This window comes from Chenopodium album, chromosome 5 (assembly GCF_948465745.1).
Source record: "Chenopodium album chromosome 5, dcCheAlbu1.1, whole genome shotgun sequence".
Lineage (NCBI taxonomy): Eukaryota > Viridiplantae > Streptophyta > Magnoliopsida > Caryophyllales > Amaranthaceae > Chenopodium > Chenopodium album.
The window spans coordinates 40648385-40720473 of NC_137838.1; the positions used below are offsets into that span (position 1 = coordinate 40648385).

A 72089-nucleotide genomic window follows, 5' to 3' on the forward strand; every position below is an offset into this window, starting at 1 on the left:
TTGCTCTCCGTAGTGAATAGGATTCCCTTGGTTGGTATTTGCTTATTTTTATCCCGTGTGAGCGTCATTTGTTCTAGCCTTCATCACTCTTGTGAGCGGCGTTTTGGATCCTTAACTATGCATGTCTTAATCTTTGTGTTGGTAGTTAGCTCCCGAGATCGTGACCAAACAACTTTAAAGGAGGAAGAGGGCATTTCTTCTCATTTTTCTTTGTTTTCTTTGTGTTTTGTTACAAATTTGGTTTTCATTTTTACATCCACCCACTTGCTAACCAACTTGGGCCTCATTCCCCTTTCTTGATCTAGCCATATTACAAACCTATCGGCCTATGTTCTACCAACCCTTGTAGTTAGTGAAGCATTGGTTTTTGAGGTACGAATTCGAGAGTGTTGGTTTTAGGGCAAGAAAGTTGTGAATATTGGTTCAAGTGAGATTTTGAAAGTTATTCATGAAAGGAAATATTTGCAAAAAGTTTGTGAGGAAGGATGCAACGTATGAAGTTCAAAAAAAAAAAAAAAAAAAAAAAAAGGGGAAGGAAGAGGAAGAGGAAATGATGAGAGAAATGAAGTAATGTTATGAAATTTTGTATTGAAGGTTGTAATTTGAATTTAGGTTCAATTCTTAGGTGGTTCTTGAGAGATGGCCACTCTTTTGCTTTACTTAGGATTTGCCACCAAAAATTTTCAAATTAATTCCCAACCTTAACCCTTAGCCATGACATTACAACCCAAGTTAAGACCCTTGGACTTGGAGAAGTGCGGTCAAAGAACGGTGGAGGGAGATAAATTTCAACCCTATGGAAAGAGTGTGCATAGTTGAGATGTCGGGATAACCTCATGACTCCACAATAATTTCTTTTTCCGGTTCCCTCGAGGAACCATGAGGAGCTAACTTGGGGATGATTTGAAGCTAGTGGAGAGAACGCGGACCGTCTTAGTTGGAGCTAGGGCAAAGGATGAAATCATTAGTTCTCTACTCTTAGCTTAGGTTTGTCTCCCTCAACCATGAGCATCTTAGAACGTGTTCCCCCTCTTTGAGTTGAGAAAAGTAAGCATTATTTGATTCATGTCCCTATGTTAGAGTCCATTTGGAGCATTTCCCATCGTGAAACTTGATTGATTTTCTTAACCCTTGTCATACTATGCTTGTTGTGTGTGTTGTCTTTTTGTTTTAGTATTCCTTGCTTGAGGACAAGCAAAAGGCAAGTGTGGGGGATTTTGATGAGTGGCATTTATGCCACTCTTTTATCCTTTTTCTCTAAGGATTCTCCCCTCGTTTGCACTTGTTTGGCCCTCTTTCTAAGCATTTTTACTTAGTTTTGCTTTCTCTTTTCTTTCTCCTTTATCCTCCCTTTTCTTAGTCTTCCCGCTTTGTTCTTACTGTGCTTTTCATGCTTATGCTTTGTAGAAACCATCGAGATTTTCAAGAGGAGGAAGCTAAGCTCAAAGGAAGCTAGAGGAAGCATGATTCAGAAGAGGTTCGGCCGAACCTCCTGATGGTGTGGCCGAACCAAGGTGTGGCCGAACCTGCTCAGTGGTTCGGCCGAACTTCGAGGCAGGGGCAAGATGAAAATCGACAGTTTTGCAGGAGTGGCCGAACCGCAGGAGTTCGACCAGACCAGGATCAGGGAGGTTCGACCGAACCTACCCATGGTTCGGCCGAACCTACCCTGTAGTCCGGCCGAACCTTCCTATTTGTTCGGTCGGACCTCTCCTTTTGTCAGCTGACTCTGTACGGACTATATAAGTCCCTTTTTTAGAACGTTTTGGGGGGATTAACTTAGTTTTAATTTTCTACATTTTTAGCTTAATCTAGAGAGAGAAACTTCATTAGTAGAGAGAGAAAGTGTGGATTTCTATTGATGAACTTGGATATTGAAGAAGGAGCTTGATTGAATCTTTGTAAATCTTCATCTTCAATTAATGAGCAATCTCTTACTCTCTTTCTTTACTTTTGTATCTAGTTTTGTTTGCTTATTTTGATTTTCCTTCTTTGCTTATTGATCATGTTGATGCTTATTGATTTGATGATTGATATTGTCTTCAATATGATTTGTGAGTAGTCACCTAGCCAAGGATGTGGGGATGGTGTAGTTGTTAATTGATTCATGCTTATGATGTTGGGGTTATGTTAATGGTGATTAAAGTCTTTGTATGCTTGATATTCTTTGGTCTTTCTTGCAAGTGCACATTGTTAGTTGATCAAAGATGAGTCTTTACTAACAAGTAACCGAAGTTGACTTAGTTGAGATTCATTACTATCGATAATTCTTTGTTTGCACCTTCTAATATATGGTTCTAATGTGGAAGCATAGAGGCTATGTTAGGAGAAATCGATTAACCCCGGAAGGCGGTTAGATCGAGCTTTATTTCGATATTCTTGCATGCTTAGTTTACCATTGCTTTGCTTCTGTGTTATTGCATGATCAAGTGACATCTACATCTACCCACTTCCCTTGGTGTTTAGTTATATTGATCTTTAATCATTCTTAATCCTTAGTTTAATCTCTTAGTTATTCATACTTCTTGTCCCGAGATAGCTTAAAGTCTTAAGTAGTGAATGCGGTGTTTATGCATGTCTCCCTGTGGTTCGACCCCTCTTTTTACCCTATACACGTATTAGGTTGGTAGAGCGTTATAAATTAATTTGACTTAGGTGTAGTCGCTCAACGACACGATTATTTCCTTGTCAGTCGGCAACAGATAGGTGCTGCCTTAGTTTCGCACTCATCACGTATTGATTGTGGTGCAGATCAATCTCCCCGCTGGCCAGACGTCCAGAAGCACGCCAAGGCCATGCTGGATGCCGTCCGGAAGAGGGATAAGGACAATATCCCTGGGATAGAGACGTTCAATCTTGAACGCATTCTATCCCTTCTGGCTGAGGTAAGAAACTTGTCAATTCAATGTTATTTTTTCCAAGTAATTATCCCGCCTATAATTCTTATACCGCCTGCTTTTTGCAGGCCATGTTGCGGGTGGACGGGCTCAAACGTCCTTATTCCCGCAAACAGGAAGAGGTAAAAAGGGCCAAGAAGTCCGCCATAGACGCTGATAATATTGCTTTCCACTCAACTATCGTAAATGAACTTGAAACTAAAGCAATAATTATGACACAGGCGTCTAAAATCCAGCAGCTGGAGCTAGATCTGAAGGCGGCCGACCAGCGGGTAACGGATGCTGAGACGGCCAAGAAGGGGGCGGAGGAGGCCCAGAAGAAAGCAGACGAGAGCGCCAAACAGGCTGAAGAGGCGCTCAAGAAGACCCAGGCGGACCTTGGCAAACTGAAATCCAAGGTTGAGAGGCTGGAGAAGGATGCTGCTCAAGCTCAGAAAAACTTTGCAGCAACCCTGGAGGCGGAGCAAAACCGCCTTGTTGATGAGAGTGATGCTGACAACGACGCCCGTATGAAGATTGCTTAGGCTGCCTTGTATCCAGACGCTGATTATAGCATCTGGACAATGGCACACAGCTATGCCGAGTACGTGGTGTATTTGAGAGAGGAAGGCGAGCGAGAGCCTGCCTCCTTTGAAGCCTGGCTCAACAACAATGAGCCGACCGCGCCTGAGCTTCCTGGTCCCGGCGAAGCGCACCAAATTCTCTCAGATGATGAGGAGAAGGGGGAGAACCAGGAGGCTCCGTCTGCAGGCCAAAAGTGACCCCTCAGCGGCAGTATGCCAGTCTTTGCTTTTTTAATTCTTTTTATTCAGCGGTTGTATGCCAAAACTTGCTTTTTCCGGCTTGCGTGTCGAGTATTCTTGTATTTACCGGTTGTGGAGCCGTGTTAATTAACAATTTCTTTCTCTCCTGGACGGGGTTCGGTTAACATTTTAATCCACTACAACCGTTTGGTTGGGTGGACTTTTATGAATTGCACCGACTAAGTCAGTTTTGATCATTTTGCATTTGAATTTTTAATTTTTGCCTATCTTATGAAAAGCATGCGGCGATTTCTTGCCTAACTAATCAATAGTCTGGCTGTCCTTGCCCCTGGACGGCTGTGTGCTTGGTTTCAATTGGAGCTGGTTGATTGACTTGAAAACGTCTAATGCTGCAAAGAGCATGATATGTTTGTAAGTCAATCAATCACAGTAGTGATTGCCCCAAACCAAGTGCACAGCCGTACACCAACAGGCGTTTCGGTCACTACCCAGACGGCTTATGCCCGTCTTGGTAGAGATTTCATAGCCATTGAACTCTTGCCCCAATTGGGGTGAGGTGCAATTTTTGGAATAAATAACCTAAGTGAGAACTTTAGCCGGTGACCAACTGATGCCTATGGGCATCCGATATTTTAGAACTTATTCGTTCTTCGTAGGTTATTTTGGTCAGACGGCTTTGAGTTGACCAATTTGGTCGTTCAATTTTTGTCGTCTGCATGGATACGTAGAACCGACAGATAATCTGTTCTCTGCGACGATTGCACCCGGAGGGGTGTCGTCGGACGCATTTGTCCATGTTGGGACAGGCGATTTTATAAAAGGAGCAACCGTCCGGCCATTTTAGCCTCTGGTCTTGTTTGAGACCGGTTATGTAGCCACTAAAAGTTTTTGTGCTTAGTTTCTTAATCAGTGTTGAATTTACACTAAGTATCGAACTTAGTTTTTTAAGCAAATGTTTGATCATGCTAATTATCAAACTTAGTTAGATAAATGGAGAATCCGTCTGAGTAGTACCCAGGCGGATAGTCAAGCAGTTGAATAAACAAAGTATCCAACTTAAATAAACAAGGGATCCGAGCATTACCCAGGCGGATAAATAAATGTAACCTTCACTAAGTATCGAACTTAGTTAGGTAGATGGGGAATCCGCCTGGATATTACCCGGATGGATAATCAAACGATAACTCAATTTTGCAAACAAAGACTGAATCTTCAATAATTGACTCATTGTTTACAAAAAGTTACATTCTCAGAAGTAGTACTTTTTTAGATTGTCTACATTCCAAGTTCTAGGCAGGCGCCTGCCGTCTGGGGTTTCCAGGTGGTAGGTGCCATCCCTTACTTCTTCATAGATCCGGTAGGGACCTTCCCAATTTGGTGTTAGCTTTCCCAACTCATTGGCCCTACCGGTTGCCTCCATTTTTCGTAACATTAAGTCGTCAACTTTCAAAGGACGCTTGTGTACTTTTTTGTTGTAGGCTCTAGTCATTCTACGACGGTAAATCTCATGACGCAAGGCGGCGTTGCCCCGGCGTTCTGGGAGTGAATCCAGTGCCAGGCGCATTGCTTCCCAATTTGCCTCTTCATCGTACAACATGACTCTGAGAGTCGGCTCGTAGTGTTCGATGGGCAAGACGGCTTCAGCACCGTAAACCATGAAAAATGGGGTTTCACCGGTTGCCCCTTTCGCTGTTGTCCGGATGGCCCATAGGACATGGATTAATTCTTCTGCCCATAAGCCACCGGCTCTTTCTATTTTCTTTTTAATGCTGTCTGAGATGACTTTGTTTAAAGCTTCAACTTGGCCGTTTGCTTTGGGCCGGCCAACAGATGCAAAATAACTTGAGATCCCCTGATCTCCCAACCAAGTTTTTAGCTGAGGCGTCTCAAACTGAGGACCATTATCAAACACCATAGACATGGGTACCCCGTACCGGGTGATAACATTCTTCCAGATGAAGAAAATGACGTCTGAGGTCTTGATGTTTTTAACCGCTTCAGCCTCAACCCACTTGGTGAAATAATCCATAGCCACTAAGATATAGCGCTTTCCGCCTGGAGCAGTCGTGTAAGGACCTAAAATGTCCATCCCCCACTTTGCAAACGGGATTGGGCTGTGGATGGCCGTCATATCAGTAGCCGGACGATGAATAAGTTTTCCAAACTTTTGGCACTTGTTACATTTTTTCACCAATTCCTTGGCATCTGCCTCAAGAGTGGGCCAAAAGTAATGTCGTCTGGCTTTGACGGCTAGGGACCTGACGCCTATGTAAGAGGCGCAGAATCCCGAGTGCAAGTCTCCGAGAACTTCTTTCCCCTTTTCTGGGGTGATACACTTCAACAAAGGCTTCAGAAACCCCGCCTTGAAGAGTTCTCCATTTTTCATCTTGAATCTTGCAGCTTGCTTTTTCAGGACGGCTGCTTCCTGTGGCGTATCAGAAAGTGTGCCGTCTGAGAGATAGGCCCGGATGCCATCCATTCAAGTAGAGCTTCGGTCCAGAATTCCAACGGGATCCTCATAGATGCTTCTCTTTTCAAGAACTTCCCAGAAGACTGACCGAGGCGTATCATGGCAGGCAGAAGATGCCAGTTTTGACAATGCATCCGCCTTGTTGTTTTCCGACCTAGGCACTTGATTCAGCCGGAAAACCTCAAGTGCCTTGGTCTCTTCTTTGACTGCCTGATGATATTTAATCATAGCCGGATGGGTAGCCTCATAACTTCCCTCGTACTGGCTAACAACCAATTGAGAATCAGAGTAGGCGTCAATTTTCATGGCCCCTGCCGCCTTACACATGCGTATGCCGGCTAGCAGGGCTTCATAATCAGAGTAAGCGTAGTGTATATTCAAATCTGTCTCCTTCAGGAGACTCATAAATTACGCCTGCACCACAGCCGGACTTTGTAGATCTCCCATCTACATACACTTTCCAAACCTGATCAAGGTTATCTGGAGCCACCGAACGAGTCATTTCTACAATGAAGTCGGCAAACGCCTGACCTTTCACTGCCTTTCTTGGTTCGTAAGTGATTTCAAGACTTTGCATTTCAATAGCCCATTTCAACATTCTCCCAGATGAGTCCAAGGTAGACATTGGCCGCTTGAGTGGCTGGTCCGTGTAGATCACCACCGGATGTGCCAAAAAGTAATGCTTCAATTTTTTGAATGCCATATACAAAGCAAGGCCAAATTTTTCAACCATGGGGTACCGGAGTTCAGCATTTTGAAGAACATAGCTAATGAAGTAAACCGGGAGCAGCACGCCGTCTCGCTCAGTAAGGAGAACGGCACTGAGGGCATGGCCTGAGACGGCTAAGTACATGTACAACGTCTCCCTAGGCAAAGGACTGACCAACCTAGGCAGAGAGTGAAAATGCTCTTTCAACCTCTAGAACGCCGCCTCAGCATCATCCCCCCATTCAAATCTGGTCTTCTTCCTGATTGCTTGGAAGAAGTAAAGGCATTTGTCGCCTGACCGGCTGAGGAACCTCCCCAAGGCGGCCAGACGACCGGTGAGTCTTTGGACTTCCTTGACAGAACGGGGTGACTTCATGTCTATCACCGCCTGTATCTTTTCAGGGTTAGCCTCTATCCCCCTTTGATCAATCAGGAATCCGAGAAACTTCCCAGACTCAACACCAAAGACGCATTTCTTAGGATTTAACATAACCTTATGCTTCCTGAGGGTGGTGAATGTTTCTCGGAGATCAGCAAGGTGATCCGTCTGCTGTTTGGATTTGACTATCATGTCATCAATGTACGCCTCCACATTCCTCCTAATCTGATTAATAGAGACCGTATTAATCATCCGTTGGAAAGTGGCAGGCGCATTTTTCAAGCCAAACGACATCACAGTATAACAGAATAGCCCCTTATCAGTGACGAAGGCCGTCTTCACTTGATCTTTCTTCCACAGGGGTATCTGATGGAAGCCGGAGTAGGCATCCATAAAACTCATCAAGGTGTGACCGGCTGTAGAGTCGACCAAACTGTCGATCTTTGGAAGCGGGTAACTGTCCTTTGGACACGCCTTGTTGAGGTCTGTGTAATCAACACACATGCGCCAAGTCCCATTCGGTTTCTTAACAAGGACCACATTGGCCACCCAGTCGGGAAAATTACAGGGCCGGATGAACCTGGCGTCTAGCAGCTTTTTGACTTCGGCAGCTGCCGCCTGACTTCTTTCCTCGCCGTGATTTCTTTTCTTTTGCCGGATGGGCTTCCTTTTGGGTTCCACAGCGAGTTTGTGGACAGCAAGATCCGGGCTGACGCCTGGCATCTCCTCCACTTCAAAGGCAAAAATTTCTTTGAATTCCTTCAGCAGAAGGTGCAAGCTTGCACCCAAGGTAGCATGAGCTACCATCCCAACCTTAACAGTACGTTCTGAACGGCTGTCGTCCAGAACGAGATCAATGCTTTCGCCAGCCGGTTGGGGACGGAGCTCATCTGACCGTTCGCCGGTCAGTGATTGCTATTTTTTCTCTTTCTTCACCTCCACCAGCAGAGGAGCCTTTCTTTTCTTTCCGGCTGCTAACGGGGCAAGAGCTGGGTCGGCATCCTTGACGTTGTCAAGGTCTATTGGTTCTTGTCCGCCTGGGGTCACAGTATCTTGGACGGCTGAGAGATAACACTCTCGGGTCGTCTTCTAATCCCCATTCAAGGAACCAACAGAGCCGTCATCCCTCTCATACTTGATGAGCATGAGGGACGGGATGATTACTGCCTTGGCTACGTTGAGGGTTGGCCTGCCAAGGATGATGTTATAGGCGGTCAGCTCCTCAACGACCAAAAATCTGACGACAATATGTCGTCCCTGGCCTTTCTCTCCCAGCCGGATGGGTAAGTCAATTCTCCCGGCTGGGTAGACCATCCCACCCCCAAAACCAACCAAGGGATGGGTGACCGGATGCATGCTGCCGACGTTGTATTTAAGCTTTTTCAGGCACCGGAGGCTGATGATATCTGATGAGCTGCCGGTGTCTATAAGGATCCGTCCAACCAACTGATTGGCAACCTTACATTTAATGACCACCGGGTCATCATGCGGGCGGCGGACGCTGCCCCTATCCTTCTCAGTGATCAATACATCTGGGAAGGAGGAGCCGGCTTCCGCCTGCTCATCATCATCTTTGTCCATCTTTCGAAGATGGCTCTTGGTACCCCGGATGGTAGGGCCACCACAGGAGAACCCGCCTGCTATGGTGTAGACCGGCTCCTTGTCGGTATCCGAACTACTAGCAGGCTGGGGGGTAGTCTTGGAGGACTAACCCTTGTTTTTCTTCTTTGCCCCGGCTGGGGACTTAGAAATGTAGGACTTTAGCAGCCCTTTGTCAGCCAGACGGTCCAACGCTCGCTGAAGACTAAAGCAGTCGTTGGTGTCATGGCCAACTTCCTCATGGAACTGACAAAATTTATTTTTGTTCCGTGACTGGACAAAACTCTTCATAGGATTTGGCTTCTCAATGGACAGCCGGTCCTTTACCTCCATGAGGATGGAGTTACAATCTTTGTTAAACTCGTACTCGGGAACGTACGGTTTAAACTCTTTCTTCTTCTTCTGGGACGACTGATCAGAGTCAGTAACAGCCCACACTTCTTTTCTTTTCTTGCTTTCTTCTTTGTTTTTGGCCGGCTGAGCTGACCGGCTGACTTTCTGTTTGTCGGAATTCTTAGAGTCCGACTGGCTACCCGGCGAGTAGAGGTCGGTAGCCTGAATGTAGCTTTCCACCTCCCTCAGGGCCGCCTGTAAAGTGAAAGCCCCTTTTCTGACGAGGTCGAACTTAAAAGTTGACCCGTCTCTCAGACCCTTGAAAAAGTCTGTAAAAGCTACCTCGTCAGACAGTCCCTCAATCTGAATTCTTATCAAATTGAACCGCCTGACATATGAGCGCAACCCTTCTCTCTCTCCCTGCTTAACAGTGCTCAAATCAAGGCTTGTTTTCTTAGCAGGGATGTTCATTGAGAAGTTAGAAGCAAACAGGAAGGCAAGCTTCCTGAAGCTGTCTATGGACCCGGCTGGCAAGTTGCCAAACCATTGTTGAGCAATGCCCTTCAATGTAGCCGGGAAGCATCGACACCAAGTGTCACCATCCAACCCCTGCAGATACATGAGGTTGGTGTAAGCCAAGAGGTGGTCTTCCGGATTGGTGGTGCCATCATAAGTACCAACCAACACATTCTTAACCTTGGCCGGCTGTGCCGCCTCGGTTATCTCCCGAGTGAACGCAAAAGGTTGTTCACCCAGGCGCATCAGACGAAGCTGCCAGTCCAATGGTTGGACATTGGGATATGCCGCCTGACCCGCAAAGAAGGCCGGCTGCATGAAGTTAGGAGAATACTGCCCGTAAGCCTGAGTAAGAACATACGGGACATCTCCAATCATATGAGGGCCAGAATGGACGGTATTACCGCCTGTCTGACTCTCATGCAAGGAGGGTGCACTCCCGGCAGAAATGTTGTTGAAGCTGTCTGGAAAGTTCGACGTTGAAGCCGACTCAGACAGCGATTGATTTCTCTTCCGGTTAATAATTTCCCGGGCATCAAGAGTTTATTTTTTACTTCTCACCGGCGTTTGGGGCCGGCGAGTATTATTTGTGTTCCTCCCAGGAAGGAGAATTTTAGACCAATCAATGGTCCCGGCTGCCTTCTCCTTTGGATGAGGAGTGGGCTGCCGGTTTCTGACTGACTTCCCCTTCTCTGGAGGAGTCTTCTTAGCCGACTGACCTTTACTTGGGCCAGCCCGGCTTTTGATGATCAGCTCTGTAATTTCAACCTTGAAACTAGTCATGAACCTCATGAGTTCGTCTCGGGTGACGGGGGCTGATCCAGCTGCCGTTTGGGTTGCCCCTTCCGGCTGCCCAGTGGGTCTGCTGGGACCCGCCTGGGAGGCGCCCCGCTCCAGAGTCTCTCTGGGCCGGATGCGCTTGACTCTGAGAGAGTCGTCCTCGGCTGTAGAGGTTTCAACCTAAGGATCCTCATCCTCCTCATCGTCTGTAAAGACTTCTGGGTCTTCACCCAGACGGTTAGGAGGTACAAACTCTTGAACCATCTTCGAGGTACTCTCCCCACAGACGGCGCCAAATGTTTTGGGTGTTTTTGTCCCTCGGGAGAGTTACAACACGAAGACTGATCCGGGATGAGTTGTACCTGCAAAACAAACGGAGACACCGGTTGGGTGGTGCTCCGCCTCCGACGATCAAGTTAGTAACTTGAAGAGGAATAAAGAGTACGGAAATTTAGGTGGGTATCTGCTCGGATTCCAAGCTCAGGTGTTTCTCTGATGTAAGAGAATGCAGGTGTATTAAATGATAAAACGTTCTGCCCTCAAAATGATAAAACGTTCTCCCTTGATTAGGTCACTGAACCCTAATCATTGGTGGGTTGCGCCGTTTTGCGGCATTCTCGGGATTTGGGCCTGAAGGCCGCCTTTTTTCCCTTCTTTTCTGGAGTGACACGTGTCAAGCAGGGATTGGTCCACTTTGGGCCATCCTGAGGCTGACACGTGTCATCCTCTGATTGGACCACGTGGCGGGGTAAAATTACCCTAAAAAGCGACTTTGGGGTTTAAAGGGCTTATTGTAGCTAAAAACAACCGGGATTCCTACGTTAGTGAGTCTTAGTGTATATCCTTTTTGTTTCTTTTTCTTTTCTAAATAAGCCCTCCTTATTCCTTTTTAGCTTTTGTTTTGCTCGGGACGAGCAAAAGTCTAGCTTGGGGGAATTTGATGAGTGTCGTTGATGGCACTCATAGGGTAGTGTTTTAGGATATTTTCACCTTATTTTTCATGCTTTTCTTTTATCATTTTGGTCTTTTCTCCTTTAGTTTCTCTATTTCTTCTTTCTTCGTGTTTTACTTTCCTTTATGTAGTTTTCTTCGTGTTTCTCTTGTATATTGCTCTTTTTCTCTTCTATTTTCTCTCTTGGTTTCTTTTGTAGGTGCTTAAGGACTTAGCTTCGCAAAGGAATAAAGAAGTGCAAATAGGGTTAAGCAAAGGAGTTTTAAGCCCTTTGGAGAGGGCTTGGAGAGGGCTCGGAGAGGGCACTCTGCATTTACTCTTTGCCGCCGGCGCGGGTAAAGTGCATCAACTTGGTGATTTTGGGCAGGAACTCTCCGCGCCCTAGCCGTGGTCTAGCAGCGGGCGCGGAAAATCTTGAGAAACAGCTCCATATAGAGAGACCGTAGCCCCCTTGTCTTCACCTGGAACAGGGTATCAGCCGCGCCTTTAGTCGCGGGCCCGGGTCTTGCCCAGATTGCCCGCGGAGTTAGTTATGTGTTTCGTACCCATTTCTCCGCGCCCGCGGGATCTTTTTGGAGAGGGCGTGGCCGATCATTTTTTCTTCTTTGTCTATAAATACTCTTGTAAATCCTTTTAAAGACTAACTTTTAGATAATATTTCATTTGCTTAGTTTTTAGAGAGAGAAACTAGAGAGAAGTTAGAGAGAAAGTAGAGATTGTAATTCTTGGATATGATTTGTAATTCAACATTGCTTCTTCAATCAAGTTCGGATTTCTTCTTCAAATCAATGAAAGTTTGTGAGATTTCTTTCCTTTGAATTTACGTTAATTGCAATTTTCTTTAATGCTTGAATGTTTGGTTTGGATTTTGATACAGTTTTGAGTATTTGTTGATTGATTGTTTTCCTTTTGATTTAGCTTGAAATAAATATGTATGTGATTTAATTTGTTTTGGCTTTTAATTTCACCATGATTAGTGAGTAGATTAATTGATAGGGAGAAGGGGAAGCATGCTTCACTGATAATTTTTGCTAGTTGATGATCATTGATTGATTGCATTGTTGCAATTAAATTGGTTGACATAGTTGTACATGTGCATGTGATTCATTAGATTTGGAGTGATCAACCTATAAGATTAATCTAGATTGCATTGTAAATTTCAGTGACATGAACCCTTGATTTGAGAATTGCTATAATTGATTGAATTTGATTGTGATTATCCTTGTTAGAAATTCATAATGAACCCTAGCTTGATTTATAGGAAATAACCTTTGAATTCCTTTGATTGCAACTATTGTTTGTCCATTGCAATGTTTGAATCAATAGAGTGATCTATCAATTAGCATAATTGTTGAGCTTGCATGTGGAACCTATATCCCTAGTGTTTAGCATATTGATTGAATTCTTTGATTTGTAATGATTATTGTTATTCTAGTTACCAAACTCAACCATTGATATTCTTCAATTTAGCTTAATATTAGACTATAGCCTAGTTCCTATTCATTCCTTTTGGTTCGACCCTTGACTTACTGCGTACTTGTATAAGGTTTGTTAAGTGTTTATAAGTTTAGTTTGACCAAGGAAGAATTAGATGACGGCCTAATTTTACCCCGTGTCAAACTTACAGTCTTCAACTTGCTTTCTTCAAGTTCCTGTTAGGGAACATTCCTGTTAAGGAACTCAATTCTGGGTAGATAACTCTTCTTCTATATTATTTTACTTTTCTTCAAAGGTCTCTTCATGTCTTCTTAGTCTAAGTTACTCTTCAACCTCCAAGGTCAACTTCACCTGTACTAATCAAACACTTATAAACCTTTATTAATTGAGTTTGCTTTAGTTTAAGTTCATCATCATCAGAACCTTTAAGCTTCAACAATTTCCCCCTTTTTTATAATGGCAAACTTAAATAAAACTCTTTTGAAAATTTAAAACAAATAAAAGGACGTATTTTTGGAATTTTATTTATAGACAAAAATTAAGCACACAACTTAAATTAATCACACAAAAAAGAAAAACAAAATTAGACATAAAATAAAAGAAACTAAACTACTGGCATCATATTAGAATAAAGTTCTGATACTTTCTCAACTGGATCCCAGAACAACTTCAGCCTTCAAGTTTGCTTTCTCTTTTCCCTCTTTTGGCATCATAAAAAAGTCTTACCTTTTCAAGTTAGGAAGCATCTAGCCACAGCCCCACAAGCAATTAATCGAGTGTGGAAAACTGAAGGCAGCGCTGCTAGCTTCCCTTAAGTTAGTTCCACTTCCCTGCATAAGTTTTATAACATACATATACACACATGTTTTTGCTAAGTTCCAACAGTATTCATTAAAACCAAAAGATGAACATCTTGCTGACCAATTAAAAATATTACAAGCCAAAATAAATTGTTCATAAACTAAAACTGAAATTAAACATGTCCATGACTGAAGTAGAAGAACAGAGAAATGGCTACGCTAAGGTATGCTAAGGGATTTGAAGTAAGGCTGGTCTTAGTTAAGTTTGAAGGAGTTCAAGAATCTTCTTGTTATCTTCAATGTTCTGCTTCACATACTCCTCCATTTTATCTTGAAGACTCTTGAGATCCTTCTGGAACTCCAGCTGCTGTAGTTTCATGAGACTACCCACAAGACCTTGTATATTCCTCTAAAGTTTCTGAACTTGTTCAGTGGCTGCCTTAAGCTACTTGTCAGCAATGTCGACTATATCAACAAGCTCATCCACCTGTCCTGGAGTCACATTTTCCTCATCATAATCCAGCTCAAGAGGCTTTTCCGTACTTGTTTTATGAACAGTGCTAGCTGAGAGCCTCCTACTCTTCCTTACAGCCTTGTTAGGAACTTCCTTCCTTTTTCTCTTTCCACCTACTGCCTTTTTCTCTTCTACTCTCCTAACCTTCCCATTCCCTACCTCAAGGCTTATTCCCTATAGTGTCTCACCGTTTATTACATTCTCTGGTTTTTCCTCCAAAGCCTCATAAATCTCTTTTAGCTTCACACCTAGAAACTCAAACACAGTAGAAAGCACAACTCCATAGCCCACTTTGTTCTTTCTAGGAACACAGTGTGCTAGGTGTTGATACATTAACGAAGGAAAATTAAATTTATCTTCTTGGAAAGGCAGAAGATGATAGCCAAATCCATCAAACATGCTTGACTTCTTTTATGAGTCCTAGGCAAAATTAATTTTCTAACCAAGTTAAACAACAACTTGTTCAGGGGGCTTAGATCATTATGGCTCATAACATTCTTCCCCATTTCTCCTCCCAAGGACTCAACTATATCAGCACTTAAATAGTCACCAACCTTCACAGTTGTCTTTCCTTTAACATACAATTAATAACCCATAGTAGGTACCCTCAGAATTTTCCCTAATTATTCAACATCAAGTTCAATTTTCTTTTTATTAACTACACTAGTGATCTTTCCTTGCTTTACTTGGAACTTGCTACAGAATTCATCCATAGCAGCTGAATACATAATATTATTGGAAGCAATAGTCAACAAATACTCCTACCCTTGAAATTTGATTAAATAGAGAAATTCTAAAAACCCAGGCTTCTTGCACCAAGAAATATCGAGTCTATGTCCAACAACATACCTTTCAGCACTTGAAAGAAGTTCCAATTAATCATCATTCTCTTTATCCTCTTCTTCCTCTCTCTCCTCTGTCTCGTTTTCATCAATTTCCTCTTGATCATCTTCTTCCTCCTGCTGAACCCTTTGTTCTAACTCCTCAACTTCCTGCATTTTCTCCTCAAGTGATTTTTCTTTTTCTTTCTTTTGTTTCCATTCACGAAACCTTTTAAGTACACTTAAGGAAGATATTTCTTCCTTTTCATTCTTGCTCTCTGCTTCTTTAGGGTTTGAAGTCAGAGGTTTAGGGTTTTCAGTGGGCTTAGGTGATTCGGATGTGGTTTTGGTTGTTTTTAGGAGAGGGTTTGTAGTTAACCATTGCTACACTAGTGGGAAAAATAGCTATCCGTAACGGGCAAAAAAGGCATATCTGTAACGGGCAACGAGCGTTACGTATGCCACCGTAACGGATAGCAAGTGTTAGTTGTAACGGGCTGTGTCCGTTACGAATAACGAAATGCCCGTTAGGAATAACGAGTTATTCGTAACGGGCAGTTGAAATGCCTGTTACGAATAACCCGTTATTAGTAACGGACATTTCAAGTGCCCGTTACAAATAACCCGTTATTTGTAACGGGCTTTTCAACTGCCCGTTACGAATAACAAGGTTATTTGTAACGGGCATGATATCTGCCCGTTACAAATATTGTTACCCCAATTTTAAAAAAAATCCAGCACATGCTGTGCTGGATTAGCTAGCTTGCATAATAATTATAGCACAATTATTTTATTAATTAACTGAGATAAAAATAGTACTTCATATTTATACAATAATAAAAAAAAAAAAATACATTTATTCATCTAATAACTAAAACTAATAAAAAAACAGAGCAAAAGAAAATCTCAATGGCAATAAGAGATTTAAATGATTTTCCACTAAATTAATGTTAAATCATTTACATCTTCCACCAATTTTTCAAGTTAGTGCAACTTTGATCTCAAATTTTGTGACAGCATCAGTTTACACTTCATCTTCCGATCTGGTCGACCTACTTGATCTATTACCAACTCCATTACTAGTCCTCCTGTTTATAGTAGTCTCCACAACTTTACCACCTACCAAATATTCAATCAAAAACCCACTTCAAAACCATCATTCATACAACATATATCAAGCAATTAACGGGAAATAAAATCGATTATTACTTGGGCTCACATGTTCATAAAGAATGATTCAGGGATCCTGGTTAGAGGATTATTATTGAGCATCAGCATAGTAAGTTCTGGGGTCAAAGATTCCATACCACTTGGAATCTTCTCGATTTTGTTATGACTCAATGACACCTTTACCATACCATTGCTTCATTGCTCCACTTCAGGCCTTTTTCCTAGATGTATCTCTGCATTCTTCAAGACTAGGAGATTATCTGATTCAACAGCAGTGAGAAAGTCTACTTTTCTCTTATAAGTCTTCAACTCGTCATCTAAGTTAATAGCCAATAAATTGCACAAGACTCCTTTCATTGCAATTCCTGAAAAAGAATTAAATATCTGTTAGGTAACATATATTGTAGGTATGCCTTGAAAGTTTGTATTCGATTTCCTTGCTGCATATTTCCAACATCAAATAAATGTATAATATTCAACTAATTAGCTTGCTGAAAACGTGGTATATCTAATTGGAAAAAAGTTTAGGAAAAGCATGACAAATAAAAGAATGGCAATGCTTGAACTTGACTGATTAGTAGTTGTTATCTTGGTCTGGTAACTTAAGCAATAGTCAATATAAATGACTAAATGATAAACAAAGAAACAGTAACTAGAAGAATAAGAACAATCCAAAATGAAAGAGATTACAATCAAATACAAAAAAAAGAAAAAAAATTGTCTTTATACTTCTTCCATGGTTGCAGTTCATTACACATATTACTAGAATACTAGTATAGGTCAAGGTTCTCAATATTACGCCTTTTAAAGCTAGATCAACAAGTACATTGAGTTGTAGGCTAGATTATGATTTATGAATGCACATAAGGAAATAATGAAATCAAAATTTCATAACCCTATTTGTTTGTCCCAGCAAAATTCACTACTCCCTTTGCTAAAAACGTAGTTACGAAAATCAAACAATTTAGCTTTTGAAAACTGATGAATTCATAACCAGTCGAGTGCCACAAGCAAATGTACAACAAAGAATTTCTTTTTCATATGAAATCAAACCACTAGATGCAAACCAGAGCTGGCAGCTCTTATCAAGGAAAGTACTTGAAGGGGAAACTCATTCAAACCTAGAGAGCCTCAGTAAAAGTCAAACATACACCTACATTTTTAGATCATAATAGGACTATTATAAACTAATGAATGTAGTCCACAATAGAAACTAGTTGAAGTCTATCTATCAACCAAGTATAATAAAGCACCACAATTATAACATGATAAGTAACTAAACATGAGCCAGAAAAAAAAACAATTTAAATGAGGTTAAACAAGCAAATAAGTAAAGATAAACAATAACAAAAGCTAATAAAAATATGCTTACCCTGATGGTGTCGTAATGGTTCTAGCTGACTTCCATTGATAGACGGCCAAGGAAGCAGTATTTGTGACCCTTTTGAAGCCTCAACACCCTGAATTAACCCAACATGAGACACTGTTAATACTTAGAGGCAAAATGTCACAACAAAATAAAATTTGAAACTGTAATCAACAAAATTAAGAATGATCCAACTCACTTGAGAGTTTCGGGAACAAAAACCCTCTTTATTTTGTCATAAGGTGGGGGAACTCCCTCATACACCTTCAACCTTGCCAATGATGCAGCTCCCCTCTTTGTCTTGTGAGGAATCATACTAATTAAACAAGCAATTTCACAATCAATACCATTTACCACAAACGAAGATCACTAAACAAAAAATCAAACTCTAATCACAAGGAGACCAGAACCCCTAAAACCATATGCGTGTATTAATTTACGAGAAGATCCAACCATATTTTATCTCACAATTCAATCTCTTTCTTCTGCTGTGTATGTTTCAAGTAATAAAAGCTTTTTAATAATGTGGCACAAAAACAAATAGAGCAATTTGTGAGAGGAGATAAACATGAATGTTAATCTTGGAGAATAACTTTAAATTGGATATAATCAAAAGCAAGGATAATTCCTATATCAAACAATAAGATAAAACTTTGCAAGTAGAAGCAATGAAAATTCCCAAAGTTATAAGAAGGCGAATAATCCATACTGTAATATTGATTTTTTTTTTTTATAATTGATACAGAGTATATATGTACAGTATATAAATTGAAACTAACAAGATTAATAAGCATATTTTTAAACTTGAATTGAAACGAAGGAGAAAATCCCAATTGAAAACTATATATTTACAGATATAAATTGAAACTAACACATTGAAAGAACATTAATTAGCATATTTTAAAACTTAAAATCCCAATTCACAACTAGAAAATATCTTACTTTTTTCACATAAAGTTTAGCTTTATTCTACTAAAAATAAGAGTTATAAAACAAAACATCAGCCAAAAATATCTTACAATTTGTTCATGATAATCCAAAAAATCAAGAAAAAATTCAAAAATCTAAAATAAGCATCAAAACCAATTGACAAGGTAATAATCGTGTCGTTGAGCGACTACACCTAAGTCAAATTAATTTATAACGCTCTACCAACCTAATATGTGTATAGGGTAAATAGAGGGGTCGAACCACAGGGAGACATGCATAAACACCGCATTCACTACTTAAGACTTTAAGCTATCTCGGGACAAGAAGTATGAATAACTAAGAGATTAAACTAAGGATTAAGAATGATTAAAGATCTATATAACTAAACACCAAGGGAAGTGGGTAGATGTAGATGTCACTTGATCATGCAATAACACAGAAGCAAAGCAATGGTAAACTAAGCATGTAAGAATATCGAAATAAAGCTCGATCTAACCGCCTTCCGGGGTTAATCGATTTCTCCTAACATAGCCTCTATGTTTCCACATTAGAACAATATATTAGAAGGTGCAAACAAAGAATTATCGATAGTAATGAATCTCAACTAAGTCAACTTCCGTTACTTGTTAGTAAAGATTCATCTTTGATCAACTAACAATGTGCACTTGCAAGAAAGACCAAAGAATATCAAGTATACAAAGACTTTAATCACCATTAATATAACCCCAACATCATAAGCATGAATCAATTAACAACTACACCATCCCCACACCCTTGGCTAGGTGACTACTCACAAATCATATTGAAGACAATATCAATCATCAAATCAATAAGCATCAACATGATCAATAAGCAAAGAAGGAAAATAAAAATAAGCAAACAAAACTAGATACAAAAATAAAGAAAGAGAGTAAGAGATTGCTCATTAATTGAAGATGAAGATTTACAAAGATTCAATCAAGCTCCTTCTTCAATATCCAAGTTCATCAATGGAAATCCACACTTTCTCTCTCTACTAATGAAGTTTCTCTCTCTAGATTAAGCTAAAAATGTAGAAAATTAAAACTAAGTTAATCTTCCCCAAAACGTTCTAAAAAAGGGACTTATATAGTCCGTACAGAGTCAGCTGAGAAAAGGAGAGGTCCGACCGAACAAATGGGATGGTTCGGCCGGACTACAGGGTAGGTTCGGCCGAACCATGGGTAGGTTCGGTCGAACCTCCCTGATCCTGGTCTGGTCGAACTCCTGTAGTTCGACCACTCCTGCAAAACTGCCAATTTTCATCTTGCCCCTGCCTCGAAGTTCGGCCGAACCACTGAGCAGGTTCGGCCACACCTTGGTTCGGCCACACCATCAGGAGGTTCGGTCGAACCTCTTCTGAATCATGCTTCCTCTAGCTTCCTTTGAGCTTAGCTTCCTCCTCTTGAAAATCTCGATGGTTCCTACAAAGCATAAGCATGAAAAGCACAATAAGAACAAAGCGGGAAGACTAAGAAAAGGGAGGATAAAGGAGAAAGAAAAGAGAAAGCAAAGCTAAGTAAAAATGCTTAGAAAGAGGGCCAAACAAGTGCAAACGAGGGGAGAATCCTTAGAGAAAAAGGATAAAAGAGTGGCATAAATGCCACTCATCAAAATCCCCCACACTTGCCTTTTGCTTGTCCTCAAGCAAGGAATACTACAACAAAAAGACAACACACAACAAGCATAATATGACCAGGGTTAAGAAAATCAATCAAGTTTCACGATGGGAAATGCTCCAAATGGACTCTAACATAGGGACATGAATCAAATAATGCTTACTTTTCTCAACTCAAAGAGGGGGAACACGTTCTAAGATGCTCATGGTTGAGGGAGACAAACCTAAGCTAAGCGTAGAGAACTAATGATTTCATCCTCTTCCCTAGCTCCAACCAAGACGGTCCGCATTCTCTCCACTAGCTTCAAATCATCCCTAAGTTAGCTCCTCATGGTTCCTCGAGGGAACCGGAAAAAGAAATTTATTGTGGATTCATAAAGTTATCCCGACATCTCAACTATGCACACTCTTTCCATAGGGTTGAAATCTATCTCCCTCCACCGTTCTTTGACCGCACTTCTCCAAGTCCAAGGGTCTTAACTTGGGTTGTAATGTCATGGCTAAGGGTTAAGGTTGGGAATTAATTTGAAAATTTTTGGTGGCAACTCCTAAGTGAAGCAAAAGAGTGGCCATCTCTCAAGAACCACCTAAGAATTGAACCTAAATTCAAATTATAACCTTCAATACAAAATTTCATAATATTACTTCATTTCTCTCATCATTTCCTCTTCCTTTTCCTTCCCCCTCTCTTTTTTTTTTATTTTTATTTTGAACTTCATACGTTGCATCCTTCCTCACAAACTTTTTGCAAATATTTCCTTTCCTGAACAACTTTCAAAATCTCACTTGAACCAATATTCACAACTTTCTTGCCCTAAAACCAACACTCTCGAATTCGAACCTCAAAAACCAATGCTTCACTAACTACAAGGGTTGGTAGAACATAGGCCGAAAGGTTTGTAATATGGCTAGATCAAGAAAGGGGAATGAGGCCCAAATTGGTTAGCAAGTGGGTGGATGTAAAAATGAAAACCAAATTTATAACAAAACACAAAGAAAACAAAGAAAAATGAGAAGAAATGCCCTCTTCCTCCTTTAAAGTTGTTTGGTCACGATCTCGGGAGCTAAATACCAACACAAATATTAAGACATGCATAGTTAAGGATCCAAAACGCCGCTCACAAGAGTGATGAAGGCTAGAACAAATGACGCTCACACGGGATAAAAATAAGCAAATACCAACTAAGGGATCCTATTCACTACGGAGAGCAACACCATCTTACCACTTTCCCGTGAACTAAGGGGTTCAAACGTCATTAAGAGTTCTAAACCGGGCTACCTTAGCTTATAATGTGTCTAATTCAACCTTAAGCATTCTTAAACCGTGTAAACCCTCATCAACTAGGAAGGTAAGCATTCAAAGCCATGTCATCAAAAAGGCACATAAATTCTTTAATCCAAATGAATGAGCAAATCCACATCAAAAATGTTTCAACTTGTCATAGTCATTCTCGTTACACAAAAGAGAACAAGAAAAACACACAAAAGGAAGGAAGAAATTAAAAAGGTTCATAATCGAGGCATGTAAATCAAATAAATCCCAATCGACATACAAGTGATCGTTGATATCAACATCAACGATCCCAGGTTCCTTGGAACCAAAATCAATCAACCTCTAACCATTTAACTCTTCCTAAACTAGACCTAAACTAAGCACTCAAAGAAAAAGAAAAAGAAAGAGAGGAAAGGTCTCACCGAATGCCGCTTGAAATATAAGACAAGGTAATATATCCAATTCTCACCAAGGGAGCTAGTGTTTCTCCTTAACGTCCTACATCTCCGCTTCAAGCTTCAATAAAGGTGGGCCAAACAAAAGAAACTAAAATAAAACAAGAAAAGGTTAGAAAACAAAGAAAAAGACTAAAGAAACAAACAAAAAGAAGAAAAATTAATAAAAAGCTATCTACAAAGTTTGGATTAAGGGGATTTGGAGATTCGGGAAATTTGGATTTTTTTTTTCGGGAGCATCTCCACCTACAAAGACTCGGGGATCATCAAAGAAAATCATCAGAAATCAGCAAAAATAACCATAAAACATCATCATCATCATCACATCAATAATCATAAAACATCACCATCTCATCACATCACCATCACAACATCACCAACATCATCACCACCGCCACAACGCCACATCAATACCACAAAGCCACTATCCTCACTATCCTCCTTATGTGCAAGCAACTACCCTACCACCCTACCTTCCTATGTACACTTCAACCAACCAAAAGGACATCATCCCCCACACTATTTTTTTTGCTCGTCCCGAGCAAAAGTGACAAGTGAGAAGATCGGGGGGAAGGGAAAAGTTCCCACAGCATCACTGGTTATCATCTCCTCGCCCCCTAGGTTGAGGGGGGTTGTTAGGATCAAACCCGGGAGTGTCCATGAATGGGTGGAAGGGTTGGTTAAAGTTCTCATAGGGCCACCCTTGGGCACCCCAACCACCATCAAAAGGAGCGGGGGTGGATGCGGATGCCGGGTCATAAGACGGATCACACCCACCCGGACGATAGGGGTCGTATGGGGGGGGTGCCAACGCGTTGGGTAGGGTCGATGGGACCTTCCCAATAGGCGTAGCAAGGGGGGGGTGGGGTGTTGGGGGTCATAGGGTCCCCAATGATTGACCGGACCCTCTTGAGGAGGGTGGTAGGGGTAGTTCACATAGGGCGCTTGAATGCCCGCTTGCACAAGATTGTCATAATTCGCCCTCGCGTAGTACCCCCATTGCTCAATGGAAGCTTGATTGTCTCGACGAATATCGCCGAGGGTACTACGAAGGGCATTGAAATCAAAAGGAGGAAAGGAAGAAGAAGAAGATGCCTCACCTCCCCCGCTAAGGGGGGGATTGATTTTCTCTTGATGGAGGACCGGTGGAGGTTGAGGAGCTCCACCCCGGGCTCTAGTTCGCCTCAGCTCATTGGGGATGATTTGCTGAGGGATCTTCCATTTGAGAGAAGCGGAGTGGTCCACCGTAGTGAGGTCGGGGTCCGGGAGGACACACCATTCGATCTCCCTATCGACCAGGAGGATAAAACGGCGCTTGCTAGTAGTGAAATTGAGGAAGCGGCTGTGACGGAGGGCGCTTATGGATAGAGCATAGGGAGGGAACTCGTCGGTGAGCTCTTCTCGGTTTTGGTGCATGGGTGGGAGCAATTCAATTTGGTCCTTGTATGATCCACCCTTCAAAGAGAGAGCAATGATAGTAATCATGCCACCCATAAATATCTCATCACCTAGACGGTTGTCCCTAGTATCCAAGAGCCGTTGGATAAAGGTGGAGGAGCATTGAAATTTTAGCCGTTGAGGATTGTCGGCCAAGAATAGGCAAGCAACCTCGTCTTTTACCATGGAGCCGAGGTTGGCTTTGAAGAACACGGCGTATTGTAGAAGCCGTACAAAATACCTCAAGGCTAAATGGACGATGTTGTTGACCTTTGAGGTATTAGTTTGGAACCTATCCTTGTTTGTGATGCTCCTCCACCACTCTTGCTCGTTGTAAGGAATGCGATGGGAGGAGGTCATTTCAGACGGGTGATCAAGGCCAGTGGCGTGCCAAAAGAAGATCTCATTTAGATCACTCTCCATTAGAGAGTGATCCTCGTTGAACATCCTGAAGTGTATAATGAGTTGAGGATCCTCATCGACATCTTCCGGCTCAAAAACTTCCTTGCGGAGGGAGGCAAGGAATTCCAAGGTCACACGCTCGTAAGTGTGAGCGTGGAGGTGGATGAAGTCGCCCCAACCAAAGTTTTGAGCCAACCTAGTCACCTCATCCAATATTCCCAGCTTCCTCAAAGTTTGAGGGCAAAAGAACCTTGTGGACCTAATCGGACGCTTGATGAGTGATGCATATATAGGCCAAAATTGCTCGTCCGGAGCAATAATGCCATGATCGTTGATGCCGGGAGGAGGTGGGAATTGCGTTGCTGAGGATTCTCCCACCCTCTTCCTCTTTGACTTTCCTTTTCCCTTGCCGAACATCGTGATTCTACAAATTCACCAAGAGCATATCATTAGAACAAATTGATAGGAAATGACATAAGAAGCCAAGTACTTAACCAAGGTAAAAGTGTATGCTTGAGAGTATACAATTCAAGGCATGCATGAATACATTTGGACCAAGGTTTGAATAAGGATTCCTATGTCATTCCTAAATTAGTCCTAACAAGGTCTAGGTGAAATTTGGCATGATTTCCCCTTATTTTCATGATATCCAATCATCAAACCATCAAAATCAAGCCAAAACCATGAATAACAATCTCCAATAACATCCAACTCAGGCATTTCTCAATCCTAAAATGGTAACATGAATACCCTAGTATGAAATCAACACTCAATTACGTTGAGATCAAAATAAAACCAAGGTAAACATGCATAATCATCATAAGAACATGTTCTACTATGAACAACCAATCAATTGCAACAAGTCAATCCAAAGAACCACATGAAATAAACAAGTCATTACTAATAATTTCAAGAATACCATAATTCACACTTAAATATGTAAAACATGGTAAAACTATAAGAAATTAAAGAAATAAACTTGCAAAAGCTAGAACAAACATACCACAATTGATTGGAAGGAAGTAAAAACCCAAAAACACCGAAGCACTTAAACCCTTGAAATTGGGGATAATGGAAAGATGGGTTTGTTTGGTCGGAATTTTTGGTAGAGATTGCAAAAGTTGAGTGAAGGATGGAAAATAAGTGAGAAAGGATGAAGATTGGAGTGATTTTGATGGAGACTTGAGGTTGTAAGGGGAGGTGCAATGGAGGTTTAGAGTGAGAAGGAGAAGAATGGGGTAGGTGACGAATATGGGAGTGATATTCACGAAAATGCAGCAAAATAGAAAACATGGCAGCATTTTTTTTCGACTCTGAAGATAGGTTCGGCCGAACCGAGGGTATGTTCGGTCGAACCACAGTAAAAGTTCGGCCGAACTCCCCTGTGGTTCGGTCGAACCATTGCCAAAACTCTACATTCTAAAATCCGGGCAGAAAGTTCCAGCAAAATCGCAAAAAGAGAGGAGTGATCGAACCCAGGGAAGTTCGGCCGCACTACGAATTAAGTTCGGTCGAACCATACTTGGGTTCGGTCGAACCTATGCTGGAACTGCAAATTTTCAGATTCTGGCAGAAAGTTGCTGGAAATTTCTAAAAATTTAGGAGTGACCGAACCCAGGGAAGTTCGGCCGCACTACAGTATAAGTTCGGTCGAACCGCCCATGGGTTCGGTCGAACCTTGTGCCAGAATTCAATATTTTTGTTTTTGGCAGAATGTTGCCATAAATCCTTGAAATTGCTGCAGTGGCCGAACATGAAGTGGTTCGGCCAAACTTCCATAAAGAATCACACAAGTAAAAATAGTCCGTTAACACACAACTAAACACATTACAATCATGCTAGATGCAAAGTATATCTAAAACCAAAGCACAATCAAAACCCAAAAATCCAAACAATCCAAAGTCGTAGATGGAAAAATAGAAGCAACATGAAAAGAAAAAGTATAAAAGGGTTAGAAACTCGGGTTGCCTCCCGGAAGCGCTTTTGGTTAACGTCGTTAGCTCGACGTTCCTTGAGTTGATCAAGGAGGGTCGAATTGACGATGCACATCAAGAAGTGTCACAGAAACTGGTTCATCACTTGGGAATCCTTCATGATAGGGCTTGAGACGGTGACCGTTGACTTTGAAAGGGGAGTGGCCGTCTTGGGAAATTTCGTAGGCTCCATAAGGAAACACTTCCGTGACAATGTACGGCCCACTCCATCTTGACCTAAGTTTGCCTGGGAAAAGCTTCAAGCGGGAGTTGAATAGGAGGACTTTTTGGCCTTTGACGAATTCCTTCTTGACAATTTGAGCATCGTGCCAAGCCTTAGTCCGCGCCTTATACATGCTTGCGCTATCGTAAGCATTCATCCTCAACTCCTCTAACTCATGTAGCTCTAGAAGCCTTTGCTCACCCGCACTATGGAGATCAAAGTTGATTTGCTTGATTGCCCAATGCGTTCGATGCTCCATCTCCATGGGCAAATGACAATTTTTTCCATAGACAAGCTTGTAGGGAGTGGTCCCTATTGGGGTTTTGAAGGCGGCCCTATAAGCCCATAGTGAATCAATAAGTTTGGAGGACCAATCCTTCCTTGTTCTAGCAACCGTCTTCTCCAAAATCACCTTGAGCTCTCTATTGGTGACCTCCGCTTGGCCACTCGTTTGAGGGTGGTATGCAAGCCCTCGCTTGTGAGAAACCCCATATTTATCAAGTAGTCGAACGAAGGTGTGGTGCTTGAAATGCGATCCCCCATCACTAATTATCGCTCTTGGAACACCAAATCTCGGGAAGATCACCTTTTTGAAAAGGTTGACCACCACCTTAGAGTCATTCGTTGGAGAAGCCACGGCCTCCGCCCACTTAGACACATAGTCAACGGCGACCAAAATATACTTGTTCCCATGTGAAGAAATGAAAGGGCCCATGAAGTCTATAGCCCACACATCAAAAACTTCAAGCTCAAGGATGGGATTTTGCGGTATTTCATCCCTTCTAGAAATATTCCCCATCCGTTGACATCTATCACAAGTTTTGACAAATACCCACGCATCCTTGAATAGAGAAGGCCAAAAGAGCATAGATTGAAGGACCTTTGAGGCGGTCTTTTGAGCACTCATATGCCCACCACAAGGATAAGAGTGGCACTTATGGAGAACACTTTGAACCTCGTCGTTGGGGACGCATCTCCTCAACAAACCATCGACCCCTCTTTTTAATAAAATGGGATTATCCCAAATGTATCTCTTGGCCTCGTGCTTGAGTTTTCGACGTTGTTGTGAAGTGAAATCTGGTGGTATGGCACTACAAGCTAAGTAATTCACAATATCCGCATACCAAGGCTCCGATTTCACTTCAAGGACATAAAGCACATCATCTCTTAGAGCGTCCTCTATTGGCAAGCCATCATCTTCAAACCTTGCACCGCCCAACCTTGAGAGGTGATCCGCCACCACATTCTCGGCTCCCTTCTTGTCTCTCATCTCATAATCGAAGTCTTGGAGGACTAAAACCCATCTCAACAACCTTGGTTTAGCTTCCTTCTTCCCTATCAAGTATTTGAGAGCTGAGTGGTCGGTATACACAATTGTCTTAGAACCAATTAGGTAGGTTCTAAACTTCTCGAATGAATGGATAACCGCTAGGAACTCCTTCTCGGTAGTTGTGTAGTTTCGTTGGGCATCATTGAGAGTTTTAGACAAATAATGTATGACATGAAGTTTCCCATTCTTTCGTTGTCCAAGAACCGATCCAATGGCCTCGTCGCTTGCATCGCACATGAGCTCAAATGAAAGAGACCAATTCGGACCTTGGACAATAGGAGCGGTGCAAAGGGCTTCTTTCAACCTACAAAAGGACTTATGACAAGCATCATCAAACACAAACTCCTTATCTTGTTGCAATAGGGATGTGAGAGGCTTAGCGATCATTGAAAAATCTTTAATAAAGCGCCGATAGAACCCGGCATGGCCAAGAAAAGACCTCACTTCCCTCACGTTGGTGGGGGGAGGAAGTTTTTCGATGACCTCAACCTTGGCTCTATCAACCTCAATGCCGGCATGGGAAATTTTGTGCCCAAGAACAATCCCACTTTCGACCATAAAGTGGCACTTTTCCCAATTCAACACGAGGTTAGCCCTCTCACACCTTTCTAAGCAACGAGATAAATTAGATAGACAATCTTCATAGGTGGCTCCTCCAACGGAGAAGTCATCCATGAACACTTCTATCTCATCCTCAATCATATCACTAAAAATGGACATCATGCATTGTTGGAATGTTGCGGGGGCATTACAAAGCCCGAAAGGCATCCTACGATACGCATAAGTACCGTAGGGGCATGTGAAAGTTGTCTTCTCTTGATCCTTAGGGTCAATTGGGATTTGGAAAAATCCCGAGTAACCATCAAGGAAACAATAGAAGGAATGCTTTGTAAGCCTTTCCAACATTTGATCAATGAACGGTAATGGAAAATGATCTTTGCATGTACTTGTGTTAAGTTGGCGATAGTCAATACACATGCGCCAACCGGTAACAAGTCTAGTGGGTACTAGTTGATCATGATCATTTTTCACTACCGTCATGCCCCCTTTCTTAGGCACAACTTGCACGGGAGATACCCAATCACTATGAGCAATTGGGTAATTCCCGCATCAAGAAGCTTAGCCACTTCCTTCCGCACAACCTCTTGCATGGAAGGGTTAAGCTTTCTTTGCCTTTGCCTGACGGGTTTGGCATCTCCCTCTAGATCAATTTTGTGCATACATAAAGATGGACTTATACCCTTGATATCATCAATGGTATAACCCAAAGCTTTTTTGTGATTTCTCAAAACATTGATCAAGAGGGAGGTTTGCTCCTCCGTTAGATTAGAATTTACAATCACGGGGAAAGACTCATTGGGACCAAGAAATGCATACCTCAAGCCCAAAGGTAGAGGTTTCAAGTTTACCTTTGGTGCTCCCTTACCATTGGGGCTCTCTTCTCTTTCTTCAACTTGAAAGAGGTCATGAATGTAAGGAGCTTCTTCTTCCATGCTCGCGCCCTTGCACTCCTTGCTTTCCTCAAGCAAATCCTCATAGAATTGTATGTCTTCTTTGTGAGTACCTATCTTTGATTCATTCAACAACACACTTTCAAGGGGATCATTAGTGGCATGCAAGTGGGAGCGAGAAAATTCATCAAGAACCGTATCAAGAATATCTACCCTAAAGCATTCACCACTTGAGGAGGGTTGTTGCATGACATTGTTCAAATCAAACTCAATAGAATCATTGTCAATTTTCAAGGATATCTTCCCCTCCTTCACATCGATGATAGCTCTAGAAGTGGCTAGAAATGGCCTACCCAAAATTATAGGAATCCTCTCATCCTCATCCATTTCTAGCACATAGAAATCCAAGGGGAATGTGAACTTTCCTAACCTAAGGGGAATGTCCTCAACTTTGCCCATGGGGAACTTAACGGAACGGTCCGCTAGTTGGAGAGTAATGTTAGTGGGAGAGAGGGTTCCTACACTAAGCTTTTGGTAGACGGAATAGGGCATGAGACTCACACTTGCTCCTAAGTCACACAAGGCTTTATCAAATTCAATGCCATTGATAGAGCAAGGGATGGAAAAGTTACCCGGATCTTTCAATTTGGTAGGTAGTTTGTTGGAAAGAATTGCACTACAATTGGCGGTTAAACTCACCGTCTCACACTCCCTTCTCCCACTCAAAAGATCTTTCAAAAATTTGGAATAGTGGGGCATTTTCTTCATAGCATCAACAAAAGGGACGGAGATATGCAAATTCTTAATGACTTCCAAAAACTTCCCAAATTGGGCATCAAGTTTAGCTCTCACAAATCGTTGTGGAAAGGGTAGCTTCTCCTCTCTAGGTTGGCGATTTAGGGGCAAGGGGTGGCTTCTTTTTCCTTGAGCACCTCAACATGTTTTTCTTTTTCAACACTCAATGGCTCATTGGGTTTTTCACCCTCATTCTCTAACTCCGCCTCTTCTTGGGGTTCTTCCTCAATTAAAGGGTCACTCCCTACTACCTTCCCACTCCTCGTTTTTTAGCCTCTTCATGTTTCTTTTGATCCTCCTCACGCATTTTTAAAAGAGCATCTAATTTAGCCATCACGGGATCTATTGGAGGGGCTTCAATTTGAAGAGGTTGTTGAGGTGGAGGAAGTTGGGGTTGATGGAAACCCGGAGGCCTATTAGTTTGGGCATAGTTAGAAGAAAATTGGCCCCTATTGCCTCCGGTGCCTTGGTTAGGAACATTGATTTGTTGATTATTTTTCGTGTTACCTTGGTCACCAAAATTTTGATTTTGATGTTCTTGGTATCGGGGATTAGGTTGTTGGTTTTGATTACCATACCCTCTTTGGTTAGAGTAGCCTCTTCCATTGAAATTGGAAGGGCCTCCCCCACCATGGTATTGGTTATCATAACCACCACCATTTTGGTTCCAACCACGGTTTCCACCTTGATTCCAATTCCCCATTTGATTTGAGTTTGGCCTCAAGTTTCCTACATTTCCCATTCTAGGAGCAAAATTCATAGCATTGACATTTTCCATATTACTATCATGTTCATGGGAAGGGGGTTGAACTTCACAAGCATAGACACATTGAGAGGTATCATGATCATAGGTTTCACAATTAGAACAAAACATGCACCCTTGGGGCATTGTATTGTAAGAAGAGGGGGAGGAAGTATCCATACCATTGCCTCCCTTGGTTGAAGGGGAGATATTACCATGAGGGTTGGACCTTTCTTTCATCAATTCATCCATTTGCTTGGTCATTTTGGAGATTTGGGTAGAAAGGTTGTTGATTGCGTTGGCTTGCTCCAATGCATAAACGCCCTTGCTAGAAGTAGCATCCCTTTCTCCTTCGTACCAATCATCATAGTGCTTTGCGGCTTCCTCTATAATACACTCCACTTCATGCTCTCCTTTGTTCATAATTGGACCACCGGCCGCGGCGTCTAGGCTTGTTCTTCCTTGAGGTGTGAGACCTCCATAGAAAGTGTGAATGAGTTGATACTTGGGTATCCCATGGTGTGGGCATTGACGTTGAAGCTCTTTGTATCGTTCCCATGCCGCACTTAGAGACTCACCACTCTTTTGGCGAAAACCTTGAATCAAAGACCGAGCCTCGGCGGTCTTCCTATGGTTATAAAACCTCCTCAAGAAAGTCGTAGTCACTTGGTCCCATGTCGTGAGAGAATTAGGGGGCACCTCCTTCTCTAGCCATTCTAGACCTCTCCCAATTAGCGAAAATGGAAACATTTTGAGGCAAATATATTCTTGAGTCACTCCATTGGCCTTTATTGTGTCACAATATTTCTCAAACTCTTTTAGGTGCTCATGAGGACTCTCAAACTTTCCACCCGAGAATTGTTTCCTCTCAATCAAGGCAATCAAATTAGGCTTGATCTCGAAATTGTTGGCTTGAGTAGTAGGAGTTAGGATCCCACTTTGCGCTCTAAAAGCTTCGGGGGCCCCAAGACGACTCAAAGGCGTATTCTCTCCCATTTTAGAACCTTCTTTACTTTCAAACTTATAGGTTGAGAAAGGGTTAATTTCTGAATTCGAAGATGATTTAGGGCTATCTAATTCTTCACTTGAGGGTGAAGAGGGTGGAGTATCTTCTAATTCTCTTACTCCTCTCGTTGGAGTGCGGGAATTTCTACTCCTTGCTCTTGCTTCTCTTCGAACTAGGGACAAAGACCTCTCTAGCTCTGGATCGATGGGAATTAAAGATCTTGAGCGGGTTCGTCCTCTGTTCATACAACAAAGCTAAGAAAAACGTAAGCACTGACAAGTAACAAAAGTAGCAAACACTAAAAAATAAAGGTGAGATAGTCTTAAACAAGCAATGAAATAGCAATGGAAACCGTTTCCCCGGCAACGGCGCCAATTTGACAAGGTAATAATCGTGTCGTTGAGCGACTACACCTAAGTCAAATTAATTTATAACGCTCTACCAACCTAATACGTGTATAGGGTAAATAGAGGGGTCGAACCACAGGGAGACATGCATAAACACCGCATTCACTACTTAAGACTTTAAGCTATCTCGGGACAAGAAGTATGAATAACTAAGAGATTAAACTAAGGATTAAGAATGATTAAAGATCAATATAACTAAACACCAAGGGAAGTGGGTAGATGTAGATGTCACTTGATCATGCAATAACACAGAAGCAAAGCAATGGTAAACTAAGCATGCAAGAATATCGAAATAAAGCTCGATCTAACCGCCTTCCGGGGTTAATCGATTTCTCCTAACATAGCCTCTATGTTTCCACATTAGAACCATATATTAGAAGGTGCAAACAAATAATTATCGATAGTAATGAATCTCAACTAAGTCAACTTCCGTTACTTGTTAGTAAAGATTCATCTTTGATCAACTAACAATGTGCACTTGCAAGAAAGACCAAAGAATATCAAGTATACAAAGACTTTAATCACCATTAATATAACCCCAACATCATAAGCATGAATCAATTAACAACTACACCATCCCCACACCCTTGGCTAGGTGACTACTCACAAATCATATTGAAGACAATATCAATCATCAAATCAATAAGCATCAACATGATCAATAAGCAAAGAAGGAAAATAAAAATAAGCAAACAAAACTAGATACAAAAATAAAGAAAGAGAGTAAGAGATTGCTCATTAATTGAAGATGAAGATTTATAAAGATTCAATCAAGCTCCTTCTTTAATATCAAAGTTCATCAATGGAAATCCACACTTTCTCTCTCTACTAATGAAGTTTCTCTCTCTAGATTAAGCTAAAAATGTAGAAAATTAAAACTAAGTTAATCTCCCCCAAAACGTTCTAAAAAAGGGACTTATATAGTCCGTACAGAGTCAGCTGAGAAAAGGAGAGGTCCGACCGAACAAATGGGAAGGTTCGGCCGGACTACAGGGTAGGTTCGGCCGAACCATGGGTAGGTTCGGTCGAACCTCCCTGATCCTGGTCTGGTCGAACTCCTGTGGTTCGGCCACTCCTGCAAAACTGCCAATTTTCATCTTGCCCCTGCCTCGAAGTTCGGCCGAACCACTGAGCAGGTTCGGCCACACCTTGGTTCGGCCACACCATCAGGAGGTTCGGTCGAACCTCTTCTGAATCATGCTTCCTCTAGCTTCCTTTGAGCTTAGCTTCCTCCTCTTGAAAATCTCGATGGTTCCTACAAAGCATAAGCATGAAAAGCACAATAAGAACAAAGCGGGAAGACTAAGAAAAGGGAGGATAAGGGAGAAAGAAAAGAGAAAGCAAAGCTAAGTAAAAATGCTTAGAAAGAGGGCCAAACAAGTGCAAACGAGGGGAGAATCCTTAGAGAAAAAGGATAAAAGAGTGGCATAAATGCCACTCATCACCAATACTCACTAAATAAAGACGAAATAACACAAAAATAACAAACACAAAAATTCAAGATAGGTTTTGAGAGGACGAAAATTCAGATAAAAAGATAACAAAGAAATTGAGTAAAAAATTAAACATATAACACAATCATAATACCCAATATGCATATCCTAAATTTAGGTGAGAAACTTCTAGACCAAAGCAAATAGTATCTCAAACACCACAAAATCCCAAAATCAATGAAAAAAAAGCCAAAAATCCGTGCTTAAGAACACATAAAAATGCATATAATTGACAATCATAACATAATCAAAGCAAATAATTCCTCAATTACAAGAAAAAAAATGCAAAAACATACAAAGAACAAAGAAACGCATAAATAATTACAATTAGAAAATGTTTTAAAAATTGAGAAATAGTTAAATTCGGACTAAAATTAATTAAAAAAATTGTTGAAATAACCTGAATATGCTGATAGAGGAAGGCAAGTAGTGTTTGGGGAAGGAAGAGGCGCCATTAAAGAGTAAATTTGCCACAGTAAAGCATAGTGCCCAACAACCATCCCCCCCCCCCCCTCCAGGAACCCAGATTCCACGACGTAATTCACACCCACGAAGCCAGAAACCCAGATCTGGCCATGAACACCACCCTCACAAACCCACAAAACCCATTACCCATGAAATCACAATACTAATTTAAGAGTAACGCAATGAAAAAATTGAGGAATTTAGATAGAAAAATAAGGGAGACTGAGTGACGGAGGCAAAGGGAGACTTAGTGACGGCGGCAAAGAGAGATTGAGTGAGTAAAAGATTGAAAATGAAGGGAAATGTAAGAGGAGAGAAGATAAAGAGGGGGGAGGGCAAGAATTGACGGCTAAAGAGTGAAACCCTAATACGAGTAGTAAATGGGTTGTGAGCTATGGGCTATGGGCTATGGGCTCCTCTCCATCAGTTGGACTAAATTATTTGTGACGGGCACTTTATGCCTGTTACGAATAATATAGTATTTGTAACGGGCAATAATTTGCCCGTTACGATTATTATATATTAGTAACGGGCAGTATTTTGCCCGTTACGAATATTATATATTTGTAACGGACTCCTATTTTGACCGTTACGGATATATTTAATGTAACGGGCATACCTTTGCCCGTTACGAATAGCCTGTTACGAATGACAATTTTTCCACTAGTGCTAGAGGAGAGGTTTCTTCTTGAATGGTGTTTTGTAAATTGTGGGAGTTTTCTCAAGACATGATTTCGGCAATGATGACAATGGTTTTTGATGGTGGTTTTGAGCTTTGATGTTTTTACATAAGAGGGTTAATTTGATTTGACAGAGTTGTGAAAAGTTGGGTGAAAGATGCTTTTATATTAATTGAAGCAGTGTGATGGAATTGAATGGGTTTTACTGTTTAGTCATTTATTGGAACAAGTTCAATTAATTTTTGTAAAATTAATTTTGGCAGGATGTATTTTCCCAAATTTTTTTTCTTTCAAAATTCATTTAATTTACAAAACGAGTTTACTTTCTAAAATACACGTATTGGAACACGCTTTTAACAAATATGCAATGTACATTATTAATTACTCAAGCAATTAAGTGTTTAGTGAACTAACCTTCTATGATTAAAACGGTGACACTTCAGCTATGTTTAGCACACTAAAATTGTGCTAAATGCTCATTTTGCTTTATTTACATTATTTTTGATTCAGCTATATCTTGGAACTTCAAAAGCCATCAAATCAACTTGATCATCCCAAGTTCTAATCTCAACTTCTCAAATCTTTCTCTGTTCAAGGGCTTGGTTAGAATATCAGCTATTGGATTTTCATTTTGACAAAATTCTAACTTAATATTCCCTTGCTCCACATTATCTCTTAGGAAGTGATGCCTAATGTGGATATGTTTTACCTTTGAGTGTTTAAATGGGTCTTTAGAAATACAAATAGCACTGGTATTATCACAGTAATGAGGACACATTAAAATATAATGCCAAAATCTCTAACCTGTTGTTTTATCCATAAAACTTGTGAACAACATGCTGCTGCTACCACATACTAAACTTCAGCTGTGGATAATGCAACTGTTTTTTGCTTCTTAGAACCCTAAGACACTAAACAAGGTCCTAAAAATTGTATCATACCTAAAGTACTTTTTCTATTAACTAAATCACCTACATAGTCAGCATCAGTAAAGCCATTTAATTCAAATCAATCACTTCTTGGATAGAAGAGACTCAAGTCATCAATTCCTTTCAAGTAACGAACGATTCTCTTTACTTCTATCAAGTGGGATTCCTTTGGATTTGCTTGGAACCTGGCACAAAGACATACACTAAAAGATATGTCAAGTCTACTTGTTGTTAAGTAAAGTAGAGAGCCTATCATACCTCGATACATAGTTTGATCTATGCAAGTTCCAGTTGGATCTCCATCCAACCTAGTTCCAATACCCATAGGTGACTTATTGGTTTTTGCATTGTCCATCTTGTATTTCTTGATCAGTTCCTTGATATACTTTTGTAGATGGATCATGATTCCTTCTTCAGTTTCTTTGATTTGCAAACCAAGGAAGAAGTTTAACTCTCCTATCATACTCATTTCAAATTCTCCACTCATTAGGTCAGCAAAATACTTGCACATAGATTCATTAGTTGAACCAAATAAAATATCATTAACATATATCTGTACTACTAATATATTAGTTCCATTTGATTATAAAAACAAATTTTTATCAATTTTACCACGTTTAACCATTTTTCAATATGAACTTTGATAATCTTTTGTACCATGCTCTAGGAGCTTGCTTCAACCCATACAGGGCCTTGTCATGATTATAGACATGGTTTGGGAACTCTGGATTCTCTAATCCAGGAGGTTGTTCCACATAGACTTCTTCATCAAGAAATCCATTTAGAAATGCACAATTAACGTCCATCTGGTACAGCCTAAATCCCATAAAAGCAATAAAAAGAAATAAGTAAGCGTATAGCTTCTAAACTGGCTATAGGAGCAAATGTTTCATCATAGTCGATTCCTTTTTGTTGATTGAAACCTTGTACAAAAAATCTAGCCCTGTTCCTGACAATTATACCATAATCAGCTAGCTTGTTCCTAAACACCCATTTTAATCTAATTGTATTCTTCTGTTTGGGTCTAGGCTCTAAATGCCAAACTTTGTTTCTTTTAAACTCGTTAAGTTCAGCTTGCATAGCATTAATCTAGTCAGCTTCAGTCAAAGCTTCAACATGGTTCTTTGGTTCCATAGAAGATAGGAATGCATAGAATGCACAGAAGTTCCTAAGCTGAGATCTGGTCTGAGTTCCTTTTGTGATATCGCTCATGATTGCATCCATTGGATGTGACTTCTAATGTTTGTATGGTTTTTCTGTAAAGTCTTTTTATTGGATACAGTCTTTCTTCATTGTTGATGACTTATTCAACAGTAGGAACTTCAACTTGATTCTCAGTTTGAACTTCTTCAGGAATTTCCACATTAGCTTCGTTCTGTTCTGGAACTTGTGGGCTCCCTGTTGTATCCTCCAATGTAGGTGCTTCATTTGCTTCTGTATGTGCTTCATTTTCCACCTACTGCTTCTACAATGATGATGATTGCTCATCTGGATCCTGCTTGCGTACAAGTCCAATTTAAAAATCATCATCACAATCATGTACATCAATCAACTATTTAGTTACATCAAATATAACATGTACAGATTCCTCAACACACATTGTTCTCTTATTGTAAACTCTATAGGCTTTACTATGAGGGGCATATCCTAAGAAAAATACTTCATCACTTCTTTCATCAAACTTTCCCAAGTTCCTTTTATCATTATTATAAACAAAACATTTACAACCTAAAGATCTGAAATAAGAAATGTTAGGCTTTCTCTATTTGATGAGTTCATAAGGAATTTTGTTTGCGATGGCTCTAACAGATACTCTATTTAGAATATAGCATGATGTGTTCAATGCTTTTGCCCAGAAATTCCTAGGCAATCAACTTGAGATCAGCATAGTTCTAGCCATGTCTTCAAGGCTTCTGTTCTTGCGTTCCACCACTCCATTCTGTTGCGGAGTTCTTGGGGCAGAGAAGTTGTGATCCATTCCATTGCTTAGTGCAAAATTCATCAAATCTTGAGTTTTAAAATTCTTTTTTATGATCTGATCTAAGATGAATCAATGGGTTACCTGTTCTTCTATGTTCTTTCTTTACAAAGGCAACAAATTTATCAAACGTTTCATCTTTTCTTACAAGAAAGAAAACCCAAGTATACCATGAAAAATCAACAACAATAATGAATGGCTAGAGTCGTGTCACCTAATCAAAAGTAATTCCTAAAATCACTAACTAAAATAGATAGGGAAGTAGGGTCGAACCACAGGGAAACGAGTTAATTTATTCCTAATTAATCAAAATAATCTAACTTATCAAGTAACCAAATTGTTATAATAAAAGGGAACTAAACTACTAAGAGTAAAAGTAGGAAGGATTAAAAGTAGGAAGAAAATCAATGAAATAAAAGCCTAGGGCATAGGTTCACCAATAAACAATATTCCAGGGTAAAACATAACAATCAATCATCAATGCATCAACTAATCAGATCATAAAGGGCTTTCGCTAAGTATTACAATCACAGAGTAAATTTACCGGTATTAAATCTCATCTCTCGAATCTCGAGTTAACCATTTATAAATTAGTCTGCCTATTGAAACTAAGCCTAAACATCAATTCTCATCTCTTGAATTTTAAATAAATATTGCTAAACTCATACAACTAGATCAGGCCTAATCTAATTGCATAGCATTAAATCAATCAATAGGAAATTAATTAAGCATTGACAATCAACTATCATAAATTACCCCATTCATATTATTTATTGGATCCCCATAAACCCTAGAAATAAAACTACTCACACATAATTAAATCTAAACTAAATAAAGCAATTAAACAAGTCATAAGGAATAAAGGAATAAAATTGATGAGATTAATAAAGAAGAAATCGTTACCAAAATCGATGGAACTACAAAGTTGAGTCAAGAACAAGAGTAAAGGTTGAGAGAAAGCTAGAGAGAGAAATAATCTAAGAAGAATGAGAAAGTCTAAGAAGAGAAGTAAAACAAAAATATAGTACTAAATCGTCCTTAAACAAACTCTAAAAACACTCCTAATTAGAAACTAAGAATTCGGCGAAGAAGTCTCCCCAGAAACACGCGCCCTATCATGCAAAAGGGCCACCCAATCGGGCTCGCCTTTTTCTTCGCATCCTTTTCTAAAAAGTCGCGCCCGATCGAGCTAATGCTCACACGATCGGGAGCGCTTTGCTAGCAGCACATAGTTGCGCGCTCGCCCGATTGGGCCCGATACCTCCTCGAGACTTTGACTTCGATTGGGCTTTGATTCTTCGGCCTAATCCGGATTTCCTCTTTGGGTCTTGAATACTTGTTCCAAATAACCTGATATCACATATACCAATCCCTTAATCAGCGCCTTGATGACTCTAATCAGCCTTAGGCTTCAAAAACGGTCATGCTCCTCCAATGTCCGTAGTTGCTCCATGAAAAGCCGGGAAAATTCTCCAAAAGTGCAATTTCCTACAAAACTCAAGAAAAACTACAAAAACACTAGAAAACACCAATTAGTAATAAAAGTGGCTCTAAAGAGCCAAAAACACTACTAATTATGAACAAGGGACGGGGGTAAAATACTATATAAATTAGACACATCATACTCCCCCAAGCCAAACCTTAACTTGTCCCTAAGCAAAGAGCTCATCAATGAACATATAAAACACCCCTCATCCCAAGTAATCAAAATCAAGCACAAACGATTCAAAGAAAATCTAATAAACATGCTTCAATGTTAATCAATCTCATTCATCTAATCACTCTTCCTCCCCAATAATTGTCAAGTAGAGCAAACCACATGAGCATATAGAATTCCAGACTAGTGCTCACACACTTAACTCTCATTTATGTGGCGAGTAAAAGATGTACTCGATCGCTCTTCAACCGACCCCTTTAATGTGAACAATGCCCTCTCAACTCATATTCTCGTGTGTTTAAAAAGATGTACACTCAAACTACTAGTCGACTCGAAATATGTCAAATCATAACTTGCATTGATAAACAACAACACTTTCACATTCATACAACTCTATGCACAAGGGTCAGAAGGTCTTTAACGCTTGTAATGTAAGGCTAGGGTAAAGGGTAGGATAAATTTAGGAAAATGTGAGAGAAAAGCCATGCTTAAGGGAGCCATATCCTAACAAAACCCAAGGTAAAAAAAAAAACAATGACCAAAACATCTCCAATCATAACTTAACTCCACAAAAGTTAACCAAACAATCCCATACGTAACAACAATCCCAACACTTACACATTCACTCACAAAAAATATGATAATAAAGATTTAGAGTGAATTAAAACAAACTTTGAACTCATTCTTTTTTTCATGAATTTTTTCTCTTTTTTTTGTTCTTGAGAAACCTTCACATAGAACCTTTGAACATTTGAAACAATTTTTTTTCTTTTTGCTCTTTTTTTTTCTTTTTATCTCACATTGTAATTTTCAACTTTGAAACACAAACTATCAACATTTTTCCAATCACAATATCAAAAGAACAATCACTCGTCTTTTATTCCCACATTGTGCAAATAAAGTGCACATCACAACTCCCTCACCTCACCAACTAATATCTCCCCCAAGCCAAGCTTGGGATTAGTAACCAATGGGGCTCATATAGGCTTGTAATGTGGTTAAATAATCAATAAAAAGGGCACAAGTAACAACATGGGTAGCAAAAAAGGAGCAAATGTATCTAATATCGTCTGAAGGCTACCTAAAAGAACAAATGCCTTCGTCCTCCTCAATGTGCATAATATTGAGCCATACAAACTAACATTACTAATAATTGCAAACCAATACTCAAATTCCTTGACATACCAGGAAATATCACACAATTCCTAATCAAATCAACTAGTCAAGCACTATATTCACAAACAGTTGGAAAAGTAGACGCATGTTTAGGTATCCGAACAATTAAACTTCAAATCATGATCAACATATTCACAATGCTCATTATCATATACCAAGAATCAAAACAAAATTTCCAAGTTTGGGACACAAGAAAGCATGATTTACAATTCATTGGAACGTATTTTTGTATTTTATTTATTTTTTCAATTTTTTTGTATTTTTCATATCGAAAAGCAGTAAAAACTACACTAGAAAGCAATTAAATCTATACTAGAAAGCGAAAAATAGAGAAAAGAGAGAGAGAGTTACCAAATGCACAAGATCATCTCCCCCCCAAGCCAAATCAAGTAATGCCCTTATTGACTTGGGGGTGTAGCTAGGAGTAGCTACTCCTCATCATCATCCTCATCTATCCTCGAGTAGCCACCTCCACGTCTAGAGCGGGCACCACCATGGCTCGTACCAATGCCACCATAACCCGAACCACCTGCAAAGTAGTTAGGGTCCATATTCCCCCCCATCCCACCAAATGGAGCATCGGCCCCATAACCATGGACCGAAGAATAGTCCACGTAACTACCATAGGCACCCGGAGTCGAATACCCTCCTTGGGGGTATTAAAACCAGTCGGGAATAAGAGCCTCGGGGGGAATAGCCCCTCGACGTGCATAATCATCGTACATGGGGTATAAACCCCTCCCAAGGTTTCTCTCCACATACCCAACCCCTCTATCTAGCACTCTAGAGTCCATGTTTTGCATCAAACCCTCTACTCTCTGATGAATCATATTTATATAGGGTTCTTAGGCACGTTTATGTTAGTTTTTATACCTTTTTCTTAGTCTTTTTGGTCGATTTTAGGGTCATATTTTCATAAGTCATTCTATATCTCTCTATTACGCTCTGTTTGTGTATTTCTTAAAGTTTCAGGTGATTTCGTAGTCATTTGCACGCTTTCGAAGTATTTGGAGATGATTTGAATGATATTTGAATGGAAATAGATGGATCGAGTTCATTGACCGGGGGATTTATGCTCGTGGATATTGTCTCTAAGGATTATATGCATGGAAATTGAAAATAGCATCCACATGGATTGATATGCACTTTTCGAAATTGAATTTGAGTTAGGAGCAAAGGAAAACGAAGGCTTGCAAAGTATTAAAAAGGACCTTTGTGCATTGTTTTAGCCATATCTCGAGTTCTACAGATCGGAATGAGGTGATTCGAGTTGGGTTGGAAACTAGACTTGAAAAGATTTCCAATGATAGGTCGCACGCCTTCATACAATTCTTAGATTGTGAGTTATAGCTTTCCGAAATTGGTCCTGAAAATCTGCAAGCAAGCGCTCAGCCATCGGGCGATGGTTTAGCCGCACAAACGACCCTTCGAATCTGCCTAGCCCGATGGAAATCCATCGGCCGATGGACGTCGTTGCAGCCCTTGATCACTCGACCATCGGCCATCCATCGGACGATGGGTCTTGCGCGCGGGAAACTTGTTTTCCGTCAATCGTAATTCTCTTGACCAATTAAAAGATGAACTTTGTTACTTTTATTTGATTATTTTATTTTATCTATTTTATGTTATTTAGGATTAGGTTTTAATATAAATACTTGGGAGGATTTTATTTTCCTCTTCATGCTTTATTTTCTAAATTCAACGCTTCTTAATTTTTTTTCTCTCCATTGTTGAACCATAGCTTTTCATTCTCCATTAATTCAATCATTGAGGTATATTAAATCTTTTGTTCTTTATTTATTATAATAATTATGAATTCAAGTTTAATTATCTCTTTTGTTTTGTTTATTTCAATTACGCGTGAGTAGTCGTTTTCTAGGGTTAAGTGAGGGAAGCCATGTTTATACCATGATTATTTGTACTTATTTATTCATAAATTTATGAATTAGGGTTTGAGTAATTCCAATTGATTTGTGCTTTATTGTTTGATTCATGTAATTGGCCAATATCATGAGTTAATTATTTAGCTAATAAAAATTAGAATTGAAATATCATATTTTTAGAGGCTTAATTACAATTGGCGAATTTGATTATGTTAGCGACCGAACTACATATGTTAATTCGTAAGTGTTAATTCCCAACCTTAGGATTAATAAGTGCTTTAATTATTCGACCTAATTTGTTTATTAATGTATTGTTTGCATTTCTTGGTTTTGTATAAGCATGGTGGACCGAACGTTTGCCCTAGATTTTAATTTATCTTAGAGCAACCTTATTTTTATTATTGTCATACTTTAGTTAATTAATTATCAAACCTCTTCGTTTATTGAAATAGTTTATAATAATTGGGCAAAAAACTAATAGAACCTGTCCCCCTGTGTGATTCGACCCGTATTTGCTAAGTGTCTGCTAACAACGGACATCGTTCACTTGCGGTATAACTTTTTATTCATCACTCTCCCCTGTCCCCTCTCAATCCTATCGAGTTGGCTCCTAAAACCTGAAAAGTCATATGGGGCATAAGGGTCAATGTTGTAATCAATAGAAGAGGTAGGGATTTCATATGTGTAGGGTTGGGGTGGTGGTTGGAATTGAGGTGGTGGGTGGGGTGGTGTATGGTGAGCCGCTTGAGCCTCTCCTGACCATCTAGCTCAAAAGTGTAGGAAGGCTTTCCCTTCTCAAATTTAGTCAAGGTGGGGTTGGGTAGCTTAAAGGCTTGGTCTCTCCTACCCGACTCTCGGTGGACTATCCACCATGTCTCACCACCCATGGGTTGGACCCAATTAAGGCCTCTTAGGTAAGCAAGATCCATAGGGTAGAACCCTCTACTTTGCTATGGCCGGTCGGGGTAAAACCTCGATATTTTACCGCAATTTGGGTAACCAATCCCCTTTGGAAGTGTTAGACTATCATATGCGGTATGTTCAATTTGTTTGGAGCTAGGAATCATATAGAAGGCCAACAACTCTAGCTCATCCCTCCTTACATTAGCTGGCTCATGCCTCCCAAAGATGGTGAGGCCAACAAACCGTTGCCAAAATTTTGGCACGGGATGTTGAATCCACGCCCCCTTGGCATGTTGGAGGTTAGTTAAACCCTCCCCTGTGAGTTTTCTATAAACCACAACAATATGGTCTTGGGAAGGTTTAATTGGTTTATCGAATTTTAGCTCTAACAATTTAACAAATTCTTTCAAAGTCATACGCACATCATTGTTAAGCAATCGGAATTGAACATGAGTAATGAAAGCATTGGTTTTAAACACATTGAAACTAGAAATAAATTCGAAAGTCAAATAATCACAAGTGTCATAATGCATTTGAAAAAAGCCACTCATTCCAATACCCTTGAAAAATTTTTAAACCGGTTTATCATGTCCTAATCTAGACAATGTAGGGTGATGTACAAAGCGTGTAGAAATTACATGCCTCTCAATGAGGTTTATCATCCTAGTCCTTTGTTCGGTTGAGGTAATTACCACTTCGCTCCACCCTGGAATTTGGAGTTTCGGGTCAACCATTGGTTATTGTTGTTGCCTCGAAATTTCACCCTTTTGTTGCCTAGATCTATTGGAAGCCATTTGTGTATGAAATTTAGGATTTTGAAGCTTTCTCTCTCTTAGGGTTTTGAAAATTTTTGAGAGAAAGTGGAAAAAATTTGGTGGAGAATATAGAGGAAGGTGAAAGGATGAAGAATATGTAAAAAAAAAACTTGAGTTTTGATGGATGAATTTGAGGAGATCTTAGAAAGAAAGTGAGGTTGGAGGTATTAAAATGGAGGTTTTAGAGAGAGAAAGTGTGAATGAAGAAGATGAAATAAGGAGGAAAAGAAAAGAAGGGAGGAGAAAAAGAAAGAAGTAGGTCGGCTGAAATAGGCACGCTCAATTGGGCGAAAGAAGTGGTTTTGGATATTGCCTTTGTGCGCCTGATCAGGCGACCTCCACCCGATCGGGCACGAACTCGAAGAAATTTTCGCCCTCCAATTCGCCCGATCGGGCGAGCCTCGCCTGACATTTCTTTTTCCTTCACTCGATTTCTCCAAAAATCCGCCCGATCAAGAGAATTTCCCTTCAATTTCCTTCCTCACATGCGCGCCCGATCGAGCAAGATAAAGCTCCAAAATTTCTTCACTTGCTCGCCTGATCGGGACTCCTTGCCCGATCGGGCGTATTTTTGCTGAATTTCGAACCTTGCTTGCGCGCCCGATAGAGTGAGCTTCGCCCGATCGTGCTCGTGCCCAATTGGAGTACGCAAATTCTTTTACTTTTTTTTTCTCTTTAAACCTCCTTACTTGTTGATTCAATACCTGTACAAAAACACTATGGAAAGGTAAAATTGCACTCTCCTCACCTCTCTAAAAAAAATAAATAAATAAAAGAAAAGAAAAGCTAGACTAGAAAGCAAGAAATACGGGTTGCCTCTCGTAAAGCGCTGGTTTATCTAGGTCCCGCACGACCCTCTTACCACATTGTAGCTCAAGATGAACCGGAACCGCTTAGGTGAAGTAGTTCAAACGCACCAATCGTATCCCTCTCATGATATAGCTTAAGTCTTTGGCCATTTACCTTGAACTCATTACCATGCTCATCGAATAATTCCACAGAACCAAATTTGTTAGCCCTTTTTACAGTAAAAGGACCCGACCACCTTGACTTTAACTTTCCTGGGAATAGTTTAAGTCTAGAGTTGAACAACAACACCTTATCACCCTCCTTGAACTCTCTCAGAAGGATCATCTTGTCGTGCCATCTCTTGGTCTTCTTCTTGTAGACAAGTGCACTATCATAGGCCGTCAACCTAAACTCATCAAGTTGGTTTAGTTGAGGTAACCTCTTTTCTCCCGCTAGTTTAGCATCCAAATTGAGCTCCTTAATAGCCCAATATGCCTTGTATTCTAATTCCACCGGAAGATGACATGCTTTACCGTACACAATCTTATATGGAGTAGTACCTATTGGGGTCTTAAATGCAGTTCTGTATACCTAAAGGGTGTCATCCAACTTATCGCTCCAATATGTCCTTGATTTTGCCACCACCTTCTTTAGAATGGCCTTGATCTCACGGTTAGAAACTTCAACTTGGCCACTAGTTTGGGGATGGTAGGCTAAACCTGTCCTATGGTAAACACCATACTTTTTGAGAGTATCTAACTTCCGCTCATGAAAGTGGGATCCTCCATCACTGATTATAGCTCTAGGCACTCCAAATCTTGGAAGTATGGTCTTCTTGAAAAGTCTATGGACCACCTTGGCATCATTAGTAGGAGTGGCAATGGCCTCAACCCACTTGGATATATAGTCAACAGCGACAAGTATATAGCGATTCCCATTTGAAGAAGGGAATGGTACCATGTAATCAACACCCCAAACATCAAAAATTTACAAAACACCGTGAACTTCCCATTCGGGAACACGCCTGCAAAATATTCCATCTGCACACTCACGAAACAAAAAAGGATCATCCCAAAAATAATGTTTAACATCATAAAAGAATTTCTATTTCTGTTGGTAGGACAAGTCAGGAGGAAGAGTACCACCCACTAAATAATTACCAAGATCAGCATACCAAGGGTGTTGCTCTACAACTGCATAAAAGTTGTCATCAGGGAAAGAATCATCTATAGGAAGAGATTCCTTACCCTCATCATAACTAATGTGACGAGTGGTCTGCCACTACGTTCTCTGCAACCTTTTTGTCCTTTATTTCAATATTGAAATCCTAGAGCAGAAGAACCCAACGGAGTAGCCTAGGCTTTGATTCCGCCTTGGCTATCAAGTACTTCAGAGCTGCATGGTCAGTAAAAACAATAACTTTAGAACCAACAAGATATGATCTAAATTTTTCTAAAGCATAAATCACAGCAAGAAACTCCTTCTCCGTGGTGGCATAGTTGACTTGGGCTTCACCCAAAGTTTTACTTGCATAATAAATAGCATGTAAAACTTTGTTCTTTCTCTGTCCAAGCACGGTTGTTAGTGCAAAGTCACTTTCATCACACATGCGCGCCCGATCGAGCAAGATAAAGCTCCAAAATTTCTTCACTTGCTCGCCTGATCGGGACTCCTTGCCCGATCGGGCGTATTTTTGCTGAATTTCGAACCTTGCTTGCGCGCCCGATAGAGTGAGCTTCGCCCGATCGTGCTCGTGCCCAATTGGAGTACGCAAATTCTTTTACTTTTTTTTTTCTCTTTAAACCTCCTTACTTGTTGATTCAATACCTGTACAAAAACACTATGGAAAGGTAAAATTGCACTCTCCTCACCTCTCTAAAAAAAATAAATAAATAAAAGAAAAGAAAAGCTAGACTAGAAAGCAAGAAATACGGGTTGCCTCTCGTAAAGCGCTGGTTTATCTAGGTCCCGCACGACCCTCTTACCACATTGTAGCTCAAGATGAACCGGAACCGCTTAGGTGAAGTAGTTCAAACGCACCAATCGTAGCCCTCTCATGATATAGCTTAAGTCTTTGGCCATTTACCTTGAACTCATTACCATGCTCATCGAATAATTCCACAGAACCAAATTTGTTAGCCCTTTTTACAGTAAAAGGACCCGACCACCTTGACTTTAACTTTCCTGGGAATAGTTTAAGTCTAGAGTTGAACAACAACACCTTATCACCCTCCTTGAACTCTCTCAGAAGGATCATCTTGTCGTGCCATCTCTTGGTCTTCTTCTTGTAGACAAGTGCACTATCATAGGCCGTCAACCTAAACTCATCAAGTTGGTTTAGTTGAGGTAACCTCTTTTCTCCCGCTAGTTTAGCATCCAAATTGAGCTCCTTAATAGCCCAATATGCCTTGTATTCTAATTCCACCGGAAGATGACATGCTTTACCGTACACAATCTTATATGGAGTAGTACCTATTGGGGTCTTAAATGCAGTTCTGTATACCTAAAGGGTGTCATCCAACTTATCGCTCCAATATGTCCTTGATTTTGCCACCACCTTCTTTAGAATGGCCTTGATCTCACGGTTAGAAACTTCAACTTGGCCACTAGTTTGGGGATGGTAGGCTAAACCTGTCCTATGGTAAACACCATACTTTTTGAGAGTATCTAACTTCCGCTCATGAAAGTGGGATCCTCCATCACTGATTATAGCTCTAGGCACTCCAAATCTTGGAAGTATGGTCTTCTTGAAAAGTCTATGGACCACCTTGGCATCATTAGTAGGAGTGGCAATGGCCTCAACCCACTTGGATATATAGTCAACAGCGACAAGTATATAGCGATTCCCATTTGAAGAAGGGAATGGTACCATGTAATCAACACCCCAAACATCAAAAATTTACAAAACACCGTGAACTTCCCATTCGGGAACACGCCTGCAAAATATTCCATCTGCACACTCACGAAACAAAAAAGGATCATCCCAAAAATAATGTTTAACATCATAAAAGAATTTCTATTTCTGTTGGTAGGACAAGTCAGGAGGAAGAGTACCACCCACTAAATAATTACCAAGATCAGCATACCAAGGGTGTTGCTCTACAACTGCATAAAAGTTGTCATCAGGGAAAGAATCATCTATAGGAAGAGATTCCTTACCCTCATCATAACTAATGTGACGAGTGGTCTGCCACTACGTTCTCTGCAACCTTTTTGTCCTTTATTTCAATATTGAAATCCTAGAGCAGAAGAACCCAACGGAGTAGCCTAGGCTTTGATTCCGCCTTGGCTATCAAGTACTTCAGAGATGCATGGTCAGTAAAAACAATAACTTTAGAACCAACAAGATATGATCTAAATTTTTCTAAAGCATAAATCACAGCAAAAAACTCCTTCTCCGTGGTGGCATAGTTGACTTGGGCTTCACCCAAAGTTTTACTTGCATAATAAATAGCATGTAAAACTTTGTTCTTTCTCTGTCCAAGCACGGTTGGTAGTGCAAAGTCACTTTCATCACACATGATTCGAAAGGAAGATTCCAATCGGGGGCACATATGATGGGTGCCGATATCAAAGCCTGCTTTATCCTGTTAAAAGCCCAAGACACTTGTCAGTAAAAATAAAAGGGGCATCCTTGAGTAAAACTGAGTTAGTGGTTTTTGCATGACCTAAGAAACTTCTAACTCCTTAACATTAATTGGAGGAGGTAATTGCTCAATCACTGAAATCTTTGCTTTGTCTACTTGTATACCCTTATCAGATACAATATGACCCAGAACTACTCCCTCTATCACCATAAAATGACATTTCTCCGAGTTTAGAACCAAATTGCATTCTTCACATCGTTTCAAAATTTTAGCGAGATTTACTAAACATGCATCAAATGAAGAACCATACACACTAAAATCATCCATAAAGACTTCCATAATAGACTCTATGAAATAAAAAAAAATGCTCATCATGCAACGTTCAAAGGTAGCGGGGGCATTACATAAACAAAGGGCATCCTACGATATGCAAAAGTACCATAAGGACATGTAAATGTAGTCTTTTCCTAATCTTCAGGGTGAATTGGAATTTGGTAAAATCCCGAATACCCATCCAAATAACAAAAGAACTTATGATTAGTTAACCTTTCAAGCATTTGATCTAAAAATGGAAGGGGGAAGTGGTTCTTTTTAGTGGCGATATTTAATCTTCGATAATCAATGCACATACGCCACCCTGTAACAGTTCTAGTGGGAATCAATTCATTTTTCTCGTTTTTAATCACAGTCATCCCACCCTTTTTAGGAACCACCTATACAGGACTTACCCATTTAGAGTCAGAAATAGGATAGATAATATCTGCATCAAGTAATTTCATAACCTTTTTCTTGACTACTTCTTGCATATTAGGATTCAACCTTCTCTGAGGTTGAATGCAGGGCTTATAGTTGTCCACTAAATGTATCCAGTGCATACAGAAATCAGGGCTAATACCCTTAAGATCATCAATACTGTACCCAATTGCTCTTTTATGGGTTCGAAGAACCTCTAGAAGTTGGGAAGTTTGTAGGTCATTAAGTGCAGTACAAATGATCACAGGGTATAGTTCCTGCTCATCATGAAAAATATATTTTAAATGAAAAGGGAGAGGTTTTAGTTCAGGTTTCTTAACCTCTGCATGTTTTGATCTCTGAACTAAATTCACTACCTTCATGGTCTCTTTGGGGTCTAGCTCTTCTAGAGAAAGAGCTTTTTCAATGGCATTTACTTCATTACCCCAGACGCTTGCATTATCTATAGATAAATCTTCACAAAGAATTTCCTCCAAGGGATCCCTTGCAAGAACCTGTGGTAAGCTATCATAACAAATATCATCCATTATATCAATCACATCAATCAAACAACAATTTTCCTCTAGCATAGGTCCTTTCAAAACTTTCCCTAAATTAAAAGTAACATTATCATCACCAACAGAAAGGGTTAGTTTACCATTTTTGACATCAATGATGGCTCCTGCAGTATGGAGAAAAGGCCTACCTAACATAATGGGAATTTGTGTATCCTCAGCCATGTCTAAAACAACAAAATCAACAGGTATAAATAATTAACCAACTCTGACTGGGACATCCTCTAAAATACCTAAAGGGTACTTAACAGAACGATCTGCCATTTGCAAAGTTATATTAGTAACTTTTAAATCACCCATATTAAGCTTAGCACATACAGACGATGGCATAACACTGACACTAGCACCCAAATCACACAAAGCATTATCAATGAAGACATTACCTATATGACAAGGGAGAGAAAAACTACTAGGATCCTTTAACTTAGGAGGGGATTTATTTTGCAATAAAGTATTACATTCCTCTATAAAAACTATAGTTTCTACCTCATCAAAGGCCCTTTTCCTACTCAAAATATGTTTCATAAACTTAGCATATACGGGAACCTAAGTGATTAAATTAGTGAAAGGAACTGTTACCTGCAAGTTTTTTAACAACCTCCAAAAACTTACCGAATTGTTTATTAAACTTACTCTTCAATTGTCTATTGGGGAATGGTAGTTTGATAACTGGGCTCTGCACATCTCCTCCGTATCCTGAGATTTACCATGCAAAGAAACATTAGAAGGGTTAGTATATTTTTGTAGCCCTGCAGGGTTAACAGGTTAGCATTTGGTATAGAGGAATCAGGATCAGGAACAGGTCCATCTTCCTTTGGCATAGGAGGTTCATCATAATGTGAACCAATCCTTAGAGTGATTGCATATGCATGATCAGGGGGATGGAATGGTTGCGATGGTAGAGCTCCCTGCTGACGGGTTTGTAGGGTAGATGAAATTTGCTCCATTTGATTATCCATGATTTTATTGTGAGCTATAATTGAATCAATTTGTGCATCCCTACTCTCCATATGCTTTTGCAAGTTTGTAAGCATTGCTCTAATTTCTGTCATGGAACTCCTACAATCTTGCTCCCAATGCCCTACAATTCCACAATTTTCACAGAAAGCTTCATTGTTAGCAACAACAGAAACATAAGCTATAGAGTTAAGAGCAACAATAAGATTATCTAGTTTCTGACAAATAGATGTTAACTGAGCTTGCAAAAAGGATATAGAATCAACATTATGTTTTCCTTTGTTAGCAAACCCTCTCGGATTCCCGTATTGGGAATTGTGTATTGCCATATCTTCAATAACCTGTCCTGGATCTTCCACATTAAGATTCATGAATCTCCCACTAGCTGCAGAATCTAGAACTGATCTAGATGAATTTCCAAGTCCATTGTAAAAGGCTTAGATCAATTGCCATTGTGCCAAATTATGGTGGGGACATTCTCTCTATAGATCCTTAAACCTCTCCCAAGCCTCATATAGAGTTTCATCGGCCTCTTGGGCAAAGTTCTGAATAGCACTCCTTAGTACAGTTGTTCTCTCTGCAGGGTAATATTTATTATAAAAATTTAAGACAAGAGTTTCCCAGTCAGTAATACCAAATGCAGTTTTATTCAAACCATTAAACCATAATTTATCTTTTCCACATAATGAAAGGGGAAAAAGAATGTCCCTGATTTGGTCCTGCGTGACCCCAGCTTGTCTAATGGTATTGCAATACTGGCAGAAATCTGCAATGTGAAGATTAGTATCTTCACCCTTAGCCCCACTGAATTGCATCCTCTCTGCATTGTAATAAATTGGGGTTTGATTTCAAATTGCACTTCATTAAGGGTCGGAGTGGGAGTAAGGTATGGAAAATCTGTAAGCTTTGGCTGCGAGTAATCACTGAGCTTCTTAGGTACCGCCATCTCTGATTCTGGATCTGAAGGAATTTCTAAGTCACTGGAATCAGTTGGAGTGTCTCTTCGATTATTGTCTTCCTAACAGCCCGCCAGGATATGTCAGTAGAGATTCTTTTGTCTATGGAACGAGTGCTCGATCTCAGGATCGAATGGAATGTTACCTGATTTGGAACACCAAAGCATAAATAAAGAGCTAAAAGACAAATATGAGAATTGCCTCAAAGAACTAACGTTCTCTGAGACAAGAGGAGATAATCTAGACTACAAAAATAATCAAAAAATAAAAAAAAATTCGTTTCCCCGGCAACGGCACCAAATTTTGACAGGCTAAAGTCGTGTCACCTAATCAAAAATAATTCCTAAAACCACTAACTAAAATAGATAGGGAAGTAGGGTCAAACCACAGGGAAATGAGTTAATTTATTCCTAAACTACTAAGAGTAAAAGTGGGAAGGAATAAAAGTAGGAAGAAAATCAATGAAATAAAAGCCTAGGGCATAGGTTCACCAATAAACAATATTCCAGGGTAAAACATAACAATCAATCATCAATGCATCAATTAATCAGATCATAAAGGGCTTTCGCTACGTATTATAATCACATAGTAAATTTACCGGCATTAAATCTCATCTCTCGAATCTCGATTTAACCATTTATAAATTAGTCCGCCTATTTTACTAAGCCTAAACATCAATTCTCATCTCTCGAATCTCGAATCAATATTTCTCAAATCATACAATTATACCAGTCCTAATCTAATTGCATAGCATTAAATTAATCAATAGCAGTACTACAAAATGTGGAATAAGAAACGCAAGATAGAGAACGGTCAAGATCGATAATCGTTTTATAAAATAATAAAGAACATTTTTTACCTGGAGGCGTTCTATAAACTAAAGAATATTTTACGGTTCACTAAGTAAACGATCTTTATTATTTTTAGACAAATAAAAAATAAATTAAGTAAATAAATTGATGAAGATACGTATCGTTATTATTCATCATCGTTTTGTATGCTTTAGATACATATTAAAAACCTAACTTTACCTACCCATTATATGCAAGCCTCCATCCAACTCTCTCCTCACCAAATATCATCTTCGCTCATTTTCTTTTCTCTGATTCACACAAACCCAAAAAAATGGTACATTAAAATTTTATCTTAAGCGATTTAAGAGAATGAATTTCTACTCTTGATCTTCTTTTCTTAATTTTTTCCAGATTGTCTTTTATTCTTCTATAAGGTATAATCACTATCCTTCAACTTCTCTTATATTTGTTCTTCTAATTTCAATTATTATTAAATCTTTTTTTTCTTAAAGATCTAACAATTGATGCAAGGTTTTTGTCTGCTCCAATCAATATAATAACCGGCAATCGAGCAACTAGTCAAATTTACAGTTTATTTAAATTTTTTCAACTATTAATCGGCAATCAAGCAACTACCCCAATCCACATTAAGATGGAATTAATTTGTTGTTCTTCTTTTCCCACATCCGTTTTTAGGTTTCGTTTTTGTCGATTGTATATTCGATTGAAGTGAATTTATATGCTTTTGAATTGAATAATTATTGGATGATTTTTTATTTCACATTTTTTTTTGAAAAATATAAATTTGATGATCGATGTACAGACTACAGTTTCATGTGTCCAATAATTTCAATGTTTCAACTTGTTGTGATTACTTTCGATTATTTTTTGGTTCGCTTCACCAATGGTTGTTATTTGCTTTATTGATATGAACACAAAACTTCATTGATATTTTGCTGTTAATTAAAGATTGTTTTAATGATCATTATGTCTTATGTATTTTTTTTGTTTGGTTCTTAACAGATTAAACAAAACTATAAAGGAGGAAACAAGATTAAAGTTCGTGGATCGTGGATTTGTTTTTTTTTGTAATTTTTTTTTCTTACAATACAATTGTATTCAAAATGTACTTGGGTTTTGATGATTTGAATGCAGAAGAGAATAAATTTGTTTTAGTATTTGAGTTCAGCTTTACTGTAACAATTTGATTTGCATTAATTAATCAATTATTTAGATAAGAAATCTCCGTGATTCTTGCAAAGGGGTATATATATTTTTTTTTTTAAAAATATTTGTATAGAGAACGGTTATCGAAGAGAGAAATCTCCGTGATTCTTGCAAAGGGGTATATATATCTTAGGCAACCGTTCTATTTTCATCTATTTTTTATAAAATTGTACAAAGGAAAAGAGAACAGTTGTCTCACATAACCGTTTTATTTATATTGCTTATAGAACGCCTTTTTCACCCGATCTATAAACTTTACACATCGCTTAGCAGAAGAACGCTTCTAAGACGTTCTATAAAACCATTTTTTTTTTTTTTTTTTTTTTTGGAAAATATGAGAAATTTTATTACCAAAAGGAAAGTTACAAATTACAAAAGCTAAGTTATAACAAACACCAAACCCACAAGACCTGAAAAGCAAACAGGCCAACCAACCACCAAACAGTTCAAGCTCAATATCCTACCACCTTCTAGGAAGGGTTCAGGAGAAAGAGACAAGAACAACCGGAGCTCAAGTTTCCAGCCACCTTCTAGGAAGGGTTCTGGAGACTAAGCCCGGGAACACAGAACAAACACAGAGCAAGACAGACCTGCAAGCAAAAACCCCACTTATGCAGACTGTAAAAAAGAAAACCTCCACCTAAACTCAGCTGCAAAAATAGCAGGGCTAGACAAAAGAAGGTATAACAGCAGTGAAAGAAAAACAGTCAACTAAGCACCACAACAAAGTGCTGACCTAAAACCAGCAAAACCAACAAACCAGACAAGCAACTGCACCAAAAATCAGCAATAACTAAACAATAGCCAGAAACAGCAACAGAAACCATCAACAGAAACCAGCAACAGAAGCAGACTTCAGCAACAGCAAAGCTGACTTGCAGCAACTGCATCTAGCAACAACAGCTGAAACCAGCAACAACAACAAAGACAGCAGCAGGTTTAGCAACCAGAGCTAGCTGACTTGCTGACCAGAACAGCAACAGAGCAGCAACAGCACAGCAGAACCAGCCTGCAATAGCAACAACAGATGCTGACCAGAACAGCAACAGAGCACAACAGCACAGCAGAGCAGTCAGCAACAACAACAAAGACAGCAGCAGGTTTAGCAACAACAACAGAAAATAATAACAAAAGCAGAGACCAAGAGCAGTACAGAAACCAGCAAAAGCAACAAAAAAAAAACAGCAACAACAACAATTCAAAAGCCAGAAATCAGAAATCAGCAGTTAGGAATCAGAAATCAGCAACAAGAATCAGCAACAGCATCAGAAAACCAAAACATCAGAAGCAGCTCCCTGAAAACCAACTAAGCAATCAAGTATTTATAAAACCAGTTTTAACAGTTCTCTATTTCCTTTTTTGTTGTTGTGTAGGAAATTAATTAAGCCTTGACAATCATAAATCATAAATTACCCCTTCATATTATTTATTGGATCCCCATAAACCCTAGAAATAAAACTACCCACACATAATTAAATCTAAACTAAATAAAGCAATTAAACAAGTCATAAGGAATAAAGGAATAGAACTGCTGAAATTAATAAAGAAGAAATCGTTACCAAAATCGATGGAACTACATAGTTGAGTCAAGAACAAGATTAAAGGTTGAGAATTGCTGAAATTAATAAAGAAGAAATTGTTACCAAAATCGAAGGAACTATAAAATTGAGTCAAGAACAAGAGTAAAGGTTGAGAGAAATCTAGAGAAAGAAATAATCTATGTAGAGAGAGAAAGTCTAAGAAGAGAAATAAAACAAAAATAGAGTACTAAATTGTCCTTCAACAAACTCTAAAAACACTCCTAATTAGAAACTAAGAATTCGGCGAAGAAGTCTCCCTAGAAACACGCGCCCGATCGGGCGGCCCCCCGATCGGGCTTGCATTTTTCTTTGCATCCTCTTCTTAGCAGCCGCGCCCGATCGAGCTAGTGCTCACCCGATCGGGCGCGCCTTGCTAGCAGCACATAGTTGCGCGCCTGCCCGATCGAGCGTATGCTTGCCCGATCGGGCCCGTTACCACCTCGAGACTTGGACTTTGATTGGGCTTTGATTCTTCGGCTCAATCCGGATTTCCTCTTTGGGTCTTGAATACTTGGTCCAAATGCCCCGGTATCACATATAGCGAGCCCTTAATCACCGACTTGATGACTCTAACCGGCCTTGGGCTTCAAAAACGGTCGTGCTCCTCCAATGTCCGTAGTTGCTCCATGAAAACCCGGGAAAATGCTTTAAAAGTGCAATTTCCTATAAAACTCAAGCAAAACTACAAAAACACTAGAAAACACTGATTTGTAATAAAAGTGGCTCTATAGAGCCAAAAACACTACTAATTATGAGCAAGGGACGGGGGTAAAATACTAAATAAATTAGACACATCAAATAACCATTACAACTTAATGAAAGGAACAAAATAAGTTCCAAAGATTCGTACGAATAAGTTCCAAAGGCCTTTTGGTGCTTACCATATTTTTGGATTTAAAGGAAACTCGAGTCTGTTTTCCTCTAACCCAAGCATTACACACTTTGTCATATATAAACTTAATGCAAGGAAGTCCTTCCACTAAATCCTTAGATCTAAGTTTATCAAGTAAAGAAAAGCTTGCATGACCAAATCTCTTGTGACATAAAAGAGGATCATCCTCAATAACACTGAGACATGTTAAACTGCTGTTAGGAACCTCGTTAAGATCCACAACATATGTGTTCCCTTTTCGAGTTCCTTCTAAGATTATGTTCCCAGTGTCATTGTGTATGATTCTGCACTTATTAGAAGTAAAGCTAACGGAGTTACCTTTGTCACAAAATTGTGAAGTACTTAACAAGTTGTGTTTGAGACCCTCGACTAAAAATACATTATCAATAGCATGGGAACTTGACCTTCTTAATTTTCCAATAACAACTATATCTCCTTTCATATTATCACCAAAGGTCACAGTTCCACCATAATAGGCATCCATTGAAAGAAATCCAGATTTATCTCTAGTCATGTGCTTAGAACAACCACTGTCGAGGAACCAAGTGTTGTTCCCCCTCACTGGAACCTACATGAAGAATCAACCGTTAGTATCAGGAACCCAGGTTTCCTTAGGTTCCTGTGTAGTAGGAGTGGGTTTATCATAACCCAAATCTGTTCTACAAATTTTTCATTTTTCTATGTACTTTTTTCTTTCTTAGGACATTTAACCTGCTTATGTCCTGTGTTTCCACATAAGTAACAAACAATACTTCTAGGAAAATTAACATACTTCTTTTCCTTTTGGAACTTCTTCATAAAACCTAAACCCTCTATTCTTTTGGTCTGAGCATTAGTGATCCAGTCAGGAACTCTATACTCCACATGTTGTTTTCCTTTCCTAACCTTCTCAAGTTCCCCCTCAAGTCTAGCTTTTTCCATCCTTACATTTTCCAAATTAGATTTCAATTTTTCAAAATTAGTGAATTGAGCTAGAGGAGGAACTTCAGAGTTAGGAGCATCAATACAAAGTTTTAACAAAGACAGTTCCACATTCAATAGTATGTTATCATGTTTTAGTTTTTCTCTATTCTCTTTTAAAACAATGTTATCATAAAAAAGACTAAAGAACCTTTATTGAATGTCAAACTTCATATTATCAACCCACTCTCGATTTTCTTTGTAAGTAGTTAAAGCTTTGTCACTTTGATGTTTAGCTCTATGTAAATCCTTAAGTTCCTCGTGAATATCTAAAACAGCAAATATTAGATTCTCTTTAGGAAAAATGTTTTAATTCATTATGAGAAAACCATACCTCAGCCTCAAGTTCCTTCAACTTGGACTTTTCATCAGTTTTGGCCATGAGAGATAGATGAGCAGTTTCTTCATGAGGCTGGTCTTCTTCCTCTTCTTAATCTGTGTCTCCCCAAGCAGCTAGCATTGCCTTCTTCACATTGTCCTTAGTGAAGTATGGATTATATACTCTGGATTCTTTAGATTGTTTCGTTCCTTTGTTATTTCCTTCCTTAAGTGGAAAGTCTTTAATGAAATGATCTTTTGCTCCACACTTGAAACAGGTAGTATCTCTGGAACTTGTGAATTTCTTGTTCCTATCAAACTTCCTGTTATTCATCATCTTTATAAATATTTTGACTAGCATTGCCATCTTTTCTTCATTAACCTCCGAGTACTCTGAATCTTGAGCTTTTAGAGCAAGACTTTTGTTTTTGGAACTTTCAATATTGGAACTCGGGTGTAGTTTATGAGTCATCAATGATCCTGCTAGTTGTTCCATATTGAACTTGGTGAAGTCCTTTGCTTCCTGCATGGCGGTAACTTTGGATCTCCACCATTCATCTTGTGGTAGGCTTCTCAAGATCTTTCTAGTCTGTTCATCAATAGGAATGTGTCTGCCAAGGGAACTCAACTCATTAATTATGTCGTTAAACCTAGTAAACATTTCTTCTATGGTTTCCTTTAATTGTATTTCAAACCTTTCATATCTAGACTTCAATAGATCAATTTTAGAACGTTTTACCTCATTTGTACCTTAATGAGTTACCTCTAATAGATCCCAAATCTATTTAGCAGACTTACATCCCATGATACGATTATGTTCATGAGGTCCAAGTCCACAGTAGAAATACTTTATTGCGAAAGCATTCAATTCAAGTTTCTAATAGTCTTCTTTGTCATAATAAAAATTGAGTTTAGGAACTACCACATTTTTATCATTGGTTGCAGTTACCACAAAATCACCAGCTTCAATAACACGCCAAACTTGGTAAATTTCAGCCTTGATGAAGATCTCCATTCTGTTCTTCCAATAGGTGTAAAACTTACCGTTGAACATAGGTGGACGTTGGGTGGATTACCCTTATTCAAGTTTCTCCTTGTAGTTCATTTTTCCTCATGAACTTACTCGGCAAAATTATCTACTTAAATGACCTTGCTTTGATACCAATGGTTAGTTGAAACTAACATTAAAAGAGGGGGGGTGAACTGTAGGTGAGTTCCTAGTGACTACTTTTGCAAATTATAAAACGGAACACTAAAGGAACTTTGCAATGCACACAGTATTTTATGAGGAAACCTTCCAGGGCCCAACTGGATGTAAAACCTCGACCCTTCTAAGGGATTTCCAGATAAAAACCAATCCACTATAATAGGGAAAACACCAAGTTACAAACCTATTAAGTGACATACCTGCTACACAGTAGGACCCTATCGATGGAACTACAAAATAGAACCTGCTACACAGTTGGACCCTATCCTACCCAACGCAAGTTCCCAACTTGAATTCTCTCGTACTCTCACAGTACTATTTCACAGCTTTTGCACTCAAAGCTATCTTACCTGTATGCAATAAAAATTTCATACACAAACACCCAATAACCCAACCAATTACAGACAATATAACACCAAGAATATGTTAGGCAAGCAATGCACGAAACTCGGAACTAATATGATAAGATTAAAGCTTGGCAAACTTACACAAATTAAGCTCATAGATTTCTTCACGCAAAACTCACAAAAACTTATGAAAATGTGATCTCAACTATTTATACAAGATTAACTCATATAACAAGTAGGGTTTTTCAAAAGATAAATAAGTTAATTTAACTAAATCACAAAATAAAGTTTTATGTAAATCTTTTAAGAGTAAATCTTTTCGGAAAATAAGATAAGATAAGTTTTAGCAAAACGAATAAAATCTTTTGTTAAAACAAGATTTTAAGAAACAAATTATCTCAAAAATCTTTTCTTAAAATCTTTCTTTTATCTTTTTTCGTTTAATTAAATTTGCCAAATATCTTGTCATGCTTTTAATATGTTTTGTGCATATCTACTTAACATATTTAACAATAAATCTAGAAGATAATATCTTAACTAAATTAATATTGTTGTGCCGCGTTTCTGTATTACTGAATCACTTGGGTTTCACGTAGACCAGGACGTCACTCGTTCTTCAGTCTTCTACTGGAACTTCGCAGACTAAGTTCCTTCCAGAACTACTGTCTTCAACTTGATTTCTTCAAGTTCCTGTTAGGGAACATTCCTATTAAGAAACTAAGTTCTTGTTAGAGAACTCTTCTTCTATATTGTTTTACTTTTCTTCAGAGGTCTCTTCATGTCTTATTAGCCTAAGTTACTCTTCCACCTCCAAGGTCAACTTTACTTGTACTAATCAAACACTTATAAACCTTTATTAATTGAGTTTTCTTTAGTTTAACTTCATCATCATCAAAACCTTTAAGCTTCAACAAGGTTGATATTGTTATGGCCTTTGTGACTATAGTGCAATATTCTTTTTTGATAAATGGTTCCCCTTTAAAGGCCTTAATTCCCTCTACAGGCCTATGTCATGGTGACCCTTTATTCCTATACCTATTTATAGTGGCAGATGTTTTTTCTAGAATACTACTTTTGGCTGCTAGTAATTATAATAATAAGATTCATGGATCTCAAGTCAGCAGAAGAGAGCCGGAGATTACCCATCTTTTCTTAGAGAAGTATATGGAGTTATAAGGCCCTTGTGAAGGAGGGATGTCTGTGGACGGTTGGTAATGGAAGAAAATTTAATGTTTGGAATCACCCTTGACCTAATGATGAGTTGGGTAATTTTGCTACTTCTCATCAGTGGGGTTTAGATGGTTTAAAAGTGAATGATCTCATTATTGTGATGAGGTACGCTGAGATTATGATAAGCTGGACTAGATTTTTAATGAACGAGACAAAAGGTTGATCCTTGCTCTGCCTCTCAGTGAGAGATTTCCAGATGATATCATCACTTGGCCGTGGTCAAAAGACGAAGATTATGAGGTAAGTTCAACCTATATTTTGGGAATGTCTTTTAACCTAGAGAAAGTTAGGCATTGTTGGGCTCATATTTGGAAAGCAAAGGTAACTCCCAAAGTTGACATTTTCTATGGAAATGTTGTTCGATCTCTCTGCTAACTAGAGGTGTTTTGGTCGCGTGTCACTTAAGAGATGATCCTTCTTGCCCTTGTTGTGGTATAAAACCTGAGACGATAGTTCATGCTCTATTTCTTTGACCTTGGGTTTGTGGTTTGTGGATTAAGAGTAGTTGTGAAGCTGCTTGCCTAGTGACTGGTGATGAATCTTTTGGGAAAATATTGATATGTTGGGAAGAAACATTCAATTCTGAATTAAGGCAACGTTGCTAGTTTCTTGCCTAGTATATTTGGTCACGCCATAACAAATGGATTTTTGATAAGAGAAGCATAGCCTGATGATGTTATTCTTGATCGACATCGTAAGATGATGGCTGATTTTGGGATCATGCATAACACATAAAGAATTATAATTAATACCTTTGTAGTTTTATTCCACGTATGGTCAAGCAAGAACAATAAGGAGAATAAGAACCCCACGTATGATTCCTCTACTGAGTCCACGAGCACAGATCAAACCTCCACTAATGCTAGTTAGTTATGATCGAACACTTCAATCAACCTTTGACGGAGATGTGAATCACGAGCACACCACAAACCGCCCAAACAACCACCACACGCGCCACCCAAGTGGGCCGGCCGTATGGACAGGGAGGAGAGAGAGAGGGCTAAGTGGATAGAGAGAGAGAGAATTAGGCTTTTGGGAGTTTGTTTCTTGGTTTAGAATTAAATGTTAATTGTTATATAATACAACCCTAGGCATGGATTATATTTATAGATCACATCTCTAAATAAATCCATGTCAAGCCCAAAACATTCTAAGCTCACCAAACTATCCTAGCCCAACAACCAATGTGGCATGTCATAAACTCATGAGGCCCAATAATGGGCCTCTAACTTGTTTGACCCAATACTCTTGTGTGTGACCTCAAAGGATCCATTCTACAAGGCTTTGGACTATTTAACTAGCCCTAAGATCAATTGTCATATCTAGCACCAAACATTGACGACCCTATAGAATGAACTAATTATCTCCATAATTGTGATCCTTGATATATCTAGTAGTTGCACTTATCGAAAACATAACTCCTTCAATCTCCCACTTGTCTGAGACAAGTACGCAATATTCAAATTCCTTAAGTCAATGTGTGTCAATTTGATAATATGATTGCATCTCATGTCGGGATCATATTAATCTACAAATCTTTTCGTGAAAACTGAGTTAGAATTACAAAACAAATGATTACTATGTAATCCATTAGAGCACAGCCATGCATTTTTTGAATTCTCCCTCCTCAAGGGGCCAAGACACATTCCTAATTAAATAGGTACGCTCAATCCAATCTTGTGGCAACCAAAGCTCCCACTCAACTCATGAAGTAACTGGGAAACACACTTTTTTATCTCTTGTTACGGGAAGACGTTTGAGTGTATTACAGTTAAATCAATCATTAAATGGAATCAGTGTTCCACTCATGTCAAAGGAATCCACTAATAATATATCCGGAAGTTCTATACTTGAACTTTAAATTAGGTCTATAGTTCGATCATGCATCTTTCATGCATATCCATGTGATTGACCGAGCATCATCACTATGCCCCTATAGCCCATGAAACTGCGTTATCCAATCTATCTTACAGGCTAGTTAATTTATTGAAATCATTTATGTCCACTTTAATGATTCTGAACTAGGAACTAAATAATATTTGGATTTTGTTCACCTGTGGGGTTTCATTCAACAGGTCATCAACCTGATGAGTCCATCAATCCATAATTATTTTGGACATTTTATTTAATATCGAAAACCAAAATTAAATAACAGAAATGATGAATTTCTTATTAAATATAGTTCTTCCAATGAATGTATACATATGTAATAAGTTTTTCTCAAAAACAAATACAACTTAAATTACATCATTAGCCTCAATCTAGTTGCATTAGCATGTCTCTCATGCTTGGGCAATGGAAGGGGTTTAGTAAGTGGATCAGCGATAATCTCATCCGTATGAACTTTGCACATCTTAATATCTCCTCTGCCAACGATTTCTTGAATCACATGATACTTCCTCTCAACATTTTTGGATTTGAAGTGTGACCTAGGCTACTTTGATTAAGCAATGGTGCCATTGTTGTCACAATACAACTCGATTCCCTTTTGAGCACTTGGTACAATGTCCATCTTAATAAGGAATTTCTTAATCCAAACTGCTTCCTTAGCTGCTTCTACAGTAGCTAATACTCTAATTCTATCGCAGAGTCTACAATAGTGCTTTCCTTCGAACTTTTCCAGCTCACCGCTCCTCCATTCAGACAGAAGATGTACCCATACTGGGATTTGAAATCATCTCTGTCTGTTTGGAAACTCGCATCCGTATAACCTTTGACAACAAACTCATTTTTTCTGCCATATACTAAAAACATTCCTTTAGTCCTTCTCAAGTTTAAGGATGTTCTTGGCAGCTGTCTAGTGTGCTTCTCCTGGATTTCCTTGAAATCTGCTACATATGCTTAGTGCATATGAAACATCTTGCCTTGTACATATCATAGCATACATTATTGACCCTATTACCAAAGAATAAGGTTTATCAACAATATGTCTCGTCTCTTCTGGCATATTAGGGCACTAAGATTTACGTAGCGTAATGCCATGAGACATGGGGAGAAATCCTCTGTTAGTGTCTTTTATCGAAAATATCTCAAGAAACTTATCAACATAAGTCTCTTGACTCAATCCAATCATCCTTCGAGACCTGTCTCGATGGATCTTGATTCATAAAATGTACTCGGCGTCACCCCAGTCTTTCATGGAGAAACAACTCTTCAACCACTCCTTGACTGACTCAAGCATTGGTATGTCGTTCCCCATGAGAAGTATGTCATCTACATACAAGACTAAGAAAACTATGCTACTCCCACTAAACCTCTTGTATACACAAGGTTCCTCTTTACTTTTGAGAAAATCAAAATGTTTGATCGCTTCATCAAAACGAAGGTTCCAACTCCTTGATGCTTGCTTCAACCCATAAATGGATTTCTGAAGCTTGCATACCTATCCAGGATTTTCTGGATCTTCAAAACCTTCAGGTTGTGTCATATACACTTCATTCATAAAGAACCCATTCAAGAAGGTGGTTTTGACTTCCATCTACCAAATTTCGTAATTGAAAAATACAGCAATCGCTAGAAGAATTCCAATGGACTTAAGTATTACTACTAGAGAAAAGGTTTCATCATAGTCAATACAATGAATCTGTCTGCACCCTTTTGTAGCCAGTCTTGCTTTATAGATGTAGGCATTTCCATCCTTGTTTATTTTAATCTTGTAAATCCACTTGCAACCAATAGGTTTTACCCCATTAGGCAAGTCCACCAGGGTCCACACAGCACTTTATGACATCAATTCCATTTCGGATTTCATGGCCTTAAGCCATTCATTTGTATTGGGGTTCTCCAAAACTTGCCTGTAGGTTGTAGGTTCCTCATTCTCCAATAAAGAAGATTTCAAAATCCTGATATGTCCAATTTATATAGTGTTTTACCCCCGTCCCATGGTCATAATTAGTGGTGATTTTGGCTCTTTAGGGCCACTTTTATTACAAATTAGTGTTTTCTAGTGTTTTTGTAGTTTTTCTTGAGTTTTGTAGGAAATTTCACATTTAGAACGTTTTTCGGGTTTTTATGAAGCAACTACGAGCATTAGGAGGACACAACCGTCTTTGAAGCCCAGGACCGGTTAGAGCCGGTGATTAAGGGATCGGTATGTGATACCGGGGAAATTGAATCGAGTAATCAAGACCCGAAGAGGAAATCTGGATTGGGCCGAAGAATCGAGCCCAATCGAAGTCCAAGCTTCGAAGAAGAAGCCGCGCCCGATCGGGCGGGCGTGCACAAGAAGCATCAGCAAGAAGGTGCACCCGATCGGGTGAGCGTAAGCTCGATCGGGCGCGGCGCATCAGGAAGAGCGAGGGAAAAAAGGCGGGCCTGATCGGGCAACCCTTCGCCCGATCGGGCGCGTGTTTTTAGAAGACCTGATTGTCGAGATTTTTACTTTTCAATTAGGATTTGTTTTAGGGATGTTTAAGTACGATTTTTGGACGTAATTTTTTTATTACCTTCTCTTTTAGATTTTCTCTCTCTACTTAGAATATTTTCTCTCTCAAAAAATCTCTCAACAATTGTTCTTAACTCCATTCCTTAATCCAGATTTCTTTTGGTAACAATTTCTTCTCTTTTAATTTTAGTTATTTTATTTAATTCTTTCATCATGTCTTGCTTTATTGTTTTGATTAGTTTAGATTTAATTATGTTGTAGTAATTTTATTTCTAGGGTTTATGGGGATCTAATAAATAATATGAAGGGGTAATTTGTGATTGTTGATTACCAATGCTTGATTAATTTCCTATTGATTAATTTAATGCTATGCAATTAGGTTTGGTCAAATTTAATTGTATGAGTTTAGCAATATTAATTCGAGATTCAGCAGATGAGAATTGATGTTTAGGCTTAGTTTCAATAGGCGGACTAATTTATAAATGGTTAAGTCGAGATTCAAGAGATGCGATTTAATACCGGTAAATTAACTCTGTGATTATAATACGTAGCGAAAGCCCTTTATAATCTGTTAGATTGATGCTTGATGCTTGCTTATTATGATTTTCCCTGGAATATTTTTTATTAGTGAACCTATGCCCTAGGTTTTCCCTTCGTTGATTTATATCCCTTTTTATTCCTTTCTTACTTTTACCTTTAGTAGTTTAATTAATCTTTACAACAAATTTGGTTACTTGATAATCTAGATTGTTTCTAATTAATTAGGAATAAATTGATCTGTTTCCCTGTGGTTCGACCCTTCTTCCCTATCTACATAGTTAGTGGATTTAGGTTTTATTTTTGATTAGGTGAATACAACTTGAGCTTGTCAAATTTTGGCGTCGTTGCCGGGGAAACGGTCTTATTTTTTTTTTTCTGATTATTTTTTGTAGTCTAGATTATCTCTTCTTGTCTCAGACAACGTTAGTTCTTTGAGGCAATTCTCATAATTGTCTTTTTGTTCCTTGTTTATGCCCAGGTGTTCCAGATTAGGTTACATTCCATTTGATCCTGAGATCGAAAGCTCGTTCCATAGGCAAAGGAATCTTTATAGACAAATTCTGGCGGGTTCTGAGGAAGATAGCAATCGAAGAGACCCTCCCTCTGATTCTAGCAACACAGAAATTCCTTCAGATTCAGAATCAGAGATAACGGCCCAAAAGAAGCTCAGTGACTACTCGCAGCCGAAGCTCACAGATTTTCCGCACCTTACTCCTACTCCGGCTCTTGATGGAGTTCAATTTGAAATCAAGCCCCAATTTATCACTATGATAGAGAGGAAGCAATTCAGTGGAGCTAAGGGTGAAGATCCTAATCTTCACATTACATATTTCTGCCAATATTGTGACACCATTAGACAAGCCGGGGTCACGCAGGACTAAATTAGGGAGATTCTTTTTCCCTTTTCATTATGTGGCAAAGATAAATTATGGTTTAATGGTTTGAATAGAACTGCACTTGGTATTGCTGACTGGGAAACTCTTGCCTTGAATTTCTATAATAAATATTACCCTGCAGAGAGAACAGCTGTACTAAGGAGTGCTATTCAGAACTTCGCTCAAGAGGCCGACGAAACTTTTTACGAGTCTTGGGAGAGGTTCTAGGATCTACAGAGAGAATGCCCCCACCACAATCTAGCACAGTGGCAATTGATCTAAGCTTTCTACAATTGGCTTGGAAATTCATCTAGATCAGTTCTAGATTCTGCAGCTAGTGGGAGATTCATGAATTTAAATGTGGACGATGCCGGACAGGTTATCGAAGATATGGCAATATAGAATTCCTAATACGGGAATCCGAGAGGGTTTGCAAATAAAGGAAAGCATAATGTCGATTCCGTATCCTTTTTGCAAGCTCAATTAACGTCTATTTGTCAAAAATTAGATAATATCACTACTACTCCTAACTCTGTAGCTAATGTTTCTGCTGTTGCTAACAACAAAGCTTTTTGTGAAAATTGTGGAATTGTAGGGCATTTGGAGCAAGATTGTAGGAGTTCCATGCAACAAGTTAATGCCTTCCAAACCTATATATGCAGAATAACCCATATTCCAACTCTTATAATCCTGGTTACCAGAACCATCTATATCTTTCGTACCGGAGCACCAATTTACAAACCCCTCCACCTCCACAACAACCACAACAGCAACCTCCACCACAGCAGAAATATTACCATCCAAATTCTAGCCAGAAAAACCAAGCACAACCCTCATCATCTTCTGACCCTGGTATGACAGAAATTAGAGCAATGCTTACTAACATGCAAAAGAATATGGAGAGTAGGGATGCGCAAATTGATTCTATTTTAGCCCATAATAAAATCATGGATAATCAAATTGCACAACTATCATCTACCCTACAAACCCGTCAGCAGGGAGCTCTACCATCGCAACCAATCCATCCCACAGATCATGCCAATGCGATCACTCTAAGGAGTGGTTCACATTATGATGGACCTCCTATGCCAAAGGAAGATGGACCAGTTCCTGATCCAGATTCCTCTATACCAAACGCTAATCCTGCTAACCCTGTAGGGCTACAAACAGATACTAATCCTTCTAATGTTTCTTTTTAGGGTAAATCTCAGGATAAGGGAGGAGATGTTCAGAGCCCAGTTACAAACTACCGTTCCCTAATAGACAATTGAAGAGTAAGTTTGATAAACAATTTGGTAAGTTCTTAGAGGTTGTGAAAAACCTGCAGGTAACAGTTCCTTTCACTGATTTAATCACTCAGGTTCCTGCATATGCTAAATTTATGAAAGACTTTCTGACTAGGAAAAGGGCCTTTAATGAGGTAGAAATTGTAGCTTTTACAGAGGAGTGTAGTGCCTTATTGCAAAATAAATCCCCTCCTAAATTAATGGATCCCGGTAGTTTTTCTATCCCTTGTCATATAAGGAATGTTTTTATTGATAAAGCTTTACGTGATTTGGGTGCCAATGTTAGTGTTATGTCATCGTCTGTCTGTACCAAACTTAATATGGGAGAATTAAAAGTTTCTAATATAACTTTGAAAATAGCAAATCGTTCTGTAAAATACGCCTAGGTATTTTAGAGGGTGTCCCTGTCAGAGTTGGTAAATTTTTTATTCCTGTTGATTTTGTTGTTTTAGACATGGCAGAGGATAAACAAATACTCATTATATTAGGTGGGCCTTTCCTCCATACTGCAGGAGCTATCATTGTTCTGAAAAATGGTAAACTAACCCTTTCTGTTGGTGATGATAATGTTACTTTTAATTTAGGGAAAGTTTTGAAAGGGCCTATACTAGAGGAAAATTGTTGTTATATTGATGTAATTGATACAATGGACGATATTTGTGATGATATCTTGCCACAAAATCTTGCAAGGGATCCCCTAGAGGAAATTCTTTGTGGGAATTTATATGCAGATAATGTAAGCGTCTAGGGTAATGAAGTACAAGATATTAAAAGAGATCTTTCCCTAAAAGAGTTAGACCCCAAGGAGACAATGAAGGTAGTAAATTTAGTTCAGGAATCGAAACCTACAGAGGTCAAGAAACTTGAACTAAAACCTCTCCCTTCTCATTTAAAATATATTTTTCTAGATGAACAGGATCTATACCCCCTGATCATCAGTACTGCACTTAATGACCTACAAAGTTCCCAACTTCTAGGGTTCTTCAAACCCATAAGAAAGCAATTGGGTACAATATTGATGATCTCAAGGGTATTAGCCCTGATTTTTGTATGCACGGGATACATTTAGAGGATAAATATAAGCCCTGCATTCAACCCTTAAGAAGATTGAATCCTAACATGCAGGAAGTAGTCAAGAAAGAGGTTATGAAATTAATTGATGCAGGTATTATCTATCCTATTTCTGACTCCAAGTGGGTAAGTCATGTACAGGTAGTGCCAAAAAAAGGTAGGATGACTGTGATCACTAATGAAAAAAATGAATAAAATCCCATTAGAACTGTAACAGGGTGGCGTATATGTATTGATTATCGTGGACTGATTATCGCCACTAAAAAGGACCACTTCCCCCTCCTCTTTATAGATCAAATGCTTGAGAGGTTAGCTAATCATAAGTTCTTTTGCTATTTGGATGGGTATTTGGGATTTTTCCAAATTCCAATTCACCGTGAAGATCAGGAAAAGACAACCTTTACATGACCTTATGGCACTTTTGCATATCGTAGAATGCCCTTTGGTTTATGTAATGCCCCCGCTACCTTTCAACGTTGTATGATGAGCATCTTTTCTGATTTCATAGAGTCTATTATGGAAGTCTTTATGGATGATTTTAGCGTGTATGGTTCTTCATTTGATTCATGTTTAATAAATCTCGCTAAAATTTTAAAACGATGTGAAGAATGCAACTTGGTACTAAACTGAGAGAAATGTCACATTATGGTGACAGAGGGAGTAATTCTGGGTCACATTGTATCTAACAAGGGAATACAGGTAGATAAAGCTAAGATTTCAGTGATTGAGCAATTACCTCCCCTAGTTAATGTTAAGGGAGTTAGAATTTTATTGGGTCATGCGGGGTTTTATCGTCGCTTTATCAAAGATTTTTCTAAAATTGCTAAACCACTTACTCAGCTTTTGCTCAAGGATGCCCCTTTTATTTTTACTGACGAGTATCTTGAGGCTTTTAATAGGATTAAGCAGTCTTTGATATCGGCACCCATCATATGTGCTCCTGATTGGAATTTACCTTTCGATATTATGTATGATGCAAGTAACTTTGCACTAGGAGCCGTGCTCGGACAGCGAAAGGACCAAGTTTTGCATGCTATTTATTATGCAAGTAAAACTTTGGATGAAGCCTAAGTTAACTATGCCATAACGGAGAAGGAGTTTCTTGTTGTTATACATGCTTCAGAAAATTTTAGATCATATCTTATTGGTTCTAAAGTCATCGTTTTTACTGACCATGCAGTGTTAAAGTACTTGATAGCTAAGGCGGAATCAAAGCCAAGGCTACTCCGTTGGGTTCTTTTGCTCCAAGATTTTAATATCGAGATAAAAGATAAAAAGGGAGCAGAGAACGTAGTGGCGGACCACTTGTCATGTATCAGGTACGATGAGGGTAAGGGTTCTCTTCCTATAGATGATTCTTTCCCTGATGACAATCTATATGTAGTTGTAGAGCAACACCCATAGTATGCCGAATTTGCTAACTATTTAGTGGGTGTTATTCTACCTCCTGACTTGTCCTACCAACAAAAAAAAAGAAATTCCTTTATGGTATTAAACATTATTTTTGGGATGGCCCTTTTTTGTTTTGTGAGTGTGCAGATGGATTATTTAACAAGTGTGTGTTCCCAAATGGGAAGCTCACGGTGTGCTTACTAGTTGCCACACCTCACTATATGGAGGACATCACGGCCCCACTAAAACGGTGGCCAAGATTAATGAGTCAGGTTTCTATTGGCCTACTATGTTTAAGGATGCTAACATTTTTGTGCAGGCTTGTAACTCTTGCCAGAGGACTGGCAACATCTCGCGGCGGCATGAGATGCCTCAAACTGGAATTTTGGAAGTTGAAATTTTTGATGTTTGGGGTGTTGATTACATGGGACCGTTCCCTTCTTCAAAAGGGAACCGTTATATACTTGTCGTCGTCGACTATGTATCCAAGTGGGTTGAGGCCATCGCTACTCCTACTAATGATGCTAAGGTGGTCCACGAACTTTTTAAGAAGATTATTTTTCCAAGATTTGGCGTGCCTAGAGCGAAAATTAGTGACGGAGGATCTCACTTTCATGAGCGGAATTTAGACACCCTCCTCAAAAAGTATGGTGTCTACCATAGGACAGGTTTAGCCTACCATCCAAAAACTAGTGGCCAAGTTGAAGTTTCCAACCGTGAGATCAAGGCCATTCTAGAGAAGGTGGCGGCAAAGTCAAGGAAAGATTGGAGCAATAAGTTAGATGACACCCTTTGGGCGTACAGAACTACGTTTAAGACCCCAATAGGTACTACTCCATATAGACTCGTGTACGGTAAAGCATGTCATCTCCCGATCGAATTAGAATACAAGGCATATTGGGCTATTAAGGAGCTTAATTTTGATGCCAAATTAGCGGGAGAAAAGAGGTTACTTCAACTTAACCAACTCGATGAGTTTAGGTTGACGGCCTACGATAGTGCTCATGTCTACAAGCAAAAGACAAAGAGATGGCACGACAAGATGATCCTTCCGAGAGAATTCAAAAAGGGTGATTGTAGACACCCATTTGTGTCTCCCCAAAACAAAACCCAGTGATGAGTACCTTTCGCGTCGAATCATAATCGAATGAAGCGAAAGTGTGGAAAGTCTAGTGTTGCGGACATTTTTAATTTCTTTTCTCTTCTCTCTGTTTTTGAAAACTTATTTTAAGAAAACAGCCAATCCAGTTTGTTTTGTCCATGATATGGGTCCAATAGTAGTGTAGTTGGATGGGGCTTGACAAGAGCTTTCCAACGATATATTATAAGCCTAATTTCGATGAATATTGAGGAATTTATGGCCAATTTACTAAACTAGGCCCGTTTTGAGCCTTATATGCGGCCCAATGATCTAGGGGAGGGCCTAATATGATTTATCATTCCTAATGCAATTAGGAATGGTTTTAGTCTTCTAGAATCTTCTAGAAGGTTCTTTTCATTCCTAATTCAATTAGTATTGATAAATTGACTTTTGACTTTTCAGAGTTTTTATTAAAATCAAATAGCATTTTCGAGGAAATTATATGATTTTATCCTCCAGTACGACAAACTTCTCTGATTTTCAAAAACGCGTTAAAACCAGGCTTGGCGCCTGACTCCAGGCATTGGCGCCTGGAACCAGGCCTGGCGCCTGGCGCTAGCCATTGGCGCCTGGCGCTAGTGTTGGTGCCTAGCGCCAGTTAGCCAGGGTTTGCGCCAGCTCTGTTTTTCGTGCGTCAAACTCTGTTTTGTTTATTTTATCTTTTTGGCTGATTTTCTCTATAAATAGCGTATTAAAAACTCCGTTTTCATTCACCAAGTCTCATTATTCACCAAGTCTCACCAATTCACCAATTCTCATCATTCACGAGTTCTCATCTATAATCAACTTTAATTAGCATTTGCTTACAATCATTCATTAATTCTCTCATTCTCTCAATCATTCATCTCTTTCTTTCTTTCTCTAAACCTTGTTTTCACATACAAAATTCCGCATTTGCAAGATCTAGAAACACCTAGCCATATTCGAAGTTGCCTTCACCCTAGACGTGAAAGGTTTAATTTCTGAGGGTTTGGTCCCAAAGCTCTATTTCAATTACTTAATTTAATTGTTGTTTTGATTATTATTTTCCTTGAATTTACTAACGTGTGTATTTTGTTATTAGAAAGAGGTACGAGACATCAAAGTAAGTACTTTATTGATTTATTGATGTTATGATGTAGAAATCATGTTTAAATTGTTATTATGATATTCCTAGTATCATGTCTAGGGTATTTTTAATATTAAATATGATTGTTACGATGCTTCCTATGTTCTTCCTAATATTTATGATTGTTAGTATGTATCATGTTAGGGTTAAATATTTGATTTTTATTGCTTAGTCACATGCTAGGGTTTGTTATTAATCTTGTTAGTATCATGCCTAGGATCTTGCTATTTTTATTATGCTTTAATATTAACATGAACATGATAATTATTATAATTGTTATAATTTATGATGATTATTATTATTATTTTTATTATTATTATTATTATTATTATTATTATTATTATTATTATTATTATTATTATTATTATTATTATTATTTTGATGATGATTATTTTATCTATGATGATATTATTATTATTATGATTATGATGATTATGATTATTATAATTATTATTCATGATTATTATTATGATTATTATGTTGCCTGATTGTTATTGCTTGATCACGCCTTTTATGTATGTTTAAAGGGAATTTGTACTTGTAATCATGCTTAATAAGATAATTAATAATCTTGTTAGGGTTAATTTGATTATAAT

The 72089-nt window shown here is 39.2% G+C and overlaps 1 long non-coding RNA gene and 2 other non-coding genes across 3 annotated transcripts; 2 read left to right on the forward strand and 1 right to left on the reverse strand.

The window, feature by feature from the left end:
• Positions 1 to 15724: 15724 nt before the first annotated feature.
• LOC145630699 (uncharacterized) lies at positions 15725 to 17606 on the reverse strand. Its single transcript, XR_014112189.1, has 3 exons — positions 17513 to 17606; positions 16278 to 16505; positions 15725 to 16089 (listed from the first exon to the last, which is right to left on the reverse strand). It is a non-coding gene; the product is annotated as an uncharacterized LOC145630699 (long non-coding RNA).
• A 13058-nt stretch (positions 17607 to 30664) lies between these two features.
• On the forward strand, positions 30665 to 30770 carry LOC145633484 (small nucleolar RNA R71). Its single transcript, XR_014112808.1, has one exon. It is a non-coding gene; the product is annotated as a small nucleolar RNA R71 (small nucleolar RNA).
• A 19874-nt stretch (positions 30771 to 50644) lies between these two features.
• LOC145633376 (small nucleolar RNA R71) lies at positions 50645 to 50751 on the forward strand. Its single transcript, XR_014112706.1, has one exon. It is a non-coding gene; the product is annotated as a small nucleolar RNA R71 (small nucleolar RNA).
• Positions 50752 to 72089: the final 21338 nt, after the last annotated feature.